Source organism: Coregonus lavaretus (assembly GCF_964263955.1).
Source record: "Coregonus lavaretus genome assembly, chromosome: 7".
Lineage (NCBI taxonomy): Eukaryota > Metazoa > Chordata > Actinopteri > Salmoniformes > Salmonidae > Coregonus > Coregonus lavaretus.
Window position 1 is genome coordinate 23,782,878 of NC_139994.1, and position 72,089 is coordinate 23,854,966.

General features: G+C 42.7%; 2 protein-coding genes across 2 annotated transcripts; both read left to right on the top strand.

Moving 5' to 3' along the window:
• Positions 1-1,680: 1,680 nt before the first annotated feature.
• Positions 1,681-30,091, top strand: LOC311132877 (uncharacterized protein). Its single transcript, XM_084166239.1, has 5 exons — positions 1,681-1,790; positions 3,804-3,935; positions 8,099-8,156; positions 20,434-20,501; positions 29,097-30,091. Exons 1-5 carry the CDS (start codon positions 1,779-1,781, stop codon positions 29,286-29,288), a joined length of 462 nt encoding a protein of 153 aa, XP_084022365.1. The 5' UTR covers positions 1,681-1,778; the 3' UTR covers positions 29,289-30,091.
• Positions 30,092-48,158: 18,067 nt separating this feature from the next.
• Positions 48,159-67,173, top strand: LOC311132878 (protein S100-A13-like). Its single transcript, XM_084166240.1, has 3 exons — positions 48,159-48,963; positions 51,166-51,297; positions 66,340-67,173. Exons 1-3 carry the CDS (start codon positions 48,952-48,954, stop codon positions 66,508-66,510), a joined length of 315 nt encoding a protein of 104 aa, XP_084022366.1. The 5' UTR covers positions 48,159-48,951; the 3' UTR covers positions 66,511-67,173.
• Positions 67,174-72,089: the final 4,916 nt, after the last annotated feature.

A 72,089-nucleotide genomic window follows, 5' to 3' on the forward strand; every position in this document is an offset into this window, starting at 1 on the left:
TAAGTAGGCCTACATGAGGGGTAAAAAATTGCAACAATAAAGAAGAAAAACTCCAGCCCACTTGCGGACTGTTCCAATTTCTGCTAAAGGTTTCCAGATGTTGAGTGATGCACTCGGGCTCTTCTTGAATAGCCTATACATTCCTTTTCACATGTAAGTTCCAAATATCTCTAACCGTCGCCCCAGCGTGAATCGTTTTATGCACGTGATGTCAGCATTCACTCACTGTTCGAAAATGTGATTGTTACGCAACAGGACAGTTAACACGTGCTGCCTGCTAATTATCTATTAGGCTATGTTTCAACTTCTAATTATTTTCTAACAAGTTTTATTTTCTAACAACAGTTTGAATTGAGGTATGTTCCGCCTCCTCATTAATTCACATAGAAGTAGCCCATTTCAGTGTTGCGGACAATTTATGTTTGAGGCTTTACTGAGTCGGACAAACTTCTCTCTTCGAGGAGAGCCCAAGCACTTCCCTAGTGTTTCCGCAGATCAAGTTTTTTGAAGGTTGTACTGATTATAATGAGCTAACGCTAAGCTATTTGCCAGCTATGTATGGCGCCATGTTTGTTGACATTATACAATGCATTCTGGGTGTCACGTAAACGTCTGTCAGACCAAAGATGTTATACTGAGGTGAAGGAATGGTTCTCTAATCTTTCGAGTACACTTCCGGAAGTGAATGATCCTAGATGACACACCCCCTTCAACATGCATACTGCAAACAGACCAAACTCAACTTGTCTCCTGTTGTTATCTTTGGTTGAAGCGAAAAAACAAGCATTGCGGCACGTACAAACTATCCATCGTCGGATTACTAGAAAGTGTTTTGCTCAATTGTTTTGATCATTGGTGAGCTCACCCGTGATGTGATAAATTATAAATAGTACTTGCTATTAGCTAATTCATATTGTGGTTTCTGTCAGCCGATAGTTCTCTAAATATGATCTATTGTGTTACTTAAATCTTTCCTCAGTTAGCGCTAGGACTAATGTAGCCTACATTTCCCGATTTGGATAATTATGTATGCTGTCGCTACTTCTGTGAATGTCTGAACATTGCATCCAAAAATAAACTGGTCACATTCAGGACATAACTTTGTAAGGACTGTGTTTGTGCGAAATGTTTCTATGAAAAAAAACTGTGGCTATCTCAAATGCTGACTGTTGGGTCAATCGAAACTGGACGTTCTATATAAGCGTTCTAATCAAACCGGTTTTATCGTACGCTGCGGGGACCAATGTAGAATGATCACACGCGTTTGTTGGTATGTGTGAAAAGGTTAAATGCACAATTGTGTAAGCTACTCTGCAGTGCTAGCTGTGCCACTAGAGATCCTGGTTCGAATCCAGGCTCTGTCATTGCCGGCCGTGACCGGGAGACCCATGGGGCGGCGCACAATTGGCCCAGCGTCGTCCAGGGTAGGGGAGGGAATGGCCGACAAGGATGAAACAATAATAATGTAAGTCGCTCTGGATATGAGCGTCTGCTAAATGACTAAAATAAAATAAAAATGTAGACTGTCTGCCTTGTGAAGTTTACAGTCCCAATGCATCGGGTTACACTGAGTGCACTTTACTTTTTCCCATAGCTTTCTCTGACTGACACTGAAGGTGGAATCCAGATGCATTTGTTCTTTTTCTTGAGTGGGAGTATTTAGGAATCTTGCCAAAATGTGACACAAGCAATTGAACGCTGAGCGAGAAAAGTAGCAATTACTGAACGTCGCAGAGAGTAAACTTTACTTTGAAAAAGGACAGCACAAAACGATCCAAATGGCAGAACAGGTAGGCCTACTATACCATTTTAATATCAGCACTTGTCAAAATGTTGCACCTGAAGAGATGGTGGCTTTACTCGTCCTAGAAGCAACGAAAGAAGTTGTTGCATTCTTTTGGGGACAACTTTCCCCCCAGTTGTACGCATCGTTCGGATTATGGTTGGAAGTTGCACAGATGTAGTTTACCGAAAATTCCATTGACATATTAAGCTATCCAATTTATATCAGGACACAGTCCAAGAGATCGTATTAAGTCCTATAGGTGTTTGCATATAGCCTACTTTCCATGCACTCTTGCCACCTTAATGCGAGTTTACCACTAATCATTTCAATGCACTGATCAGTGTGCATGCTGGACAGCAGCAAAGAATGTGGACAATGACAAATTAATCTAGGCCATATGCTGATGAGGGAGCAAGGAGCTATTCTCAATTGTGTCTATAGACAGAGACCATGTGTGGAAATGGAAAGCACGGGGAGGCAATCAGTCCCTTCTCATTCCGTCCCCATGGTCTATGCCACAGAGACCATTTTTGGAGATAGGCACTTAGTGAGGGATGACAGCTTGACGAACGGACGGACTGACACACCGGCCCAGTTTTTCCTCGAGGCCCCCATACTGGCCCATTTCCCCCCTTGATGCCCCCATTATTAGCCAGATAGTGATAATTTTGTGTGAAAAACCTATGTTAGAAAGGCCCAATTGGCAAAAAATTGCCCAAAATGCCAGATACCCACTCCGCCCCTGGCACACCCTGAAGATAAACAGTGACAGGGTGAGCTGCAGGTAGTTCAAGTCCTTCTCCGTGTAGCCAAGTGGACCCAAGTTGTCTGACTTCGCCTTCCTATACCAATAGGCCACTCAGTCTCTCGTTACTTAAGCTTACTCCTCCCCGCCCCACCCACAGATGCTCACATTTCAATAGCATATTAAAATAGCTATTTGAATAGGGGTGAGTGACATAGCAAAGTTCCTTAACAGTTAATAAATGTTGGTGATTTAGGATATAAATAAAAAAGTAGTATGAAAAACCTATCAGCTACAATAGATTGGGTGTTTGGTTATTGGTTTAAAGAGAGTATGGAATGATGTCCTTCACAATGACCAACATAACAAGTCTGTGTGACACAGTTTCATATGCCACTGCAAAACATAAGGTCTACTTTTCAAACAGGTGATTTGCAACCTAGAAGTATAACTGATCTTATTGGAGTATCTGTATTTTTCACTCAGCATATTATTTCTCACAATTTTTTCTTTAAAGCTCTGTTATCCTATGTCACCCATGAGCATACTGTTAGTTGTTTTGTGGCTTATTAGGTTTATAGCACTATACTAACTATTCAACATTGACAAAAATGACACATAGTTGGTTAACCACTAAGCTTTCAGTGACACTGATACTGTGAAAGGTGCAATACAAACACAATAATTAACTGAATGGAGCAGTGCGTGATATGTGTGGACAAAAAGCTGCAGTATTGTTCGATGTTGTTGAGATGAAGTCACTCAAGGACAGGGTTAAACATCAGTGGCATCATTGCGTAGGCTTCAAACACGTGGAGGCATGCAAGATATGCACATGAGGATGGGTGTGAGTGTCTGAAAAGTTGGGGGTATTTGGGACTGAAGTGAGTGGAGGTCGGTACACTTTGGCACCACAGGAGGTTGGTGGCACCTTAATTGGGGAGGACGGGCTCGTGGTAATGGCTTGAGCAGAATCAGTGGAATGGTATCAAATACATCAAACACATGATTTCCATGTGTTTGATGCCATTCCGTTCGCTCCGTTCCAGCCATTATTATGAGCCGTCCTCCCCTCAGCCGTCTCCACTGTTTGGCACACACCTCAGGAGTCTGTCTCAAGAATGTTAACTTTCTTTCTTTCTTTTTTAATGATCTATTATAATAATAAACTTCACATAATAAACTTCAAAGGACTGTCAGAGGACTCTTTTCCTATTGTTATATTATTTGATTCCCTCACCCTAACACGTTTTTTCTGCTCCTCTGGCGCAGCACTCAGACCTGGAAAAGGCCATCAACACTTTGGTCACAAAGTTCCATGCCGCTGCGGCCAATAAAGGTCCAACGCTCCAAACCGAAGAGTTGAAAGGCCTCCTCGCCTCCCAGCTGCCCAACTTAGTCAAGGTATGTAAGCTGCAACGGTCGGCTACATTGGCCTCGCCCTCCCCGGCCACACCTGCCATTAATTCTACCAGTAGGGCGTGAATATGACTCTTACTACCTCCCCCACTCAACCACACACATACAGTACACACCACCTCCTATAACTCCCAAACAAACACTCAGAAAAAGCCTGTAGGCGTCGGTTGCCGGGTTGGATGCAAATCCAACATTTGCTGTAATCTACTGTGCACTCAGTCACCAATTGAGTTTTAAACATGTTAGCACATATCATGAGCACCTACGCTGGATTGTAAGCTATCTGGGTGTCCATGATTTAAAGGCCCAATGCAGCCATATTTTCTCTCAATATCAAATCATTTCTGGGTAACAATTAAGCACTTTACTGTTTGTTTTTTCTTGAATTAAAATAGTCAAAAATAAACAAAAATAGCTTTTTAGCAAAGGACAATTTCTCAAGCAAGAATTTTGCTAGGACTGTCTGAGTGAGGGGCCTAATTGGACGACCCTAATGAGAGGGATATATAACCTGAAAACTAGATGTTATTGGCAGAGAGGTTTGAAATCCTTTGTTATTGGTCTATTAACTTATACCGCCCGGTCGCCAGGCAGGCCAAACTCCATCCCACCAAAACAGGCTGAAATTTCAGGAAGTCTTTTCAAACAGCTCTTACACTAAAACGGCATTATCATAATTTTTACAATTTCACAGTATTATTCCAACCTCATAATGTGGAAATGTACACTGACTGTACAGAACATGAACACCTGCTCTTTCCATGACATAGACTGACCAGGTGAGTCCAGGTGAAGCTATGATCCCTTATTGATATAACGTGTTAAATCCACTTCAATCAGTGTAGATGAAGGGGAGGTATTTTGGTATTTTATTAGGATCCCCATTAGCTGTTGCAAAAGCAGCAGCTACTCATCCTGGTGTCCAAACAAAACATGAAACATGACATAATACAGAACATTAATAGACAAGAACAGCTCAAGGACAGAACTACATACAGAGACAGGTTAAATAAGGATTTTTAAGCCTTGAGACAATTGAGACATTGATTGTGTATGTGTGCCATTCAGATTGTGAATGGGCAAGACAAAAGATTGAAGTGCCTTTGAGCGGGGTATGGTAGTACGTTCCAGGTGCACCAGTTTGTTTCAAGAACTGCAACGCTGCTGGATTTTTCACACTCAGCAGTTTCCCGTATGTATCAAGAATGGTCCACCACCCAAAGGAATCCAGCCAACTTGACACAGTTGTGGGAAGCATTGGAGCCAACATGGGCCAGCATCACTGTGGAACGCTTTCGACACCTTATAGAGTCCATGCCCCGACGAATTGTGCAACTCAATATTAGGCTAGTGTTCTTAGTGTGTAAAACACAAGAAAATCACATTTTTGACTGCACTAGCCCTTTAAAGTTAAACGTGTTGCTAGGAACTGAATCTGACACATGCTTTATTTGACATTAAAAAGGCCAAAGTATCTTCATGTTGGAACTGGCTGCTTAGTTGTCTGAGGCCTAAGGCGGTTTTCCAGGACGAGTCTGAATCTACCAGAGGGTGACAAAGATAGCTATGCTTCTGAAAAACAGGAAAAGGTCAGTTTAAATATATGAACAAGTGATGAAGGTTTAAGGTTGTTCTCTCATCTGGAGGGTGATATTACGATCTGACAGAGAAGTAAATAACAGTTTTCCTTATGAACAGAGCAGAACAACTGTAGGCCTAATCTGAATATGACTCCTTGCACCAAGTCGACTTCACCCACCACTCGACAACCAAGTAGAGTATTTCTGCTACACAATAGTTAGCCACAACAGCTAGGACATACAGTCAGGTCGAGTGGCCAAAGAGCTCTATTTTCATGTCATCGAACAAATGTAAACACCTGGAGTTTGTTAAAACGGTATTGGCACTTGGATTGGAACCGGTGCTATGGTAAGATGACATGGAAATAGAGCTCTTTGGACACGCACACCAGTGGTGTGTTTGGCGTCAAAAGGATGCATAAGCAGAAAATAACCCCATACCTACTGTAAAATATGGTAGTGGATCTTTGATGTATGGGTCAATTTTGCATCCACTGGTCCTGGGGCCCTTGTTAAGGTCAACGGCATCATCAACTTTACCCAGTACCATGACATTTTAGCCAAAAACCTGGTTGCCTCTGCCAGGAGGCTGAAACTTAGAGACAATAAACCCAAGCACACATCAAAATCCACAAAGAAATGGTTAATTGATCACATTTTATTGTTTGTTTTTTTACCACAAGATCAACATTTTGCAATGGCCATCTTAGTGTCCGGACTTGAACCCCATTGAACACCTGTGGTTTGAAATGAAGTGGGCAGTCCATAAGGGCAGACGCCAGATGTCCTGGATCTGGAAAGATTCTCCAATCTCATTAAACATTTTAGAAAAAGGCTCAGTGCCCTTATCCTCGCAAGGGAAGGTATTGAAAACAGGGGTGCCAATCATTTTGACCCCTATGTTTTTGAGAAGAAAACAATTACTTCTTAAACAAAATCTATTTCTCTGAGCAGCTGTATTAGTATAAAATAATATAATTTTCCTGTTTTTTTTTTACATATAATATAGCTCAGTATTTGTATTATTTATCTTATTTATTTTTGCTCATCTTTATCAAGGGTGCCAATAATTTTGGACCTGACTGTATTTGTTCATTTGTTGTGAAAGGTAAATTAGGTTAACGGGAGGGGGCACAATACACAACTGTTGAAGTGAATAATATGCTTAAATACCAAGTCCATATGTTTTTCATTACGTCCAGTCTTAGACATATATAAAACCAGAGTCTATTTCAAAGGAACAGGAATGATCACATCATTTAAATGGGATTCCAGCAAACAGCTCTTTATATTGTCTCAGCTGTGGACCAGCGTTCAGGACAGGAAATATTTTCCCAAATTAATTTCCTATTGTTTCCAGCAGACAGGAAGATCCACTGTGTTTGCATCTGCCTGGCTGGCAGCTTTATCAAATTTCAGAATGATCATAGATAAGACTGGCTACCCAGATACTGCTATTGGTTACATCTAGATTACCAAACAAAGAAACGGTTGCTATATGAAAATATCCATACAAATTAAAACGTTCCTAGAAAAATCTATGACCACTAGAGGGTAGCAAAGCCTGAAACATATGACACAGTTAATTGACAAAGTACACACTTGCGCTGAATACCAAATCACTCCCTTCCCCTCGCCCCTCCATTTGAGCATTCACCCACACTTCCGCCATATGCACAAGTGTCCCAAAGCTAAGGGAGTGAAAATGATGGAGGGTAGGGGCTAATTATACCCTTTGATAGCCACTTCCACTGAGCCAGCAAAGCTGCCGGAATCAGAGCAAAGTGGAATCCCATAAGGCACCGAGTTATTTTTGAGGCAAAATGTGTAGAATTTAAAACTGCAAAATTTTCTCTCAGCCTCATGGCAAAATTTGTAGAATAGCAGCAAATCTGCATTAAAACAGCTAATTGTTTTCTCTTTCCCATGGAAAATTTTGTAGAATTGCAGGAAAATTTCTTTTAAACTGCAAAATTATATTTCAGCCTCATGACAAAATGTGTAGAATAGCATTATAAAACTGCAACATTTTATCTCTGACCCATGGGGGGGTTGGTGGGCCCCCTGGAAGTAGGTACCCCAGCACCCCAAATGCGGTAGTCCAGCTCTAATTGGTAAAATACTGTAGGAATTGCAATTCGTAACATTTCATACGAATTGGATGATGGACATCCACAAATGAATACATACAGTTCCATACGAAACGTAACATATCATACTAGATGGAGGGAGAAAAATGTATGTTTACTATGTTACGTTTACCCCTGAGTCCAGGTTGATACAGCTGCATACAGTACAGTTGAAGAGTGGCCAATATTGGATTATGAAGTCAAACATAATTACTGCGCTGAGGATATCAGTAGTACTGTTATGAATATAGCCTACCGAGTAATGTAGGCAACAATGTTATACGCTCAAAAGTGTAATAGACTAATTGATAACTTCCTGCTAACACATGTCTATGCATGATTACTTTATTTCTTATAACCTGTCCATTAGTGCTTATTAAGTGTTAAATACCGTGTCCATATAGTGAAGAGTTGTTTTTGTGCTCCCTCCCTCCCCCAGACTGGAGGCTCAAAGCAGGGCCTGGGCGAGGTGATGAAACAGATGGGTGTGTCAGACGGTGAGGAAATCACCTTCAAGCACTTCTGGAGCTTGATCCAGTCGCTGGCTACCACGCAGCATGATCTTCTCAGTACTCGCAGTTGGTGTTTGTTGATGTGAGGTCCATGCCTTCTGACGGTGGTGTGAGCCAGGGGGAACCAGACAGCCTCATTGTATCCCACCCAGTGTCATTACCCCTTCTCACCGCACTGCTCTCCTCCAACCCTGGACACTCACATAGTCCTCACCCCCTCCACTACAGGCCTTTTATGTACATTCCCCATGCTTGGTAGTGCCAGCAGTGCTCATCTCCTAGCTCTATGCTACTTGGTTTACAGGATTTTTTTTTTACTCCCTCCCTTACAAAAATTTCCTGTGGTGATCCTGTGGTAATTTTACCACACCCAGTCAAGTATTCATGTGGTACTTCTCCTGTGGTAGTGTTGTCCCACTGGGCACTGACATTAGTTCAATGTCTAGTTTTGATTTACATTTGGTTTATTTGTAAACTAACCGTGAATTCAACGTGAAATCAACAACAAATGTCACCATGTCTTTGGATTTAGGTTAAACGTTGGGTGAAAAAAATACTAAATGCCCTTACGTTGATCACTTTTTGCAAATCCAATCAGTTTTCCACGTTCATTCAACGTCATCACATTTATTTTTGGCTTGACATGACGTGGAAACAATGTTGATTTAACCGGTTTTTGCCCATTGGGGTGGTACTCTGGGCTATTCCTGTGGTATCTGACCTGTGGTATCCAGACATTGTGTGGTATTTTTGATCATTTTACTGCAGGAATGTGTTATTGCTGTGGTACAAATCCTGTGGTTGTGTATGGTAATTTTGTTTTTTTATGTGGTTATTCAATTCGTTTTTTGTGTGGTTATTTGGTGTTACTATATGGTATGGTAATTTTTGTGGTAATGGTAAATGATGTGGTAGCTGTATACCACAGGAATTCAGGTTTATGTGGTAATCATGTGGTCCTAGCTGTACCATAGGTTTTTTTTACGGGGACTATATGGTCCTGTGGTACTTTTTGGTTAACAACTTGTCCTGTGGTAACTGAAACAATAAAACAATTGTAAACCAATAAAGCCTATTGACATACTGTATTTAAAAATACAATAAAAAGAAACATGAATGAAATGAATTAATTACAACAACAACAAAGGATTTAACTCATAAATCATATCATTTATTAAAAAGTGTTTTTTTCCCAGCCAAGCAGCTATTTTGGTTGAACGCTTTCTTCTGTCAGCCTCCCTCGAGGTCTTCACCTTCACCCCAGGATGCAGAAGCATTACTTTATCTGAAAAATATATGAACAGAAATCAGAATACAGAATGCAAAAACAGTAATACTGAAAGCTAAAACTTCATACAAATAGCAAACACATTCACACATTCTCAAATTTAAAATCTCAATGTCTTCATAAATCACTAAAGATGGTTGTGTGCAAATAAATATACACCCAGACGTTACACACCGCCTGTTCTCTGATGTTTTTCTCTCTGCCTTCCGGAAATACCTAGAATATTTTGTGACTGAATTGAAACATGTAAATGATCTACAAGTCAGAATCTAATATTCGTACATCTGAGCGGCACCTTCAGCATTCAAACACGAAACATAAGGACGGGAAGCATAGAAATAGCGCACATAGAACATATTTACTGCTTATTTTACTTGCTTAGGAGAGATGCACAACCCTACTATCACAAAATGTTGACTTACGTAGGCCTCTCTCTTCTTCTAAGATCCATCCCAATGTGTCTCATGAAACATTTTAGAAAAAGGCTCAGTGCCTTTATCACCACAAGGTGAGGTATTGAATGGTATTGAAAACAGTGGTGCCAATAGTTTTTTACTCCTATCTTTTTGAGAATAAAACAAATTACTTGTTAAACAAAATCGCTTTCTCTGAACAATTGTATTAATATAAATATAAATATATAAATAAAATGTAGCATACAATTTTATAGCTCAGTATTTGTATTATTTATTTTATACAGTCTTTTTTGCTCATCTTTATCAAGGGTGCCAATATTGATGGACCTGACTGTATATTATTAGAAGCTGTTCTTTTTCAATTGGATCTACTTACACTAAGGTCAGGCAATCATGGGCAGCTGAATAGCATGCCTATTCGGGAATCCAGTCTCAGTGAGACCTGATGCAGAGAAAAAAACGTGAATGATCATCAGCCTAGCTAGTACAAACCTAGCTCTTACCAAGCTGGTTAGTAGGAATCAATACACATTGAAGATCAGAGTATCAAAGAGAAAAAATATACATTTTGGACACAAATGCAATATGGAATGAATAATCAAGCTTCTCACAACTGCTGTCATGGAGTTTCATCACGTGGGCTAAATGTCATGATCAATGGTTTCAAGTTTGTATCCATCCATTTTTGACGAGCTGAACATAGCGAGAAAAAAAAATACTTATGCATTTCCCGCTGTATAAACACATTGCAAATAGGCTCAAGTTAACTCCCGATAAAGTTGGCTAGCTGATATTCAGAGCTAAAATAGCCAAATTGATTAGTCACAGGAATCAGGACTAATAAAGCCAATGCAACAGCCTGTGTTACAAACGGTGGGCCCACCACATGGATGGGCATTCAAAAAATCCATTGCAGGCCAACATGGTAGGCTACACCTCAGTAAGCACGGACCAACGCAGACTTCTTTTGGAGGTCTTTATTTGGTCCTGTCCGGACTAGCAGTCTTTTTTTGGTGCAGTCCAGACCGGCCTTGCTTTCTACGTCCACAGATGTTGGTTTTTGGTCCGGTCTGGACCATTATTGATTTGGCCCAAACATAGACGTCTATGTTTGGTTCAGATTTGGTGCGGTCCGGACCAGCCTTGATTTCAATGTCCACGGGCATAGATTTTTGGTCCGGCCCGGACCAAATCTCAACCAATCATAGACGTCTATGTTTGGGTCCGATTGTTGTCCAGTCTGGACCAGCCTTGATTAGGCCCAAACATAGACGTCTATGATTGGTTCAGATTTGGTCTGGTCTGGACTGGGCTTGATTTGGTCCAAACATAGATGTCTATGAATGACGTCTTTTCAACTTTCATTCAGAACCGGAAATGAACCTGATTTCAATGTCCGGAATACGTATTTTCACCTTTCATTTGGGAACCTAAATTTAACCTAACTTCAATGTCTGGAAAATACATATTTAAGACGTCTTTTCTATGTCATTTTGTTTACTAGGACTATTCTAGTTTTCCTAGGGGCTGCAATATTTTTGTCTCACCTAGGGCTGCAGAATGGCCATGACCAGCCGGCATACAGCAGTAGAAAAGGCCCAGTGCACTACTTATGTGAGAAAAAATGTATTTCCTGTGCTGCAGACGGCTATATCTATATCGGTCCGCTAATACATATACTGTATATATATATAGTTTTTTTTTATTCTGATTTTTCAGTGGATGCTGCAGTGGATGCTGCAGCACCCTCAGCACCCCTACTTCCTATGTGTGCTGGCAGCTGAAAATATTTTTTTTCCAGATCACATATAATTACAAAAAATTATTGTCATATTCGTATTCTGAAAATTCTCCATATCCTTTACAATACTCATTTTGTCAGAGTACTCGGCACACCCTATCTTAAACCACACAGAAGAAGCTGAAAAGCCTTCAACAGGATGTTATCTTTGTTACCATCCTCCATAGAGTTTTCAAACCTGTCTTTGATACTTGCTGATATCCAGTAGCTTTTGGAAAAGAAAATTGGAACTAAAGAACATTTTGATTGTTTGTAATTATTACTACCGAATGTTTTGAAATACCGAATAATAATACACTAGCGCAGTGGTATACAAAGTAGGGGTCAAAGGGGAACTGCAGTGGGGTCGCCGAAATCTGAAGAAAAAAATATATATATACTGTATATATACAGTCGTGGTCAAAAGTTTTGAGAATGACACAAGTATTGGTCTTCACAAAGTTTGCTGCTTCAGTGTTTTTAGATGTTTTTGTCAGATGTTACTATGGTATACTGAAGTATAAGTACAAGCATTCCATAAGTGTTAAAGGCTTTTATTGACAATTACATTAAGTTTATGCAAAGAGCAGTGGCGGCTCCAGAAAAAATTCTCAGGGGGGGCAATTTTTCTGATGATTTAGGTGACCTACACACATTTAAAAAAAGATATGTCCAGCAACAACATTAAGACAGGGGCAGCATATAAGTCAATACTGATATACACATTACTTGCTTCAAAAAGGCCTCATGGTTGAATTGGAAATATGTGCACCTGAGCATAATTCACAACAAGCAAGCAGGAGCTTTTGATAGAGGCTACTGAAAACATTGATGCAAGTTATTGGTAATAAGAAATTTTTATAGACTTCCATATTCTGCCCTCTTGTATAGATTGGTGAAAATGAACAGTGATAGACATTTTGCCTGAAAACAGAATTTGAAAATAATTTCTAGAAAAGGTAAACACAGCTATCTGTATGGCTTTGTAAAAATGAACAACCATATTCTGGCCAATTGTATAGATTTGTAAATATGAACAACCATATTCTGGCCAATTGTATAGATTTGTAAAAATGAACATGAACAGATTTTTTATTTTTTAAAACTTTTTTAAAAATGAAAAATAACTATTTTAAACAACATCAACTGTGAACTGATTTGGGCGTGTGTGTGTTAAAGAGACAGACAGGGAGGGACAAAGAGAGAGAGAGGCTACATTACTTGTACTGAAACTGTTCTCTTCTCTCTTTCAATAAAGCAAAGCGGTCAATGACTTTCTCATTGAAATCAGGCATGCTGAGGACTAGTTCCCTCTCCATGGAAAGCATGGCCAGTGCATTCAGACGTTCCTGGCCCATTGAATTTCGCAGGAATGTCTTAACTCGTGTCAAAGTTGAGAAACATCTCTCAGCTTCAGCTGTTGTCATGGGAGTAGTTATGAGGATGTTCAACAGAGTCACAGTCTCAGAGAACGTCTCCTGGAGGTTGTAGCTCATGAGAACCTGGTACAGTGCCAGTGCACCACAGCAGCCCTTGAATTCAGGATTCTCATAGATCAGAGATAGTTCTGTCTTGAGCTTTGCCTTGCTCAGCATGGGGTATGCATTCACAGTGGCATTCAGAGCCTCATCAGGAAATGAATGGCAGTACCTTTCAAACATGTCTGCTTGCAGTAAGGTAGCACTCACAAGGTGGCCAGAGAAAGAGAACCTTTCTTTGGTGTGATCCAGGATGGTGTTGCAGACCTCTTCAGACAGCCTCTGCTTCTCCTCTTCTCTCAAAGCTGTTCTGGGTCTTTTGGCTCCTGTTGCTTCTTGCAGCTGCTGTTGAGAGGAGTCCCTGAAGGCAAACAGACCAATGTGTTTGTTGGCTTTGTACAGTATTGTTGTCTATGTGATGCACAGGTATATGCAATGTATCCATGTATAGTACAAATACTTCAGTTCCACTTAAAATGGGCAGGGATGCATAAAGTCTTTAGTGTTTAAGTTAGCCTTTGTGTCTCACATAGCCTGGATGTTCAGCACAGTATACAGTGGTGCTCATAAGCTTATGAGCCCATGCTAAAGTTGACTAAAAAGAGGAATACAAAAGAAAAGAAAATTGGTGTCCTTAAAGGTTGGATTTTCCAACTTTTTTAATTAAGTCATTAAGATCAATTTCCAAAAGATGATTTTTAAATTTTTGTATTCCTCTTTTTAGTCAACTTTAGAATGTGTTCATACACTTATGAGCACCACTGTACAGTACACATAGTATATAAAATAAGCTAGATTACACCACTGTACATATAATGAGAATAATGTAATTTCAAACACAAATGCAGTCTCCTTTCATGCATACATTTTCAAATAAAGCTCTGCTTTGAGAAAGATCGAATGATATTGTTTAATCTTACCTTATGGCCTGCACACTGCTTGTGAAGCTGTCGAGGGCACGTTTGATGAAGACAGCATCGATGTCCTTCTTCTGTAGCTTCTGGTACAGAATGTCGACGTGGGGCATGATTTTGTGAAAAAGCCCCAGGAAAAAAATAAAATCTTCATCATGTAGCATCCTCACGTAGCCAGATGCCTCTCTCACGGTGGGCTGGTCAAATGAACCCAATGAACCCGTCCGGATGGCTTCAAAACATTCTATGAGGTCGTCTCGATTCTCGTAGACAGTGTTCACGACTCTGCTGTTGAAGTTCCACCGTGTGGATGAAGGTCTGGGCAGTCTTCGTGCAACAGTCTGGTCAAGAATGCTGGTGCGTTTGGGTGACCGGGAAAAAAAAGTTGCAATCCCGCTCAGATCGGAAAATAAAATGTTCACTTTTTTGATGCGAGAAGTAGCTTGCTGCATGATCAAATTCAGCTGATGCTCATAGCAATGCACGTAATGGGCATTCTTGAAATGCTCACGCACCTTTTGCTGCACACCAGCCTTCTCTCCCCTCATCACACTGGCTCCATCGTAAGCTTGCGCATGAATAAAGAATGGTACCAACACATCCTCCGAGAGCAACTTCTATGTTCCCTCATGACCGCTAGCATACACTCCAGTAGCTCGTTTTGAATGGTCTTTGATGTGCCCTTGAAAACTTTAGCATTTTTAAGATGGTCATCAAACACCTCATCTAATTGTGCCACAAAGTTGACAAGTCCAAGAAAAATACCAGGGTTGGTGGAGCCCTCAGTTTCATCTTTGCCTCGCAAAGCTAACTCAAACACTCCGCAAAACTTCACACACTGGATTAGCCGGCTGAGGATGTGGCGGTTCTTGCTAACCTCATCGTTGTGGCGGCGGACAGCTAGCCTGTATCCCTCATCCAGTTGAGTGGCAATGTTCACTCTCCCCAAAGCAGACAATCTCAAACAGCTATCCATGTGGGTCTTTGACAGCTCAAGTTTCTTAATCTTTTCTGAAAGATGGTGCATGTCCGTTACACCAGTCGCTGTCCAAGCGGTGCTGTCTGCCGTGCCGCCTTCAGGGTGAAAGAGTAAGCAGGGGAAGCAGAAGACTGCATTAGCTACATTGCAGCCTGCTAGCCAGGTTTTTCGTTCGTACCAATTTTTGGAAAATCCTCGGGTGTAGGACTTTCCCCCTTTAGTAGAAACCTGTTGAATTATTAAATTTGGTCTGGGAGGTCCTAATTGTTTCGTTGCCAATTTATCTTGATTTGTTCGCCGACAAAAAGGAACTTCTTTCAAAGAGACAATCGAGTTGCACTGAACGCTAGCCATCTTGACAGTAGTACGTGAATTGATTGACGCTGCTACCCACTCTTTTCTTAGTTACGTTCATGGTTATGTTACGTATGACGAAAGCGCGTAAGTGCAAGCCCTCCCAGAACCCATAGAGATTGTATTGAAAGCTCTGATATTTGAGAAAAAAAAATATTTTACATGAGAGTCTATGAGAGACTTCTGGGGCGATTTTCAACCTGACTGAAATCGCCCCAAAACTGGCGGGGCCATTTGAAGCACGACTTTAGCCTGATTGGACATTTAGTGGCAGATCAGACGTCTAGATTAGAACACTGATAACTACTGTTGCCGTGATATAATTGATTAGAAAAAAAATCCCTTCCTTTTCCCGTTTGGCAGTGCGTCGCCCATATCGCCCTAATGAACACACCTCCCCTGGCAAAGAGTCAATATTTGCAGTGTTGACTCTTCTTTTTCAAGACCTCTGCAATCCGCCCTGGCATGCTGTCAATTAACTTCTGGGCCACATCCTGACTGATGGCAGCCCATTCTTGCATAATCAATGTTTGTCAGAATTTGTGGGTTTTTGTTTGTCCACCTGCCTCTTGAGGATCGACCACAAGTTCTCAACGGGATTAAGGTCTGGGGAGTTTCCTGGCCATGGACCCAAAATGTCGATGTTTTGTTCCCCGAGCCACTTAGTTATCACTTTTGCCTTATGGCAACGTGCTCCATCATGCTGGAAAAGGCATTGTTCGTCACCAAACTGTTCTTGGATGGTTGGGAGAAGTTGCTCTCGGAGGATGTGTTGGTACCATTCTTTATTCATGGCTGTGTTCTTAGGCTAAATTGTGAGTGAGCCCACTCCCTTGGCTGAGAAGCAACCCCACACATGAATGGTCTCAGGATGCTTTACTGTTGGCATGACACAGGACTGATGGTAGCGCTCACCTTGTCTTCTCCGGACAAGCTTTTTTCCGGATGCCCCAAACAATCGGAAAGGGGATTCATCAGAGAAAACGACTTCACCCCAGTCCTCAGCAGTCCAATCCCTGTACCTTTTGCAGAATATCAGTCTGTCCCTGATGTTTTTCCTGGAGAGAAGTGGCTTCTTTGCTGCCCTTCTTCAGGCCATCCTCCAAAAGTCTTTGCCTCACTGTGAGTGCAGATGTACTCACACCTGCCTGCTGCCATTCCTGAGCAAGCTCTGCACTGGTGGTGCCCCGATCCTGCAGCTGAATCAACTTTAGGAGACGGTCCTGGTGCTTGCTGGACTTTCTTGGGCGCCCTGAAGCCTTCTTCACAACAATTGAACCTCTCTCCTTGAAGTTCTTGATGATCCGATAAATGGTTGATTTAGGTGCAATCTTACAAGCAGCAATATCTTGCCTGTGAAGCCCTTTTTCTGCAAAGCAATGATGAGGGCACGTGTTTCCTTGTAGGTAACCATGGTTAACAGAGGAAGAACAATGATTTCAAGCACCACCCTCCTTTTAAAGCTTCCAGTTTGTTATTCTAACTCAATCAGCATGACAGAGTGATCTCCAGCCTTGTCCTCGTCAACACTCTCACCTGTGTTAACGAGAGAATCACTGACATGATGTCAGCTGGTCCTTTTGTGGCAGGGCTGAAATGCAGTGGAAATGTTTTTTTGGGATTAAGTTCATTTTCATGGCTAAGAGGGACTTTGCAATTAATTGCAATTCATCTGATCACTCTTCATAACATTCTGGAGTATATGCAAATTGCATCATCATAAAAACAGTGGCAGCAGACTTTGGGAAAATTAATATTTGTGTCATTCTCAAAACTTTTGACCACGACTGTACACTGAGTGTACAAAAACATTAAGAACACCATCCTAATATTAAGTTGCACCCCCTCACTTTGCCCTCAGAACAGCCTCAATTCATCGGGGCATGGACTCTACAAGGTGTCAAAAGTGTTCCACTGGGATGCTTCCCATAGTTGTGTCAAGTTGACTGGATATCCTTTGGGTGGTGGACCATTCTTGATACACATGGGAAACTGTTGAGTGTGAAAAACCCAGCAGCGTTGCAGTTCTTGACACAAACCGGTGCGCCTGGCACTTACTACCATACCCCGTTCAAAGGTACTTAAATATTTTGTCTTGCCAATTCACCCTCTGAATGGAACGTCTCAATTGTCTCAAGGCTTAAAAATCCTTCCTTAATTTGTCTTCTCCCCTTAATCTACACTGATTGAAGTTGATTTAACAAGTGACATCAATAAGTGATCATAGCTTGAAAAAAATGTTGGAGTACAGATTGTTGTATTGGACAATATACAAACATTTTTGAGAAAGATCATTAGAAAAAAGAAAGGTTATTGAGTACATGTATTTATTGGTTTCTTTTCATTTTGATAAGAGATGAAAATGTAATGAATTGAAGCTTATTTGTTAATGTAAAAATCGAAATGTACAGATTTTAAGGTTGTGTCATTAGATTTGAGGTGGGGTCGTGAGAAATACTTGAGAAAAAATGGCACTGAGAAAATCTGGCGGAAAAAATTTGATCCCCGCTGAAAAAGTTTGAATACCACTGTACTAGCGGCACCCATTCAGTCAATAAACACTGCCTTCAGAAAGTATTAACACCCCTTGACTTTTTCCACATTTTGTTGTGTTACAGCCTGAATTTTAAATGAATTAATTTTAGATGTTGTATCACTGGCCTACACACAATACCCCATAACATCAAAGTGGAATTATGTTAATTATTGTAAAGCTGAAATGTATTGAGTCAATAAGTGTTCAACCCTTTTGTTATGGAAAACCTAAATAAGTTCAGGAGTAAACATTTGCTTAACAAGTCACATATTAAGATGCATGGTTTTTGAATGACTGCCTCATCTCTGTACCCCACACATACAATTATCTGTAAGCTCCCTCAGTTGAGCAGTGAATTTCAAACACAGATTCAACCACAAAGACTAGGGAAGTTTTCCAATACCTCGTAAAGAAGGGCACCTATTGGTAGATGGGTAAAAAAAAAGCAGACATTGAATATCCATTTAAGCATGGTGAAGTTATTAATTACACTTTGGATGATGTATCAATACATCCGGTCACTGCAGAGATACAGGCGTCCTTCCTAACTCAGTTGCCGGAGAGGAAGGAAACCGCTCAGGGATTTCACCATGAGGCCAATGGTGACTTTATAACGGTTACAGAGTTTAATGGCTGTGATAGAAAACTGAGGATGGATCAACAACATTGTAGTTACTCCACAATACCAACCTAAATGACAGAGTGAAAAGAATGAAGCCTGTACAGAATAAAATATTCCAAAACATGCATCCTGTTTGCAATAAGGGACTAAAGTAAAACTGCAAGAAATGTGGCAAAGAAATACACTTTATGTCCTGAATACAATGCATTATGTTTGGGGCAAATCCAACACAACACATAACTGAGTATCACTCTTCATATTTTCAAGCATGGTCGTGACTCCATCATGTTATGGGTATGCTTGTCATCGGCAAGGACTAGGGATTTTTTAGGATAAAAATAAATGGAATAGAGCTAAGCACAGGCAAAATCCTAGAGGAAAACTTTGTTCAACAGACACTGGGAGACAAATTCACCTTTCAGCAGGACAATAACCTAAAACACAAGACTAAATGTACACTGGAGTTGCTTACCAACACAACATTTAATGTTCCTGAGTGGCCTAGTTACAGTTTTGACTTAAATCGCCTTTCAAAGCACTTAATGACTACCGACGTGAGTGCTACGGGGCGGTAGTCATTTAGGCAGGTTACCTTCGCTTTCTTGGGCACAGGGACTATGGTGGTCTGCTTGAAACATGTAGGTATTAAAGACTCGGTCAGGGGGAGGTGGTGCTCTCATTCATGCTTCAGTGTTGCTTGCCTCGAAGCGAGCATAAAAGGCATTTAGCCCATCTGGTAGACTCGCGTTACTGGGCAGCTCGCGGCTGGGTTTCCCTTTGTAGTCCGTAATAGTTTTCAAGCCCTGCCACATCCGACGAGCATCAGAGCCGGTGTAGTAGGATTCAATCTTAGTCCTGTATTGACGCTTTGCCTGTTTGATGGTTCGTCTGAGGGCATAGCGGGATTTCTTATAAGCGTCCGGATTAGTGTGCTGCTCCTTGAAAGCGCCAGCTCTAGCCTTTAGCCTGGTGCGGATGTTGCCTGTAATCCATGGCTTCTGGTTGGGATATGTACGTACGGTCACTGTGGGGACGACGTCATCGATGCACTTATTGATGAAGCCGGTGACTGAGGTGGTGTACTCCTAATGCCATTGGATGAATCACGGAACATATTCCAGTCTGTGATAGCAAAAGTCCTGTAGCGTAGCATCCGCATCATCTGACCACTTCCATATTGAGCGAGTCACTGGTACTTCCTGCTTTAGTTTTTGCTTGTAAGCAGGAATCAGGAGGATAGAATTATGGTCAGAATTTCCAAATGGAGGGCGAGGGAGAGCTTTGTACGCGTCTCTGTGTGTGGAGGAAAGGTGGTCTACAGTTTTTTTCCCTCTGGTTGTACATGTGACATGCTGGTAGTTTGCCTGCATTAAAGTCCTCGGCCACTAGGAGTGCCGCTTCTGGATGAGCATTTTCTTGTTTGCTTATGGCCTTATACAGCTCGTTGAGTGCAGTCTTAGTGCCAGCGTCGGTTTGTGGTGGTAAATAGACGGCTATGAAAAATATAGATGAAAACTCTCTACAGCTTATCATGAGGTACTCTACCTCAGGCGAGCAATACCTTGAGACTACCTTAATATTAGACATCTCGCACCAGCTGTTATTGACAAATAGACACACACCCCTGCCCCTCGTCTTACCCGATGTAGCTGTTCTGTCCTGCCGATGCACGGAAAACCCAGCCAAATGTATATTATCCGTGTCGTCGTTCAGCCACCACTCAGTGAAACATAAGATATTACAGTTTTTTATGTCCCGTTGGTAGGATAGTCTCGAACGGAGCTCATCCATTTTATTCTCCAGTGATGTGCACATTTACATGAGTGTTTCATTAGCTAAGTTACTAACTGACTAAGCACCTTTTTTATGAATGTTTTTGTTGTTTTGCATTTCAGGTGGAGTGGCATTGCTGACAGGCCAGCATGCTGACAGGCCAGGGCCCATATTCACAAAGAATCTCAGAGTAAGAGTACTGATTTTACAACCTGTCTCAGAGCATTTCGTATTATTCTGCACTTAAATCCGAGACACTCCATTTAGTATGATATGTTAAGTTTCATACGGTATGTATTCAATTGTGGATGTCCATCACCCATTTGGTATGTTATGTTATGTTATACACCCACCCATCCACTCCAACCAACCACCCTACTTTCATTTTTGCCTTAGGTAACCATCTATCTTATGTAACCATACCAAACGTAACATATCATACTAATTTGAGTAGCCAGGATTGACGTTTACTATGTAACGTCTAGTCTATGTCTTTTTAACGCAAATGGCCTTATAGACATAGTAACATAGTAAACGTAAATCCGAGACACTCAAATTAGTATGCTATGTTACGTTTGGTATGGTTACATAAGATAGATGCATTTGCTATTTAACACAACAGTTCTTGTGGCAAAACTATCGGTAGAGTTGAAAATGCGATGGAAACACATTAACATTTGTATTTTTATTTCGGTACATGAAAACTTTAGCTGTTGGGAAATCCGCATGTACACCTAGCCTGATTTGCAATGTAGTCCGTTGCAAAGTGTGCTGTGCAGGAGGTTCGACTGAACTTCTCTGACAGTTGATTATGAAAAATACATCTAAGCCAAATCAGACTAAGTAATTGTTTGGATATGCGGTGCAAAGGCAGCCATATTACACAATCTCTCTTGATTTTGGGTGGGACCAGCACCAAAACTAGGAGGGAATATGTAAATAAATGATGAACATTAATTGGTCTATTATAATCAGATCGGCAGGTGACTTTATGTGGCAGGCCAAAATTACATCCCACCCGAACAGGCTCTTAAACAGGTCTTACACAAAAAGGGCATTATTATCATTTCACATTTTCAGAGTGTTGTTTCGACCTCATAGTGTGGAAATATAATTTTTTTAAACAGGAAAACATGGTTTTAACTGCACTACCCATGAAAGTGTTTTTCACAAATTTAACAACAAAAAATCCATCATGGTGGACCTTATGGGTCCTTGAGGCAAATGTGTTCCTTGTGAGGAGAAGGACCTATATACCAAATTTCAGGACTTTAGCTAAAATGGGGTAAGGGGCGTGAGCTTTCAAAGTTTGCATCTTCAGTCGCTTTTTATAGTGCGACCATGTGGCCAATTGACATGTCATTGCTTGAGAGGGTATGGCCCTTAGCCCATTACTAGGGGTGTAACGGTACACGTATTCGTACTGAACTATTTGTTATGGGGACCTCTGTTCGGTCCACACTGTAAATGCCAAATGAATACTTAAAAAATATATAAAGACACTAGGCCTATAGGCTATGCCTATGTTGCATTGTATGCCTCTTTAATGAATCTGAGCTGAAAAAAAAAAACATTTCAGGCTATTCCGTTAAACCAACTAGACCCTATGTGCTAGAGGTCAACTTTTTGGACCCGTTTCAAAATGGATCTGGGGCTTTCCCACCCGACCCGATATGCATAAATAAAAAAAAATTTAATGGAGACCCGTTCCGAATGGACCCAAGGACCTTCAGACCAGTTCCGAAAAGGAAAACAGACCCAAACAGACCCGTGCTGGTTCGGATCGAGAGACCCGCTCAGATCCGAGAGTAAAAAGAGAGAGAGAAAGAAACCTCCAACTGGGCACTGCCAGCGCCATCAATGAACAAGCGATATTGGCCAAATTATCCTTAAAAACTGCCTATGACAACTTTTAAAAAATATACTTTTAGTTGTTTCGATGTGTAGCATATTCAAAATCTTATAGTCTATTGTTTTATTGGTCTTTACTTTACTGAAACAATAATTGTTTACCTGGCGGTTCAGCTGTCGGAGATTTCAGCGCTAAATGCATCAAGGCATTGAAAGCATATAGGCCTATAAGCATCCACTGTATGATATGAATATTTTAAAAATAAATATTAAGGGAAACAAGCTTTGGCCTAGCCCTAGAGCAGGGGTCTCTAACAGGTCGATCACAAGCTACCAGTAGCTCGCAGCCCACCTATGAGTAGCTCACCAAACAATTCTGAAACTACTGCAAACTGTCATAAACAAATCTCACAAGTATCAGACACCGCAAGCTCCCAGCTACTATCTAATCAACGCAACTTAACATTATCCATTGTTCTGCCTGATAATGAATTGCACACACCTGGTGTCCCAGGTCTAAATCAGTCCCTGATTAGAGGGGAACAATGGGAAAAAAAGCAGTGGAACTGGTTTCAAGGTCCAGAGTTGAGTTTGAAGGGGGTAGAGAATCATTGTACCATCTAAACCACTGTTGAATATATTTACCATAACCCAAAATATTGTATTTTCAGCTATTTGAAGCTGGTGTACAAAACCGAACATAGAAGACGCAAATTTTTTTAACTTCTTCTTCTTCGATGAGGTTTAAAGGCAGTGGCACCCCCCCCCAAAAAATAGCCTGCCATCTAACCCTACACTGATTAAAGGAAAACTCCAACCAAAAACTATCTTTTGGTATTGTTGATATAGTCCCAAAATGTTTTCAGACCCTTTGCTATGAGACTCGAAATTGAGCTCAGGTGCATCCTGTTTCCATTCATCATCCTTGAGATGTTTCTACAACTTCATTGGAGTCCACCTGTGGTACATTCAATTGATTGGACATGATTTGGAAAGGCACACACCTGTCTATATAAGGTCCCACAGTTCACAGTGCATGTCAGGGCAAAAACCAAGCCATGAGGTCGAAGGAATTGTCTGTAGAGCTCCGAGACAGGATTGTGTCGAGGCACAGATCTGGGGAAGGGTACCAAAAAATGTCTACAGCATTGAAGGTCCCCAAGAACACAGTGGCCTCTATCATTCTTAAATAGAAGAAGTTTGGAACCACCAAGACTCTTCCTAGCGCTGGCCGCCCGGCCAACCTGAGCAATCGGGGGAGAAGGGCCTTGGTCAGGGAGTTGACCAAGAACCCGATGGTCACTCTGACAGAGCTCCAGAGGTCCTTCCAGAAATACAACCATCTCTGCAGCACTCCACCAATCAGGCCTTTATGGTAGATTGGCCAGATGGATGCCACTCCTCAGTAAAAGGCACATGACAGCCCGTTTGGAGTGTGCCAAAAGGCACCTAAAGACACTCAGACCATGAGAAACAAGATTCTCTGGTCAGATGAAACTAAGATTGAAGTCTTTGGCCTGAATGCCAAGCGTCATGTCTGGAGGAAACCTGGCACCATCCCTACGGTGAAGCATGGTGGTGGCAGCATCATGCTGTGGGGATGTTTTTCAGTGGCAGGGACTGAGAGATCCTTGATGAAAACCTGCTCCAGAGTACTCAGGACCTCAGACTGGGGTGAAGGTTCACCTTCCAACAGGACAACGATTGATGAGGGGAAAAAAACAATTTAATCCATTTTAGAATAAGGCTGTAACATGACAAAATGTGGAAAAGTCAAGGGATCTGAATACTTTCCGAATGTAACTTTCAAAATACATAAATCTGGCCCGTATGATGCATTTTGCATCATATGATGCAAAACGCAGCATCATATGATGTAAATTGCCCATAAGCTTGACACCTGTAACAATGTAATGGATTCGGCACAAAAGCTTGTATGGGATAACTGAAATATCCTAACATCACTTTGTCGGGCAAAGACTCAACATCAAAACTCAAAAGAACAGACAATGACTCTTCTGTGTCACCACTCATGCCATCCTGTCTGCGTCGCACCAAACGACGAGCATCACAAACACTGGGAACCCCCACACTCATTTTTATCCTTACCATCTGTGCAAGCCTCGGGCTCAGAGAACTTCACCACACCTGCCACCTCCGATAATTTGCCCTCATTCACTTCCATTTCGCCTCCAGACCTCGATCCGGCATACGTCTCACTCTGCTTATACTTTCCACCATTCTTCTTCGACAAACCATCTCCCTTTTTTTCTGCCATCTTCAATCGATTCAAGCTCACCCTTTACCTCCCTCAGTCTCTTTGACCTCCTCTGCCTCTCTTTTCCCCTCCTTTCCTCCTCAGTATTCAAAGTATACGTCTCCTTCTGATAATACTGCACTTCTCCTAACATACTGTACATCTCGTTCTTGCCCTCTCAAAGAACGTCATTTTCTCCTCCCCCCGGCTATTCCACTTAAAACTAAACTTAAGCATGGAAAGCATAGAAATAGTGCACATAGAACAGATCTACCACTTCTTAGATTTCCTTTCAATGAGAATGACAGATACAGTATATACCTAAAATTTCTATGTGAATTTGGTAGGGTCGCCCAAAACGTTACATATTGCAGCTTTAACTGAAAAGAAGGCTTACCTGGCAGAAGTATATCATGAGTAAGTATATCATTTGTACACTATATATACAAAAGTATGTGGACACCCCTTCAAATTAGTGGATTCGGCTATTTCAGCGACACCCGTTGCTGACAGGTGTATAAAATCGAGCACACAGCCATCCAATCTCCATAGGAAAACATTGGCAGTAGAATGGCCCGTACTGAAGAGCTCAGTGACTTTCAACGTGGCACGGTCGTAGGATGCCACCTTTCCAACAAGTCAGTTCGTCAAATTTCTGCCCTGCTAGAGCTGCCCTGGTCAACTGTAAGTGCTGTTATTGTGAAGTGGAAACGTCTAGGAGCAACAACGGCTCAGCCGCGAAGTGGTAGGCCACACAAGCTCACAGAATGGGACCGTCGAGTGCTGAAGCGCGTAGCTCATAGAAATCGTCTGTCCTCGGTTGCAACACTCACTACCGAGTTCCAAACTACCTCTGGAAGCAACGTCAGCACAAGAACTGTGCCTTCATAGGCCTGCAGTAGCTAAGCCTAATAATAGCCACACCACACCAAACCTTCACAAAAGTTGCTTAACTTTATTAGGGTAATATCAAAAGTCAGTCAAGTCATTATTTATAAGGAAAATACGAACAGGTTACTATATTGCGGCATTAAATTAAGTTTTGCATCTTGCCCTTTGATGGTTTAAGTGCGAGTAGCTTAGTGTGCATACCAATAATTATGTTATATTACAGCAAACAGAACATTACAGCTGGAACTTTGGCTAATGAAAATGGCCCAACAGAATGAAACAAAACAGGCTTATATTGCAGCTATTACCAACAAAGGTGATTGCATACCGTAGCCCTACCCAACAAATGACAGCAATAGGCTAATGCTATTTATTTTACAACAGGCCTACTGTTAACCTTAAACTAAATACGGAGCGCAACATTATAAAGACAGAACTTAATGTAGCCTATGAAAATGCCTTAACCAAATCAAACAGGCTATTTAAAGAACTGGTTTAGATTATTAAATAAGGCCTACAATAAAAAATAAAATAACAATAGTTTACAATAATAATAATGACTAAACAATTGATAATAAATACGAAAATAAATGAAAGGTAGAAAATTGCATCAAACCTGAATAACGAGTTGCACACAGTCCATTTGGCTGCGCCAACGTTCTTCTCATCTTTGTCCACTACAATATTAAAAGTTGTCCCCGAGGACATTCTCCTTGTCGGTTTCTTTTCACTATACTCTTTCTCCTCTAACTTTCATTTTACTTCAATGAAAAAGGACTCCATCTTCGCAATCAAAAGTAGCCTAGGCCAAGGCTCCTTTCTCTCTCTCTCTCTCTCTCTCTCTCTCTCTCTCTCTCTCTCTCTCTCTCCCCACCCAATTGGGTCTAGTCGGTAAATACATTTTAATTGCACATACCCGAGACCCGTGGCAATTATATCAGACCCGACCTAGATCCGAGACAAAAATTAGAATTTAGGACCCGGACCTGCTCGGGTCCTGGGTCGGATCTTGGAATTTTGGGTCTGTTGAAACCCTGAAGACCTTTACTATGCGCACGTTGTAATAAAAATTTGAATCTTAATTGGCACATTTCAAACTGTCCTTTTGTGAGGTGCTGCCGGGAACTAGTTCTGTACGATGTCGAGTGGTGGTGTTGATAAACCAGGAGGATTCTCCATAATTTAAATCTCAAGTTTGGGAACATTTTGGTTTTCCAGTAGATTACAATGGCGATGGACAGAGAGAGTATGTCGGCACTGCTCAACCAGAATAACCTATGCAGCTGGCAACACCTCAAACATGTTGACACATTTACGCCGACATCATTAAGTAAGAAAAAATGATAGGCCTATACAATGTCTGAGCCATGTTTACATATTGATTTCACACGCATATTGCACTTTATTTTAGTGTTGTTGTTGAGAAATAGTGTGTTTTCATTTAAGAAGTGTTGGTATTCCTGATAGTGCTCTCATCAGGCATTTTATGGAATCAGGAATAATAACACTTTGTATTTTCTTAAATAAACAAAAATGAACTACAGTAACTGTTGGCATTTCATTTTCCAGCTGTACCGAAACCAAACCGTGACCATATTACACCCCTACCCATTACCTTCATGCAAAGTTGCAACCTCCTAGGCCTTACTATCTCACGGGAATTTGCATTTTTTCACCAAATCGGCAGAAGAAATATAATAATCATGCCAACAAATACAATAGGGTTTCACCAGCTTCGCTGCTTGAACCCCTAACAACTGAAGAAATAATATACAGTGCATTCGGAAAGTGTTCAGACCCCTTGACTTTTCACATTTTGTTACATTACAGCCTTATTCTAAAATGGATTAAATTGGTTTTTCCCCTCATCAATCTACACACAATACCCCATAATGACAAAGCAAAACCGTATTTTTAGACAATTTTACAAATTTATACCAAAAAACCCCCGGAAATATCAAATTTACATAAGTATTCAGACCTTTTACTCAGTACTTTGTTGAAGCACCTTTGGCAGCGATTACAGCCTCGAGTCTTCTTGGCTATGACGCTACAAGCTTGGCACACCTGTATTTGAGGTGTTTCTCACATTCTTCTCTGCAGATCCTCTCAAGCTCTGTCAGGTTGGATGGGGAGCATTGCTGCACAGCTATTTTCAGGTCTCTCCAGAGATGTTCGATCGTGTTCAAGTCCGGGCTCTGGCTGGGCCACTCAAGGACATTCAGAGACTTGTCCCGAAGCCACTCCTGCGTTGTCTTGGCTGTGTGCTTAGGGTCGTTGTCCTGTTGGAAGGTGAACCTTCGCCCCAGTCTGAAGTCCTGAGCACCCTGGAGCAGGTTTTCATCAAGGATCTCTCTGTACTTTTCTCTGTTCATCTTTCCCTCGATCCTGACTAGTCTCCCAGTCCCTGCCACTGAAAAACATTCCCACAGCATGATGCTGCCACCACCATGCTTCACCGTAGGGATGGTGCCAGGTTTCCTCCAGACGTGACGCTTGGCATTCAGGCCAAAGAGTTCAATCTTGGTTTCATCAGACCCAAGAATCTTGTTTCTCATGGTCTGAGAGTCTTTAGGTGCCTTTTGGCAAACTCCAAGCAGGCTGTCATGTGCCTTTTTATTGAGGAGTGGCTTCCGTCTGGCCACGCTACCATAAAGGCCTGATTGGTGGAGTGCTGCAGAGATGGTTGTCATTCTGGAAGATTCTCCCATCTCCACAGAGGAACTCTAGAGCTCTGTCAGAGTGACCATCGGGTTATTGGTCACCTCCCTGACCAAGGCCCTTCTCCCCCGATTTCTCAGTTTGGCCGGGCGGCCAGCTCTAGGAAGAGTCTTGGTGGTTCCAAACTTCTTCCATTTAAGAATGATGGAGGCCACTGTGTTCTTGGGAACCTTCAATGCTGCAGACGTTTTTTGGTACCCTTCCCCAGATCTGTGCCTCGACACAATCCTTTCTCGGAGCTCTACAGACAATTCCTTCGACCTCATGGCTTGGTTTTTGCTCTGACATGCACTGTCAACTGTGGGACCTTACATAGACAGGTGTGTGCCTTTCCAAATCATGTCCAATCAATTGATTTTACCACAGGTGGACTCCAATCAAGTTGTAGAAACATCTCAAGGATGATAAAAGGAAACAGGATGCACCTAAGCTCAATTTCGAGTCTCATAGCAAAGGGTCTGTATACTTATGTAACTAAGGTATTTCTGTTTTTAATTTTTAATAAATTTGAAAAAATGTCTAAAAACCTGTTTTTGCTTTGTCATTATGGGGTATTGTGTGTAGATTGCTGAGGAAATTGTTTTTTAAAATCCATTTTAGAATAAGGCTGTAACGTAACAAAGTGTGGAAAAAGTCAAGGGGTCTGAATACTTTCCGAAGGCACTAAAATGTAAATGAATCAAATGAAAGAAAGTGGGATTAATTATTTAAATAATAATTTATCTATTTACAGTGCCTTCATAAGGTATTCACACCCCTTGACGTTTTCCACATTTTGTGTGTTACAAAGTTGTCCTTTTTCGTCTATGATCAACACAAAATACTCTGTAATGTCAAAGTGGAAGAAATATTCTAACATTTGTAAACAAATCAGCCTGACCTCTGGGTTTCACCCTGAATCTAATGGGCAGGTGGAACGGGTGAATCAGGATGTGGGTAGGTTCCTGCGGTCCTACTGCCAGGACCGGCCGGGGGAGTGGTCAGTGTTCTTGCCATGGGCCGAATATGCCCAGAACTCTCTCCGCCACTCCTCCACTAACCTGTCTCCATTTCAATGTGTTTTAGGGTATCAGCCGGTCCTGGTACCGTGGCATCAGAGCCAGATCGAAGCTCTTGTGGTGGACGACTGGTTTCGGCATGCGGAGGAGACGTGGAATGCTGACCGCCACCGCAGTGAGGCCCCGGTCTTTGTACTGGGTGATCGGGTCTGGCTCTCAACCCGGAACCTGCCCCTCTGGCTGCCCTGCCGGAAGCTGAGCCCGCGGTTTGCGGGGCTGTTCGAAATCCTGAGGAGAGTAAACAAGGTTACGTATAGGTTACTACTCCCTCCTGATTACCATATTAACCCCTCGTTTCATGTGTCTCTCCTCAGGCCAGTGGTGGCTGGTCCGCTCCAGGAGTCTGAGGTGCGGGCGGTCCCTCCGCACCCTTTGGACATCGAGGGGGCCCCGGCGTACTCCGTCCGTTCCATCCTGGATTCGAGGCATCGGGTGGGGGGCCTTCAGTACCTCGTGGAGGGGGAGAGGTACGGTCTGGAGGAGCGGTGCTGGGTCCCGGTGAGGGATGTCCTCGATCCCTCCCTGTTGCGGGATTTCCACCGTCGCCATCAGGCTCGCCCTGCTCTACGTCCTCCTGTCTGTCCCCGAGGCCGGTGTCGGCGCGCTGCTGGAGCTGCGTGTCAAGGGGTGGGTACTGTCACAACTTCTTCCGAAGCTGCCTCCTCTCCTTGTTCGGGCAGGCTTCGTCGTTCGTCGTCACCGGCCTTCTAGCCACTGCCGCTCCTCATCTCATCTCATCATTCCATTTGTTTTGTCTTGTTTTTACACACACCTGGTTCATATCCCCTCATTAGTACCTGTATAAGTGTTCCCTCTGCCCCCCATGTCTTTGTGTGTGATTGTTTATTGTGGAGGTGACGATAGCTCGGTGAAGCTTTATATATTTGTATTGCCGGGATATTCACCCGTGTGCTTTGTTTTCTCCAGTGCGCCGTTATACCGCACTGTAGTGTTTTACGCATTGCTGTATTTGCCAAATAAACCATTTATTCTGTGATTTACCCTCCTGCGCCTGACTCCGTCCAAATCACCTGCTACACATTCACAGACCTTTCAGGTACTCAAAATTCATAATTCATATCTCGAAATTCATAACATACCAAATGCCTCTGTACAAAAAATATATACATTTTTGAGCCTATGTCTATTTATTTCTGCTGCAACATACTCACTCATCATCACAAATTGTAAGCAAGCTAGTTACAGTGCCTCCTAAAGACATGATTGGCATTGGGAAAAGAGGGTGGGCAATCAGCTGAACATTGATGTGTGATGTAAATCTGCTAGTTAGCGAGCTCGATTTCTTTTACTGATTGTGATTTACCTCTATGTCGTTCTGCCTCTATGTCGTATCAGCCAACCAGACCGAATATTGATGATGATGTTGGCTAAATCAAGTGTTATCAAGTGTTAATCAAATGTTATGCTGCTGTGGCAGTAGGCTACTGTTGATATTTAAACTAGGTAGCTAGCTACACACACTGGACCGGTGACTGCATCTCTCAAGCCATGCATGTTTGGATACCAGGTGCGCACAATTTCTGTACAGGGTAGACTGGGAGAAAGGCAGCAGATCAACTGGCGAACTTGACGACGACTTGCGGCCAGTGGGTTCCGAACAACAATGACAAGAAATCTATACAAAACAAGACCCATGGGGCGGCGCACAATTGGCCCAGCGTCGTCCAGGGTAGGGGAGGGAATGGCCGGCAGGGATGTAGCTCAGTTGGTAGAGCATGGCGTTTGCAACGCCAGGGTTGTGGGTTCGATTCCCACAGGGGGCCAGTATGAAAAAAAATATATATAATTAAAAAAATGTAAGTCGCTCTGGATAAGAGCGTCTGCTAAATGACTAAAATGTAAATGTAAATGTAATTATTTCGGGGGAAATTATACCACCACCCAAAAGGGCACTTTGGAGACTGGAAGGGCAAAGGAAGACCCCTATCTGTGCACGTGCCTGGACACCCAATACAATTGAAAGCAATGCTAGTGTATGTAAATACACCCACATTGCTAAAAGCACCTACGCCCAGATGAGACTTTGCTTATCTGTTCCTTCTTGCACAGTATTTACTTATTTTCAATGTAACGTTATTGTTTCAAACAGCGCCAGGAGTGAGAAACTACAACGGGCCAACTGTGCCAAGTTTGGGCCGCAAACATGAAGGTAAGAACAAAACTCTTACCAACTTAAATGTAAATACTTATTGGAAATATCTGCCATCTGTCTTTACAGACTGTCCCAATAAATGTATATAAAATAAAGGGGGTGGGGAGGTAAATATGTTAACATAGTGTGTCACTTCTAATACTTCTTGCATTTTGTAGCTTAGGTTTCTGTCTGCAATGGGTGCCAAGGACCTGAAGTTGACAGTGTGGCGGATGCTACATTGCATTCTGTCAAACCATCTTGCCATCTTCACAACCTAGACTGGTACAGGGGATAAGGCCTGTTTCGGGGACTTGTTTCTGAAGTCAATTCTTCACAGTAAGTTTCGATATTATTAAATGTGTTGTTTGTTCTCTCTACTTTTAATTACATTCTTAAACTCATGTGTAAGACCATGTGTGATTCAAATGTAACTCAATGTTCTTTCTTTGTGTATAGGAGCCATTTGGAAAAACCCTGCAACCCGGGATGCCAGGGATGAGGGGGTCCAGATTCAGGTCACCCATTACCTGAAAGGGGCCTCTGATTGTGAAGTCGGGAGGCAGTGGCACACAGGGGAGAGGGATCCGCTGCAGTGAGGGTCAACATCAAGTCTCGGACCACCTGTCTCAAAGCCAGCCTCTACCCCAAAGCCATAAGACTGTTTCAACAGCTGAACTCTGGGCTGACTACTGCACCCTTCCACACACTTTCATATTTTGTACACACTGAAATAATAATAATAATAATAATATGCCATTTAGCAGACGCTTTTATCCAAAGCGACTTACAGTCATGTGTGCATACATTTTTGTGTATGGGTGGTCCCGGGGATCGAACCCACTACCCTGGCGTTACAAGCGCCGCGCTCTACCAGCTGAGCTACAGAAATCACTTTTGTCTACCGGACCAATACAACAGTTATGTCACCTTACTGCACTACTAATGTATATACTTTTATATAATTCGATGCTGCTGCCTCCCGAGTGGCGCAGCGGTCTAAGGCACTGCATCGCAGTGCTTGAGGCATCACTACAGACCCGTGTTCAAGCCCAGGCTGTGTCACAACCGGCCGTGACCGAGAGACCCATAGGGCGGCGCACAATTGGCCCAGCGTCATCCGGGTTAGGGGAGGGTTTGGCCAGGGGGGCTTTATTTGGCTCATCGCACTGTAGCGACTCCTTGTGGCGGGCCGGGCGCCTGCAGGCGGACTTCGGTTGTGAGTTGAACTGTGTTTCCTCTGACACATTGGTGCAGCTGGCTTCCGGGTTAAGCGGGCGGGTGTTAAGAAGCGCGGTTTGGCGGGTCATGTTTCGGAGGACGCATGACTCGACCTTCGCCTGTCCCAAGCCTGTTGGGGAGTTGTAGCGATGAGACAAGATCAAAATTGGGGAGAAAAAGGGGGTAAAATACCAAAAAATAAATAATAATAATTATACGCTGCTATTTATATCTTATTTTATTTTATCTGCATGCCTCTTGTATTTGATTTAGTTTATTTCGTATTTTTATTAGTATGTTATACACTGTGTACAAAACATTAGGAACACCTGCTCTTTCCATGTCACCTGTTAAATCCACTTCAATCAGTGTAGATCAAGGGGAGGAGACAGGTTAAAGAAGGATTTTTAGGCCTTGAGACAATTGAGACATGGATTGTGTATGTGTGCCATTCAGAGGGTGAATGGGCAAGACAAAATATTTAAGTGCCTTTGAATGGGTTATGGTACTAGGTGCCAGGCGCACCGGTTTGAGTGTGTCAAGAACTGCAACGCTGCTGCGTTTTTTACGCTCAACAGTTTCCCGTGTGTATCAAGACATCCAGCCAACTTGACACAACTGTGGGAAGCATTGGAGTCAACATGGGCCAGCATCCCTGTGAAACGCTTTCGACAGCTTGTAGAGTCCATGCCTGACGGATTTAGGCTGTTCTGAGGGCAAAAGGGGGTGCAACTCAATATTAGGAAGGCGTTCGTAATGTTTTGTGCACTTATTTGATTGCTTTCCTATGTTACTTACAGTATTTGATTACAATGTCACTTTTGTCACCATTGCACTGTCAGAAGCCTGCAAGTACATGACAATTTGATTTGACTGGATTTGATTTCTCATCCCCAGTGTATCCAGGTGACCAGGACCGGCCCTCGTTATCTGATATATTTAGAACACACAATAATTTACAGTACATTTCCACAAACCTTTTTCAAATGGACATGGCATGCAATGTATCTTAAATAATAGAAAATCAATATACAGTGCCACCCAGACAGCTGATTAAACTGTGGGTTTGCACAACAGAAGAATTTCAGCACAAACGGTCAAAAACCATCTCAGGGAAGCTCATCTGAATGGTCGTTGTCCTCACCAGGGTTTTGACCTGACTGCAGTTCGGCGTTGTAACTTCCTTCAGTGGAAAAATGGCCACTGGCACGCTGGAGAAGTGTGCTCTTCACAGATGAATCCCAATTTCAACTGATGGCAGACAGGGTGTATGGCGTCATGTGGGCGAGCAGGTTGTTGATGTCAACGTTGTGAACAGCGTACCTCATGGTGGGGTTATGGTACTGGCAAGCATAAGCTACGGACAACGAACACAATTGCGTTTTATCTATGGAAATTTGAATACACAGAGATACCGTGACGAGATCCTGAGGCCCATTGATGTGCCATTCATGTTTCAGCATGATAATGCACGGCCCCATGTCGCAAAGATCTGTACACAATTCCTGGAAGCTGAAAATGTCCCAGTTCTTTAATGGTCTGCATACTCACCAGACATGTCACCCATTGAGCATGTTTGGGATGCTCTGGATCGACGTGTACGACAGCATGTTCCAGTTCCTGCCAATGTCCAGCAACATCGCACAGCCAATTCCACAATCAACAGCCTGATCAACTCTATACGAAGGAGATGTGTTGCGCTGCATGAGGCAAATGGTGGTCACACCAGATACTGACTGGTTTTCTGATCCACGGCCCTACCTTTTTTTTTTTGGTATCTGTGACCAACAGATGCATATCTGTATTACCAGTCATGTGGAATCCATAGATTAGGGCCTAATGAATTTATTTAAATTGACTGATTTCCTTATATGAACTGTAACTGAGTAAAATCTTTGAAATTGTTGCATGTTGTGTTTATATTTTTGTTCAGTGTACATTATTTTCCTTAGGAATGTTGTGAAATAAAAGTTGTCAAAAATATAAATAGTAAAGTAGTTTTACTTAAGTACTTTACACCACTGGTTCTGTGTAGCCTAGTTATGCATATATATTTGAGACCAGTGTATTGCAGTTAATTTAGTCTTTGACTTAATAAGTTCAAATCTATTAGTAAACAGGGAAACAACGAGTCCCAGACAGTGCGCAATAGAACATACCAGACGGGGGCATCATTTACTATCTCAATTATTGGGATCATCTGATTACCACCAGTGTTTGGAATACATTGAGCTTCTTGATAAAACAGACCATGGTCAAAATTAGTGCACTATGTATAGGGAATAGGGTGCCCTCTGAAATCAATGGCTGCATACCAATTGTCCATCCCTCTCCTCATGGATATCCAAGTACTGGATATGTGTAAGCATTGGCTTGAGCTACTTTACCCCATTGTTAAATCCCTGAGATGAGAATAGATGTGCAAGTCCACACTTCAGAAGAAGAACAATGGATATGCAGCCATTGTTAATGGTCTATTCTATAAAAGGACATATCATTGACACAAGTTGTTGCGGTAGAAGGTAAGACAATGGATCCAGAGCTGTATAGGTTAATTATGGACTTTTCCAGAAAATTGTGGTAAACAGCCCACACTCAGGCAGAAAATCTTGTGTTCTATTCTCAGCCAGGTCCATCTTTTCAAAGAAAATACCATTTAATCTCTATTTTTATTTCTAATTTATTCCAAACACTGGTGGTAACCAGATGATCCCAATAATTTAGGCAGTAGGCTAAACAATGCCCCCCTCTGATATGTTCTATTGTGAACTGGGTATTTTCTATTGTGAACTGTCTGACTTGTTGTTGTTTCCCTGTTTAGGACTCAAAGATATTCTACTCAAAGATATTCTACTCAAAGATATTTTACTTATTAAGTCAAAGATGAAATTAACTGCAATACACTGTTCTCAAATATATTAGTATAACTCGGCTAGGCAGAACCATGGCGGACCCATTGTGAAATAAGAGGCTTTTCTCCATATTAACCAGTGCAACATGCCTAGCTTTGCCCACTAGGACGTGGTTTATGGAGCACTATTTGAAATCACCACAACGGGACAACAACAATGTGAGTTACGTTCACGATAGGGTTCACTCAACAGCACAATGCTGTTCCAAACATTTGCAATATCAAATATAATCGGTTGTCCAGGTGCTGGTGTTGCAATCTGTGTTCTTTTCTGGGCGGGATGTAGCTATGTCAATCTCAGAATACACCCATGTGTCCCTTCTTCTTCTTCTTTAAGGTTTTATTGGCAAACTACATCCAAAAAGGTGTATTGCCCCCACCTACTGGGTGGGGTGAAAACTGAGATACTTTAACAACAAAAAAATAAAATAATAATAATAATAATAGAACACTCATATTATTCTCAAAAACCTAAAGTCAATGTAATCAGCTGCGTACACAGGCTCAGGGGCCTGAGAGGGGGGGAGCATCTTCAGACAATATTCCCTGCAATGTTTCAGCCGTGAAGTCCTGGAGATCCAAGAACCTTTTAGCCGCTTTCACAATTATTTCGATTTTTTGTTTAGTTAGTTTGTCCTGTACAATTAATCACCTGCGCAATAAACACAACAAAATCAACCTTCTTCACAATTAGTGTTTCAGGACCACTCAAGTGACTGACATCCACAGACTGCTGGGCATCCACTGCCATAGCTTCATGATCTCTACTCACTCCTTCAACAATTTTCACTGCCTCTGCATAGGAGACCTCAACAGTACTGATCCTTTCTACTTTTACCTCCTTTACCCTAACAGGGCACTCAGGGAACTCTGGAACATGATTCCCATCACAATTGCAACACTGTGCATCCTCAGACTCTTCAACAATGATATTCCGTTTGCAAACACTTGACACGTGGCCAAACTTCTTACATTTTTTACATTGAAGCGGCTTTTGTACATAAGCTCACACTGCTTATCTCATATAGCCCAGCTTTACATGGGTCGGGAGAAATTCTTCATCAAACATCAATAAAACAGAGACTTTCCTCTTTCTTTCCATTCACGGTGTAGGTTAAGTGACGTAAATCAACTATTCCTGGCATGTTCATCTTAAACCATGAAGCCTCAATATCCATCGAGACACCTGATTTGACACCTTTTATCGGTGCCTTACTCCGATAACCATAACTTTCCACTTCATGTGTCGATAATTTGCAGAGCCACAGTGTATTCTGATTTTGTTCTTTTAACACATGAAATCAACATCATACCACTCCTGGCCACTCTGACTGACTCCACTTCTCCCAATGCATCCTTCAAATCAAATCAAATCAAATTAAATTTTATTGGTCACATGCGCCGAATACAACAGGTGCAGACATTACAGTGAAATGCTTACTTACAGCCCTTAACCAACAGTGCATTTATTTTTAACACAATTTTTTCACCATCTTTGTGACCGCAAACAGGTTTCCTAAAAAACGTCCTTGCTCATGAATAGCACTCCAACAAGGAATGAGGCGTTATCATACAGATGCTTATCTTGATTTCCAACTTTAGCCCTTTTAACTCCATTCTTAGATGTTACAGCATTCCACTAATTTCCTCTATCTTCACTCGCGCCAACAGAATCAAATAGCACTTCTGCTTCCGCCATGTCTCCTATCTGAGTAGAATCTCCTTCCATTAGATAAAACCATAGTAAAGTGCTCACTGTGAATTTGTGATTAACTAACAACAAAACTGATCCTTCAATACTGGGGGAGTGAGTCAATTCCCCATGCATCCCTACCTGTTTGCCTGTGATCTTGTACAGCTGACCCACCACCTGACCCATAACCCATGTGAGACTGCTCTCTAGTGGTGAGAAGTGACAGCCCAAACAGACACAACTAGACAACATACACCAGGGATCATCAACTAGATTCAAGCACGGGACGATTTATTTCCTTTAGTGGATGGTCGGGGGGCCGGAACATAATTACAAATCATTTGTAGACTGCAAATTGACTGCAAGGAGCCCAAACAGATATAATATTTGACTAAAACATAATAATTTCAAACCTTGCTTACATTTGTATATGATCACGTGTCTCTCTATTATGCGTGGAAATACAGTACCAGTAAAAAGTTTGGAAACACCTATTCATTCAAGGGTTTTTCTTTATTTGTACTATTTTCTACATTGTAGAATAATAGTGAAGACATCAAAACTATGAAATAACACATATGGAATCATGTAGTAACCAAAGAATTGTTAAACAAATCAAAACATATTTTATATTTGAGATTATTCAAAGTAGCCACCCTTTGCCTTGATGACAGCTTTGCACACTCTTGGCATTATCTCAACCAGCTTCGTGAGGAATGTTTTTCCAACAGTCTTGAAGGAGTTCCCACATTTGCTGAGCACTTGTTGGCTGCTTTTCCTTCACTCTGCGTTCCAACTCATCCCAAACCATCTTAATTGGGTTGAGGTCGGGTGATTGTGGAGGCCAGGTCATCTGATGCAGCACTCCATCACTCTCCTTGGTCAAATAGCCCTTACACAGCCTGGAGGTGTGTTTTGGGTCATTGTCCTGTTGAAAAACAAATGATAGTCCCACTAAGCGCAAACCAGATGGGATGGCGTATCGCTGCAGAATTCTGTGTGCCTTGAATTCTAAATAAAGTACTGACAGTGTCACCAGCAAAGCACTCCCACACCATCACACCTCCTCCTCCATGTTTCACGGTGGGAACTGTGAACATTCGTTTACCTACTCTGCGTCTCACAAAGGCACAGCGGTTGGAGCCAGAAATCTCAAATTTGGACTCATCAGACCAAAGGATAGATTTCCACCGGTCTAATGTCCATTGCTCGTGTTTCTTGGCCCAAGCAAGTCTCTTCTTCTTATTAGTGTCCTTTAGTAGTGGTTTCTTTTTTGCAGCAATTCGACCATGAAGGCCTGATTCACACAGTCCCCTCTGAACAGTTGATGTTGAGATGTGTCTGTTACTTGAACTCTGTGAAGCATTTATTTGGGCTGCAATCTGAGGTGCAGTTAACTCTAATGAACTTATCCTCTGCAGCAGAGGTAACTCTGGGTCTTCCTTTCCTGTGGCGGTCCTCATGAGAACCAGTTTCATCATAGCGCTTGATGGTTTTTGCAACTGCACTTGAAGAAACTTTCAAAGTTCTTGACATTTTCTGAATTAACTGACCTTCATGTCTTAAAGTAATGATGGACTGTCGTTTCTCGTTGCTTATTTGAACTGTTCTTGCCATAATATGGACTTGGTCTTTTACCAAATAGGGCTATATTCTGAATTCTACCTTGTCACAACACAACTGATTGGCTCAAACGCATTAAGAAGGAAAGAAATTCCACAAATTAACTTTTAACAAGGCACACCTGTTAATTGAAATGCATTCCAGGTGACTACCTCATGAAGCTGGTTGAGAGAATGCCAATAGTGTGCAAAGCTGTCATCAAGGCAAGGAGTGGCTACTTTGAATAATCTCAAATATAAAATATATTTTGATTTGTTTAACACTTTTTTGGTTACTACATGATTCCATATGTATTATTTCATAGTTTTGATGTCTTCACTATTATTCTACAATGTAGAAAATAGTAAAAATAAAGAAAAACCCTGGACTGAGTAGGTGTGTCCAAACGTTTGACTGGTACTGTACTTGGGAACAGATTTCCCTCATTAAAATCACCTGGACAATTAAACTGAAAAAATAAAGAAATATTTTCAATTATTATTTTTTTGCTCAGAAAACATGGGAGCCAAATAAAACACCCGTGGGCCAAATTCGCCCCACGGGCCGCCAGTTGGGGAACCCTGACATACACCCTATGAAAATGGCTCTTGGGGCGTTTTCACACATAGTTTGAGCTATAGAATCAGAGTTAGACTATTTGTTACATTGTATTTTATTAATTAAGTTCGGTTGGTTTCACATTGTCAAATGTCAAACAAACAAAAATTCCTGTGTCCATGCAAGTCATTTGTTTATTGGACAGAAATTCTCACATTCAATCCATCTATGATTATTATGAAGCATCACTTGTGTGTCCCAATCTTCATCTTACTTTCGCTTTGGTCTTCCAACAACAAGCGGGAGGAAACAGTGCAATAGCCACTCTAACTTTGACGTGAATAGGCTATACTCAATAGCCTATATTCCCGGTATAGCCCATCTCCCCTAAGCTATAAACTGCTGCTACTCACAGAAGGTTATGATGCTGCATCCATTTCATCAAATGCTCACAGTCAAACAACCAATAATTTACGCTGCTGCTACTCTGTTAATTATTTATGCATAGTCACTTTAACTCTACCCACATGTACATATTACTTCAACTACCTCAACTAGCCGGTGCCCCCGCACATTGACTCTGCACCGGTACCCCCCTGTATATATAGCCTCCCTGCTGTTATTTTATTTTACTTCTGCTCTTTTTTTCTCAACACTTTTTTGTTGTTGTTTTATTTTACTTCTTTATTAAAAATAATTGCACTGTTGGTTAAGGGCTGTAAGTAAGCATTTCACTGTAATGTCTGCACCTGTTGTATTCGGCGCATGTGGCCAATAAAATTTGATTTGATTTGATTTGATTTTTTAATAATGCACGACTCTGGTTCTTTTCCTGTGTTTGGTCCGGAGTGCGTTCTCACCGGCAGCGAACCGCACCATGAAATGAATTGAATCGGACCAAGACCCACCTTTTTGAGCAAAAATGTTGCATTGTTTAGTGTGCTCCCGAGTGCTGATAGAATGTTCACGCCAGTCCAAACAAACCGAACTAAGGGGGTAAAGGCACCAGTGTTCGGAAAAACCGCACCAAACCTTTTTTTTTTCTCCCCAATTTCGATCTTGTCTCATCGCTGCAACTCCCCAAATAGCTCGGGAGGCAAAGGTCAAGTCATGCGTCCTCCGAAACATGACCTGCCAAACTGCGCTTCTGTGTGTCTAAGGAAACACCGTTCAACTGATGCCCCCCCCGGCCAAATACTAACCTAACCCGGACGATGCTCGGACAATTGTGCACCGCCTTATGGGACTTCCGATCACGGCCGGTTGTGATACAGCCTGGGATCGAACCCAGGTCTGTAGTGATGCCTCTAGCACTGCGATGCAGTACCTTAGACCACTGCGCCACTCGGGAGGCCCGAAACAGCATTTGTTTATATAAAGATTAATATAGACATTAAACATGAATTATAAACTGGGTAGTTTGGGTCCTGGATGGTGATTGGCTGAAACAGCATTTAAACTGTGTGTATATCAGACAATATTCCACGGGTATGATATACTGTAATACTTGATTACTGTTCTATTTAACTGTAAGTCGCTCTGGATAAGAGCGTCTGCTAAATGACTAAAATGTCAAATGTAAATGTATTTATGTTGGTAACCAATTTGTAATAATATCCTATGTTTCACTGAGTCTTGGCTGAACAAGGACATGGAAAATATAAATCTAGCTGGTTTTTCTATACATCGGCAGGACAGAACAGCATCCGCCACGCTTACCCTCAACACGGGGGCCCCTCAGGGGTGCGTGCTTAGCCCCCTCCTGTACTCCCTGTTCACCCACAACTGTGTGGCCGCACCCACGACTTCGTGGCCGCACACAACTCCAACAGCATCATTAAGTTTGCCGATGACACGTCGGTGGTAGGCCTGGCAGTGTGGTGCCAGGACAACAACCTCTTCCTCAATGTCAGCAAGACAAAGGAGCTGATTGTGGACTACAGGAAATTGACAGCCGAGCACGCCCCCATTCACATCGATGGGGCTGTAGTGGAGATGGTTGAGAGCTTCAAGTTCCTCGGTGTCCACATCATTAAGGACCTATCATGGTCCAAACACACCACCACAGTCGTGAAGAGGGCACGACAATGCCTCTTCCCCCTCCGGAGGCTTAAAAGATCCTCAAAAAGTTATACAGCTGCACCATTGAGAGCATCTTGACTGGCTGCATCACCACTTGGTTTGGCAACTGCTTGGCATCTGACCGCAAGGCGCTACAGAGGGTAGTGCGTACGGCCCATAACATCACTGGGGCTGAGCTTCCTGCAATCCAGGACCTCTATACCAGGCGGTGTCAGAGGAAGGCCCTAAAAATGGTCAAAGACTCCAGCCACCCAAGTCACAATCTGTTCTCTTTGCTACCGCACGGCAAGCGGTACCGGAGCGCCAAGTCAGGGACCAAAAGTCTCCTGAACAGCTTCTACCCCAAAGCCATAAGACTACTGAACATTTAATCAAATGGCTATGCCGACTTTCTGCTTTTCACCCCTAACTACATGTACAAAGTACTTCAATCAATCACCTAACCAAACCTACATTTACATTTTAGTCATTTAGCAGACGCTCTTATCCAGAGCGACTTACAGTTAGTGAATACATATTTTTATTTTTATACTGGCCCCCCGTGGGAATCGAACCCACAACCCTGGCGTTGCAAACGCCATGCTCTATCAACTGAGCTACATCCCTGCCGGCCATTCCCTCCCCTACCCTGGACGACGCTGGGCCAATTGTGCGCCGCCCATGAGTCTCCCGGTCACGGCCGGCTGCGACAGAGCCTGGATTCGAACCAGGATCTCTAGTGGCACAAACCTACATGTACATATTACCTCAATCAATCACCCCAACTACCTCGTATCCTAGTACACTGACTCAGTACCGGAACTCCTTCTATATAGCCTGTATATAGCCTTGTTATTGTTATTTTATTGTGTTACTATTTTCTTTTGATTTATTTGCTAATTTTCTTACTTTTTAACTGCTTTGTTGGGAAAGGGCTCGTAAGTAAGCATTTCACGGTAAAGTCTACACTTGTTGTATTCGGTGCATGTGACAAATAAAATGTTATTTGATTTGATTTATAATAGCAATAAGGCACCTCAGGGGTTTGTTGTATATGGCCAATATACCACGGCTAAGGGATGTATCCAGGCAATCCGCTTTACGTTGCGCCTAAAAACCGTGGTATATTGGCCAATTTACCACACCCCCTCGGGACAGTTATTGCTTAATCAATCAAGTGCAGGGGGAAATGAAAATCAGACGGAATGCAGCACCTGAGGATTGGAGTTGGGCACATTTAGATTACAGTGATAATGCTGCTGGTTCTGTATTTAAATTGTACTACCTACTATGCCCTGTAGGGTGCCTGATGTTTCCTCAAGGGTAGAGGATGAGGGTAGCAGGAAATCTATGAGTGCATCTCAATAATCTAAAACGCCTTCCTCTCCACGTCTTCTTTCCTTTATTTGCACTGATGTGAAAAAACTGGACAGGTGAAAGTATACTCCAGTCGGAGAGGAAGCCACTTCAGACTATTGAGACGCACCCTACACTATACTCGATTTGACTGCCTGCGAAACGTGATCCTGCCAGGTTCTCATCAGCTATATTAGCACCTCACCTCATGACAGGGTGTTGAGCCACACATACGTTGCAGCAATGTCTATGGCCAAGTATGTAAACAAGACCGGAACATAGTCAATTCACTGTGCTGCAAGTTTTAACAGGTTCTGGCATTCCGTAATAATGAGGTGACTGAAGGGAGAGGAAAAGCTGTTTGGCTGGCTGTTTTTTGGTTTCACTTGAAAAATCAAACAGTATCTCTCTATCTCTCTCATAGTGAAACATAATTCTGATTTAAAATATAAGTGATGTCATTGTGGAAGCACATAATAAGCACTACCAAAAAAGTTAAAAATACTGGGACTGTGGTCAGCCTGTTCGCCTTGAACATGAGACCAGGAGTTTGATACAACTCCCCCAAATCGCTGCACCATATCTCAACTATGAGACTTTGTCATTTAAGGACTCAAGACTATACAAGCACAGACAGATTTTGTCAAAGAATTGAAAGGTAGTTCTGAGACTTAAAGTCAAAACAGTTCAAGTCGCTCTGTTCAGACTTGTCAAGTAAACTAATTTACATAAGGTGTCACAGACATTGACAAGAATTCTGTGATGTGACACACACAGACAGACAGACAGACAGACAGACAGACAGACAGACAGACACACACACACACACACACACACATACACACACACACACATACACACACAACACACACACAGGCTGACACACCAATGCAGATACAGTGGAATGAGACCACACATATTGACACTATTGCAACACAAAGGGCATGACTGTCTGAAAGTTAATTATGTGGAAGACTGTAAGAATGCACTGAATTGCCTGTGCCAAAATCATATCCGTATTTGAGTAATTGTGTGTGTGTGTGTGTGTGTGTGTGTGTGTGTGTGTGTGTGTGTGTGTGTGTGTGTGTGTGTGTGTGTGTGTGTGTGTGTGTCTTTTATGAAGTAGCTTGTATAAGGTATTTACTCATACTGTACTTTCCTTCATTCTTAGGGAGTTTTAATCTTAAGGTCATTAAATATAATTGTATCATTAATGCCTAATTTGACTATTGTTTAAAATAGTAGGTATACTGTAGGGTGTAGGCCAGGGCTATTCAACTGACGGCCCGTGGTCCAGCTCCATCCCGTTTGTTAATTTAGACTGGCCATTTGATCAATTCTGAACATTAATAAAATATCTGCAAAAAAATCCCTAAAATGACAAGCACAGTGTGGTTTCTAGCGGTTTCTAGCACCTAAATTTATGTAGCATGTTTTTTCTTCATATTAATTTATTTATTTATTTTATTTATTTTTATTTCACCTTTAATTAACCAGGTAAGCCAGTTGAGAACAAGTTCTCATTTACAACTGCGACCTGGCCAAGGTAAAGCAAAGCAGTGCGATAAAAACAACAACAACACAGAGTTACATATGGATAAACAAAAACGTACAGTCAATAAAAAACATTTGAACGGTTTTTATCTACAAAATATTATGACCCCATTCCTGAATAATATGACTCTCAGGAACACACCTATGTGCCTTCTGTTTGCCTCTCTGAAGTACTCTAAAGGACTCTTTAGAAGGAAGTGTGACAAAAAAACGCACATAATGACTGAAGGAAATTAATTCAAAGCATACTTCCTTCTGACTGGATTTTAGCATTACCTGATTTGACATATATTTCCATTATTTATTGAGATGCTTCGTTTTCAGATTATTTTAAAATGACCTAATTAGTTTTAATAAACTTTTAATTGTTGTTTAAATTATATATAAAAATGGTGAGCGAGCATTGTGACTTTTCCTTTTCAATGATTATCAAATGTTTTGGTTGCAGCTCGAGTCACGTTGGTTGAGAGGCCTCCACTTCTTCCCTTATTAATTTTAGCAACATTTAATTTTAAGAAAAGTGCTTTATTGGTGTGTGTGCGTTGCTTTTTTAAACAGTTCTTCCGAAGAACAATCACATGTGGAAAATGTCCGGCCCCCCTGCAATTAAGCTTTTTTTTACATCTGGCCCCTGTAAGAATATAGTTGAATAGCCCTGGTGTAGACCATCCCTTAGTCTCCTGAACAGTGTCATTTCAACATAGGCCTAAACGTCGATGCAATGAGACATCGTGCCAGAGACATTGACAGATCCCTGAGTTAGGGCTAGCCAGGCTCTTAAATCCACTTGATCCTGTGGCTTCGCAAATTTGGGCGTGGTGTCTGTTTTTCTGGAAGACAGCGAGGAGTGGCGAGAGAGCAGGACATCGAAAGCTCTGAGGTAAGGACACACCCTTCTCCCAAGGGATACCAGTCGCTACTTAGCCCGCATGTGAAACCAAACAGCTGCGCATTCTAGAGACACATTAAGCGTTTTACTGTGGTCTTCGATTATGACATGAATTCGTTTTTACAAGCATATGTTTAACAGAGGTGGGTGGTAGTGCGAAGCAACGGGTTTGACCAATGATGTATATAAACCCTGGATTGCTGATGCTATGTATTGGCCATTGAGAGGCTTTGAAGCCACCGGTCAGCCATATTGACACTCCCGGGCATTCTTCAGTATTTCAATTAAATGTTTTGAGGAGTTTAAATCATTGGCTTGGACACGACTGTGCGGATCCAGTATTTAGTCTAGATTTAGGCCTATCCATTCTAGTGCCAAAACAGCCCACGACTTTGTGGTAGCATAATGAAGATCCTGGTTGACTGGTTTTCATGTAAACACCTCAGTAGGCCTAAGACAATTTATGCACAGATCCATAACTGCTGGAAGTATACAGAACAAAAATATAAACGCAACATGCAACAATTTACTGAGTTACAGTTCATATAAGGAAATCAGTAAATTGAAATAATTTCATTAGGCCCTAATCTATAGATGTCACATGACTTGGAATAAAGATATGCATCTGTTGGTCACAGATACCTTAAAAAAAGGTAGGGGCGTGGATCAGAAAACCAGTCAGTATCTGGTGTGACCACCATTTGCCTCATGAAGCGCGACACATCTCCTTCGCATAGATTGAATCAGGCTGTTGATTGTGTCCTGTGGAATGTTGTCCCACTCCTCTTCAATGACTGTGTGAAGTTGCTGGATATTGGAGGGAACTGGAACACGCTGTCGTACACGTTGATCAAGAGCATCCCAAACATGCTCAATGAGTGACATGTCTGGTGAGTATGCAGGCCAGTGGCGGACTGTGCCGTTTAAGATGAGGGAGGACGATTGTTTTTTCATGAGCATGGCCTTATTTCTATTACAGCATATTGGATGACTCTTATTCATATTCCATTCACCCAGTTCAATGTAACAGCGATAGGTTTAGGCTACTACATTATACTAGAACTTTCCCTATACCCATCATGTTGCTACAACCTAGCCTGAATGAAGGTTTACAACGTAGGTGCACACAGGTTGAGAGACAAATTTGAGGTGACAGACAGTGACATTCAATAACGCCACTCTTGCCTGCATCTTGCTGATATAGGGTGTAATCATTAGTCCAACAGTTGCAAACAAGTTTCTATTGGACAAACATAAAAATAACACTGTAGTAGGCTTAGGCCTACCACAAGATTGTTATGGCAGCCTAGGCCTAGTGAGTCAGGCTTTTTATCACCGTTTTGTTCCATTTGATTCCGTTTAAGAAACATTTTTCAACAGAATCTGCGGAATGAATGCACCCCTGATCACACGTAAACAGAGTTCACTCTAGTAACAGCCACGTTGTATTCCTTCTCTTCCCTTCACTTCTGGACTTCAATGCACAACCCATCAGCTGTATGTGACCAGGCGAAAAAACCTTTCCAAGCCAAACCGCTACACACAGCTTACATTGTTGTCACCATATTAGCTTAATGTCATAGTCAGCATAGCTAATAGAACTAACACGTTAGTAAATCCGCTACAATCATGCAGTAGCATTATTGTACAGTAAGTAAGCAGTTACATCAGCGGGCCCCGGTGGCAATAAATTAGTAAAACCAAAAGCTTACCTTGAATTGGAAGAGTTCCAGTGTTGTGTTGGAAAGTCATAGCCAGCTAGCTAAAATAGCATCCCTCTGTTTGAGCAGGGTGTTTCAGTAGGCTAAACTAGATAGCTGCATTTGCTCCATCATTTTGGAAGAAATTAATTTGTTAAAAACTGTTCAAATATTGTCTTTCTCTCTCTTTGAGTCAACTACTCACTACATTTTATACACTGCAGTGCTAGCTAGTCGTAGCTTACGCTTTCAGTACTAGATTAATTATCTGATCCTTTGATTGGGTGGACAACATGTCAGTTCATGCTGCAAGAGCTCTGATAGGCTGGAGGGCGTTCTCTGGAAGTTGTCATAATTACTGTGTAAGTCTATGGAAGGGGGTGAGAACCATGAGCCTCCTAGGTTTTCTATTGAAGTCAATGTACCCAGAGGAGGACGGAAGCTAGCTGTCCTGCTACACCATGGTGTACCCTACAGAGTGTTGTTGAGGCTACTGTAGACCTTCTTTGCAAAATAGTGTGTTATAATCAGTTATTTGGTGACGTGATTATATTTTGTATAGTTTTATCTAAAAAGTATAACTTTGTTAATGTTTTACAATTGTTATTTTTATTAAATTCACTGAGGAGGATGGTCCTCCCCTTCCTCCTCCGAGGAGCCTCCACTGATGAAGAACTGGGACATTTTCAGCTTCCAGGAATTGTGTACAGATCCTTGCGACATGGGGCAATGCATTATCATAATGAAATGGCGGCGGATGAATGGCACGACAATGGGCCTCGGGATCTCGTCACGGTATCTCTGCATTCAAATTGCCATCGATAAAATGCAATTGTGTTCGTTGTCCGTAGCTTATGCCTGCCCATAACATAACCCCACCGCCACCATGGGGCACTCTGTTCACAACCTTGACATCAGCAAACTGCTCGCCCACACAACGCCATACACGTGGTCTGAGGTTGTGAGGCTGGTGGACGTACTGCCAAATTCTCTAAAACAACATTGGAGGTGGCTTATGGTAGATAAATTAACATTCAATTATCTGGCAACAGTTCTGGTGGACATTCCTGCAGTCAGTATGCCAATTGCACGCTGCCTCAAAACTTGAGACATCTGTGGCATTGTGCTGTGTAACAAAACTGCGCATTTTAGAGTGGCCTTTTCTTGTCCCCAGCACAAGGTGCACCTGTGTAATGATCATGCTGTTTAATCAGCTTCTTGATATGTCATACCTGTCAGGTAGGTGGATGGATTAACTTGGTAAAGGAGAAATGCTCACTAACAGGGATGTAAACAAAGGCTATGGACAGATCCAGTTTTATCGAGTCCGATGTCTGCCCACCCCTCTGTCAATAGTCATAAAACCGGCTTTCACGAATGTGGTCGTGCCTGTTCATTGTGCGCGCATCGATTTTTGGTTCGCCAGCATTTCCTTCTCAACCTCTGATGACTTGTCAAAGTGAATGTAGTCCTAATGGAAATTGGAAAGGACAATGACAAACGACTTTTATTATAAATGACCTCGAGAAAAAGAAATGCTCATTGGGATCGTCCATGCACGGTTCATAAAAGTTTCTTACAATATTGAGAAATGTATTATTTGGGTGGCTATTCAAAGCTTTACAGAAACGGCAGAAAATAGGTAGGCCTATATGAAGGGTTAAAAAGTCCAACAATAAAAAAGAAAAACTCCAGCCTAAACTTGCAGACTGTTGCAATTTTTGCTAAAAGTTTCCAGATGTTGAGTGACGCACTCGCAGGCTCTATTCTTGAATAGCCTACATTTTAATTGAACAACTCTGTTGGCTACTCTCTGCAAAACGTGGAATACTTCCAAACAATAGAGAACTTTGCAATAATAGTTAAAAGAAGGGTGGTAGGCCTATATGACTGCATGTAGACTGTCTGCCTCATGAAGTTTACAGTTCCAATGCATCGGGTTACACTGAGCGCAATGTAATTTTTCCCATAGCTTTCTCTGACTGACACGGAAGCTGGAATCCAGTTTTTTTTTTTTGGGGGGGGGGGGGAGTGGGAGGATTTAGGAATCTTGCCAATATGTTACAGAAGCAATGGAACGCTGAGCGAGAAAAGTAACAATTAGCATACCGAACGTCGCAGAGAGAAAACTTTACTTTGAAAAAGGACAGCACAAAACGATCCAAATGGCAGAACAGGTAGGCCTACTATACAATTTTATTATCAGCACTTGTCAAAATGTTACATTTGAAGAGATGGTGGCTTTACTCGTCCTAGAAGCAACGAATGGAGTTCTTGCATTCTTTTGGCGATAACTTCCCCCCCACACTTGTACGCATCGTTCTGATTACCGTTGAAAGTGGCACAGATGTAGTTTAACCAAAATTCCATTGACATATTGAGCTAACCAATTTATATCATGACACAGTCCATGAGATCGTATTAAGTCATATAGGCGCGTTGGCATATAGCCTACTTTCCATGCACTCTTGCCAGCTTAACGCGAGTTTACAACTAATCATTTCAATGCACTGATCAGTGTGCATGCTGGAACAGCATCAAAGAATATGGACAATAACAAATTAATCTAGGCCATATGTTGACGAGCTAGCAAGGACAATTCTCAATTGTGTCTATAGACAGACCGTCTATGGAAATGGAAAGCACGGGGAGGCAATCAGTGCATTCAGATTCTGTCCCCATGGCCTATGACACAGAAACTTTCTTTGGATATAGGCTATTGTGTGAGGGATGACAGCTAGACGAACAGAAAGACAGACAGACATTCATACAATGAGATACTTACTTTCGGCGAGCAAGCGCCGTACCATTGTTGCGTACTGTATCAATGTTATGACATTTGTTGGCTGCGGTGAGCTATCTGTGGACACATAAAATGAACACTGTAGTAGGTTTAGGCCTACCACGAGATTGTTATGGTAGCCTAGGTCTAGTGAGTCAGGCTTTTTATTCTATATTATTTCCTACCCTGACAACTGAAACAACACGTTTGTTTCTGGAAGTCTCAATGAATTTGGTTTAGTGTTTAGGAGAATACCGGTTGAAGTCACCACTGATTTCTCTCCCTGTTGCCCAAGCCTTCCATGCACGCCCCAGGCACAGACTGGGACCATAAATCGGCCCTGGCATTTCTAAGACACCGGCCCAGTTTTTCCTCGAGGCCCCCACACTGGCTAATTTTTCCCCTTTAGGCCCCCATTATTAGCCAGTTCATTTTGCATGAAAAATCTAAGTTAGACAGGCCCAATGGGCTAAACATTTACCAGCCCATCTGGCATTTGCCTGATATGCCAGATGGCCAGTCTTCCCCTGGCACACCCTGAAGATAAACAGTGAGGGGGTGAGCTGTCATAGCTACCCCAACCTGCAGGTATTTCAAGCACCTTCTCCATGTAGACAAGTTGTCTGAATTTGCCTTCCAATAGTCTCACGTTACTTAAGCTTACTCCTCCCTGCCCCATCCACAGATGCTCACATTTCAATAGCATATTAAAATATCAATTTTAATAGGGGTGAGTGACATAGCAAAGTTCCTTAACTGTTAATAAATGTTGGTGATTTAGGATATAAATAAAAAAGTAGTATGAAAAACCTATCATCTACAATAGATTGGGTGTTTGGTTATTGGTTTAAAGAGAGTATGGAATGGTGTCCTTCACAATGACCAACATAACCAGTCTGTGTGACACAGTTTCATATGCCACTGCAAAACATAAGGTCTACTTTTCAAACAGGTGATTTGTAACCTAGAAGTATAACTGATCTTGTTGGAGTATAACTTTTCACGCAGCATATTGTTTCTCATAATTTTTGGGTAACCACTAAGCTTCAGTGACACTGATACTGTGAAAGGTACAATACAAACAGAAGTTAATTAACTGAATGGAGCAGTGCGTGATATGTGCGGAGAAGAATGCTGCAGTGTTGTTAGAACAGTCACTCAAGGACAGGGTTAAACATCGGAGTGCCATCTTTGCGTAGACTTCCAACGCACGGAGGCATGCAAGATATGCACTTGAGGACGGATGTGAGTGTGTCTGATTGTTTTGGTATTTGGGACTAAATTGAGTGGAGGTCAGTACACTTTGGCACACACCTGGGGAGTCTGTCTCATGAATATGTTAACTTTATTTTTCTTTCTTTCTTTCTTTCTTTCTTTCTTTCTTTCTTTCTTTCTTTCTTTCTTTCTTTCTTTCTTTCTTTCTTTCTTTCTTTCTTTCTTTCTTTCTTTCTTTCTTTCTTTCTTTCTTTCTTTATGATCTATTATAATAATACACTTCACATAATAAACTTCAAAGGACTGTCAGAGGACTCTTTTCTTATTGTTATATTATTTGATTCCCCCACCCTAACACGTTTTTTCTGCTCCTCTGGCACAGCACTCAGACCTGGAAAAGGCCATCAACACTTTGGTCACAAAGTTCCATGCTGCTGCGGCCAATAAAGGTCCAACGCTCCAAACCGAAGAGTTGAAAGGCCTCCTCACCTCCCAGCTGCCCAACTTAGTCAAGGTATGTAAGCTGCAACGGTCGGCTACATTGCCACCGCCCTCCCCGGCCACACCTGCCATTGATTCTACCAGTAGGGCGTGGCTCTGACTCTTACTACCTCCCCCACTCAACCACACACATACAGTACACACCACCTCCTATAACTCCGAAACAAACACTCAGAAAAAGCCTGTAGGTGTCGGTTGCCAGGTTCAAACAAATCCAAGATTTCTGTAATCTAATGTGCTCAATCACCAATTGAGTTTTAAACATGCTTTATTTGAATCTGACACATGCTTTATTTGAATTACTGAAAAGGCCGATGTATCTTGCCTTGTCTTCATGTTGGAACTGGCTGCTTAGTTGTCTAAGGCCCAAGGCATTTTTCCAGGACGAGTCTGAATCTACCAGAGGGTGACAAAGATAGCTATGCTTTTGAAAAACAGGAAAGGCCGGTTGAAATACATGAGCAAGTGAGGAAGGCTCAAGGTTGTTTTCTCATCTAGAGGGGGTGAAACAAACTGACAGATAAATAAATAACTGTTTTCCTTATGAACAGAGCAGCAAAAATTGTTTTATTGTATTATGACTCCTTGCACCAAGTCGACTTCATCCACCATAAATTCGACAACCAAGTAGAGTATTTTTGCTACACAATAGTTAGCCACAACAGCTAGGACATATTTGTTGTGAAAGGCAATTGAGGTTAAGGGGAGGGGGCAGAATACACAACTGTTAAAGTGAATATTATGCATAGTTACCAAGTCCATATGTTTTTCATTACGTCCAGTCTTAGACGTATATAAAACCAGAGTCTATTTCAAAGGAACAGGAATGATCACATCATTTAAATGGGATTCCAGCAAACAGCTCTTTATATTGTCTCAGCTGTGGACCAGCGTTCAGGACAGGAAATATTTTCCCAAATTAATTTCCTATTGTTTTCAGCAGACAGAAATATCCACTGTGTTTGCATCTGCCTGGCTGGCAGCTTTATCACATTTCAGAATTAAAATATATCCCACAGTTTGTTGTGTTACAGCCTGAATTCAAAATTGATTAATTCATTTTTGATTGTTGATTGTTGATCATTGTTAGACAACCATTTTCAAGTCTTGCCATAGATGTTTAAGCCGATTTAAGTCAAAACTTTAACTAGGCCACTCAGGAACATTCAATGTTATCTTTTGAAGTATTACTTAAGTGCCTAGTTGCAAACAGGATGCATGTTTTGGAATATTTTTAATCTGTACAGGCTTCCTTCTTTTCCCTCTATCATTTAGGTTAGTATTGTGGAGTAACTACAAAGTTTTGGGTCATATGTTTTATTAAGGGGGGGGGGGGGGGGGGGGGGGGGGGGGGGCTAGATCAGCTTAAATATTGCAGATAGATTGTAGCTTCCATCAATGTAATTGTCTGCATCATTTCCAATCCCCCAGGGTTTTTCTTTATTTTTACTATTTTCTACATTGTAGAATAATAGTGAAGACATCAAAACTATGAAATAATACATATGGAATCATGTAGTAACCAAGAAAGTGTTAAACAAATCAAAATATATTTTATATTTGAGATTCTTCAAAGTAGCCACCCTTTGCCTTGATGACAGCTTTGCACAATTTTGGCATTCTCTCAACCAGCTTCATGAGGTAGTCACCTGAAATGCATTTAAATTAACAGGTGTGCCTTGTTAAAAGTTAATTTGTGGAATTTCTTTCCTTCTTAATGTGTTTGAGCCAATCAGTTGTCTTGTGACAAGGTAGAATTCAGAATATAGCCCTATTTGGTAAAAGACCAAGTCCATATTATGGCAAGAACAGTTCAAATAAGCAACGAGAAACGACAGTCCATCATTACTTTAAGACATGAAGGTCAGTTAATTCCGAAAATGTCAAGAACTTTGAAAGTTTCTTCAAGTGCAGTTGCAAAAACCATCAAGAGCTATGATGAAACTGGTTCTCATGAGGACCGCCACAGGAAAGGAAGACCCAGAGTTACCTCTGCTGCAGAGGATAAGTTCATTAGAGTTAACTGCACCTCAGATTGCAGCCTAAATAAATGCTTCACAGAGTTCAAGTAACAGACACATCTCAACATCAACTGTTCAGAAGGGACTGTGTGAATCAGGCCTTCATGGTCGAATTGCTGCAAAAAAGAAGAGACCTGCTTGGGCCAAGAAACACGAGCAATGGACATTAGACCGTTGGAAATGTGTCCTTTGGTCTGGAGTCCAAATTGTCGATTTTTGGTTCCAACCGCCGTGTCTTTGTGAAACGCGTGTGGGTGAACGGATGATCTCCGCATGTGTATTTCCCACCGTAAAGCATGGAGGAGGAGGTGTGATGGTGTGGGGGTGCTTTGCTGGTGACACTGTCTGTGATTTATTTAGAATTCAAGGTACACTTAACCAGCATGGCTACCACAGCATTCTGCAGAGATACGCCATCCCATCTGGTTTGGGCTTAGTGGGACTATCATTTGTTTTTCAACAGGACAATGACCCAACACACCTCCAGGCTGTGTAAGGGCTATTTTACCAAGAAGGAGAGTGATGGAGTGCTGCATCAGATTACCTGGCCTCCACAATCCCCCGACCTCAACCCAATGGTTTGGGTTGAGTTGGACGGCAGAGTGAAGGAAAAGCAGCCGACAAGTGCTAAGCATATGTGGGAACTCCTTCAACTGTAGGAAAGCATTCCAGGTGAAGCTGGTGAGAGAATGCCAAGAGTGTGCAAAGCTGTCATCAAGGCAAAGGGTGGCTATTGAAGAATCTCAAATATAAAATGTATTTTGATTTGTTTAACACTTTTTTGGTTACTACATGATTCCATATGTGTTATTTCATAGTTTTGATGTCTTCACTATTATTCTACAATGTAAAAATAAAGAAAAACCCTTGAATGAGTAGGTGTGTCCAAACTTTTGACTGGTAGTGTACATACATACATATACATACACATCTTTTAAAAATATATTTTCCTTTATTATTTTCCACTAACCCTACCACCCCTCCCCTAATTGGAGTAAACTAATGAACAACAACACTTAGGCTTGTACTTCCACCTTATACATACAATATACATTTTATGGACAAAGTCTATTTTACAGTAGTTATCTTTTGTTTCTTTTTACTCCTATCCTTCCGCTACCGTCAACCCCTCCCATCTATTTCTGAAAACCATCCAGTTTGATTTCTATTTGCCATATATTTTTAACTGTGCTGTTTCACAAAAGTTCTGAACCTACAGTGGGGAGAACAAGTATTTGATACACTGCCGATTTTGCAGGTTTTCCTACTTACTGTTAAGGCTATGGTTCAACCCAGCACTCAGAGAAACCAACACGACAAAGGGAGTGGAAGAAACAAAAATATTTTAATAAAAGTTCAAATTGTCTTAGTCCAAAAACAACTGAAGTAAAGGAACAGAGTGGGCTAGTCGGCTCCGGAGGAAGGAGAGGCTGAGGCAGGCAGGCAGGCAGGCAGGCAGGCAGGCAGGCAGACCGACCGGCAGGAAGGCAGGCAGGTTGGGAGGTATGTCCGAATTGAAGACAAAACAAACGACAGTTTAAGGAGAGTGGAGAGCCAGGCTGAAGACAAAGACAAAATAACTATACTGGTGAGCCAAGTTACCGCTCTGGTAAGAACAACGATCTGGCGCCGGTGGAGAGCCATGCCCAGGAATAAGTAGTGCAGGTTGATGAGAGAATAGGATGCAGCTGCGTAGGCAGGAATCACTGGAAACAACCCGCAGCTGCACAGGAGAGGACGATCCTGAGCACGCCCCCTGCTCCACTCCAGACACACCCACATAAAGGGGACAAACACACATACAACAGAAAAAGAGGGGACAAAACAAGGAGGAAGGGAAACAGAAAAGGGAGAGACAAGCTGCCCACATAACAGTACCCCCCCCTCAATGGTCGCCACCTGGCGACCCACCAGGCCTGTCAGGGTTGTCGTGATGGAAGTCCGTGATCAGCTGAGGATCCAACACAAAACGCTTAGGGACCCAAGACCTCTCCTCTGGTCCATAACCTTCCCAATCGACTAGGTATTGGAGACCCCTACCCCGCCTCCGAGAGTCCAGGAGCCTACTGACGGTGTAGGCCGGATGGTCGTCAATGAGGCGAACAGGTGGAGGTGGATCAGCCGGCGGACACAAAAGGCTGGAGGACACAGGTTTCAGTTGGGAGACGTGGAAGGTAGGGTGTATCTTCATGGCTGAAGGCAACTTCAAACGAACCGCAGCGGGGTTAATGATGGATTCCACCACAAACGGACCCAGGTACCGAGGAGACAGCTTGCGTGATTTGGTACGAAGAGGTACGTTCTTAGATGACAGCCAAACCTCTTGACCAGGATGAAACACAGGTGCGGGAGTCCTGCTCCTATCCGCTGTTGTCTTGTTCCTGTCGGTGGTCCGAAGCAATGCTTCCCGAGCGTCGCTCCACACTCTCTGGCAGCGGCGGAGGTTCTCCTGAACCGAAGGAACAGCCAATTCCTTCTCCTGAGCAGGAAACAGAGGGGGTTGATAACCCATGGTAACCTCGAAGGGTGAAAGACCGGTGGCAGAGGCGGTGAGGGAGTTGTGGGCGTACTCTATCCAGGGCAGATGTTTAGCCCAGGATGATGGATGTTGAGCAGCCACACAACGAAGGGTTGCTTCGAGGTTTTGATTGGCTCTTTCTGTTTGACCGTTGGTCTGGGGATGAAACCCTGAGGACAGACTAACGGAAGCACCCAAAGCAGAACAGAAACCCTTCCAAACACGGGAAGTAAACTGTGGGCCTCTATCAGATACGATGTCCACAGGTATTCCATGGGGACGGAATACATGTTGGACTAAGAGGTCCGCTGTCTCACTGGCAGACGGTAATTTTGGTAATGCTATATAGTGGACAGATTTAGAGAATCTGTCCACAATGGTAAGTATAGTATCATTACCTTCAGACTTGGGTAGGCCGGTGACAAAATCCATGGCAATGTGGGACCAGGGACGGCTGGGAACTGGGAGGGGTAGCAGCAGCCCCGAAGGGGACTGATGGGAGGCTTTGCCCCGAGCACAGGTTGAACAGGCTGCCACAAAAGCCCGAACGTCAGTTTCCATTGAAGGCCACCAAAAATGTCTCCTAAGCAGCGTCAACGTGCGTCTCATCCCAGGGTGACCAGCAAAACGGGAGGTGTGAATCCACTGCAACACCTGAGACCGGACCGTCTCGGGAACAAAGAGTAGGTTGGGAGGTCCATCACCCGGTCCCGGGTCCGTGGCAAGTGCAGTCTTCACAAGAGACTCGATCTCCCACTGAACAGCCGCCACGACGCATGAGGAAGGCAGGACTGCCTCAGGCTCGCTGGTCTCCGAAGGGTCAGCAAACTGGCGGGACAAAGCATCTGGTTTAACATTTCTTGACCCCGGTCTGTATGTAAGAATAAAGTTAAACCTACTAAAAAACAGGGCCCATCTGGCTTGGCGTGAGTTGAGTCTCTTAGTGGCTTGGATGTAAGCCAAGTTTTTGTGGTCAGTCCAGACCACAAACGGCAATTCAGCTCCATCCAGCCAGTGCCGCCATTCTTCCAGTGCAAGCTTGACCGCCAGCAGTTCCCGGTTTCCAACGTCGTAATTCCGTTCTGTGGGTGACAATTTCTTGGAGAAGAAAGCACAGGGGTGAAGCCTTTGGTCAGTGGGGGAGCGCTGGGAGAGGACTGCTCCCACACCTGAGTCCGACGCGTCCACCTCCACAACAAACTGCAGAGAGGTATTGGGGTGTATCAACACGGGGGAGGTGGAAAACAGTTCCTTCAAAACCCCTACCGCCTGCTCCGCCTCAGGGGACCACCGAAAAGGGACTTTAGGAGATGTGAGTCTTGTAAGGGGTGCCACCACTCTACTAAAACCCTTAATGAATCTACGGTAGAAGTTAGCAAAGCCCAAAAATCGTTGAAGTTGCTTACGGGTGGTGGGTGTGGGCCATTCCGTCACTGCCCGGATCTTCTCGGGGTCCGCCTTCACCTGCCCGCTCTCAATTATGAATCCAAGGAACGATGTAGACTGTTTGTGGAACTCACACTTCTCTGCTTTGACGTACAGCTTGTTCTCCAAGAGCCGTTGAAGGACTTGACGGACGTGTGACTCATGCTCCTCGGGTGACTTGGAAAAAACAAGAATATCATCCAGGTATACAAAGACAAAACGGTTCAAAAAATCCCTAAGAACATCGTTCACCATGGCTTGGAAAACCGCAGGGGCATTTGAAAGCCCAAAGGGCATGACCAAATACTCAAAATGTCCCAGTGGAGTGTTGAAAGCGGTTTTCCACTCATCTCCCTTTCGGATTCGGACAAGGTGATAAGCATTCCTGAGGTCGAGCTTGGAAAACACTGTGGCGCCATGCAGAGGTTCAAAAGCTGAGTTGATGAGTGGAAGGGGATACTTGTTTTTAACAGTTATGTTGTTTAAACCCCTGAAATCGATACAGGGGCGTAACGACTTGTCCTTCTTTTCCACGAAAAAGAAACCTGCACCCAAAGGAGACGACGAGGGACGGATTATGCCCGAGACCAGAGAATCACCAATGTACTGCTCCATTGCCTCTCTTTCCGGTCGGGACAGATTGTATAACCGACTAGAGGGCAAGGGAGCACCAGGAAGCAGTTCAATAGGGCAATCATAAGGCCTATGTGGTGGTAGAGACAGAGCCTTGTCCTTACTGAAAACCTCCGCTAAGTCATGGTATTCTTTGGGGACAGATGACAGATCAAGAGGAGCTGAGGGAGGAGTTGGGTTACACTTAGTGGGGGGAACCGCTGACCTCAGGCACTCGGAATGGCAGTTAGTGCTCCAACTGGAAATGGTGTGACGTGTCCAATCAATTTGTGGGTTGTGAAGAGCCAACCAGGGGAAGCCAAGGATTAGGGAGGTAGCTGAGCCAGACATAACTCTTAGCTGAATGCTTTCACAATGATTGCCAGAAATCACTAGGGAAACGGGGGTGGTTTGATGAGTTATCTCCGCGAGGAGGCGCCCATCAAGGGCTGTGACCCGGATGGGGGTAGGTAGTGGCTCCATGGGGATACGAGCTTGTGTAACGAACTGGTGGCTAATAAAGTTATCTTCTGCACCTGAGTCTATGAGAGCTGAGAGTGGCAGGGAATGACTCTGGAAACGTAAGGTTACAGGTACTTGTAATCGGGGAATGATGGGTTCAGGATCTAACTCTGGGCTCGCAAGTAGACCCACCGTTACGAGCGAGCCTTGTCTTTTGGCCGCTTAGGGCATGTAGCCAGAATGTGTGTGGCGTCTCCACAGTACAGGCACTCACCCGCCTGGAGGCGCCGTTGCCGCTCAGCTGGAGGTAGTCGAGCTCGACCCACTTGCATAGGTTCCTCCTCTGTGCTCGGGATGGAATCAGGAACAAGAAGTTGCCGACTCCGGAGAGGCGAGACTCGAGTGGTAGGAGGCTGGGGAACTCGTCCTCCTAGATGTGGCCGATCGCCTCTCTCCCGCAACCGATTGTCTAGCTTGATGGACAGGGAAACGAGAGAATGTAAATCATGTGGCTCATCACGAGCAGCCAGTTCATCCTTAATGGCTTCATTCAAACCGTTTAGAAATGCTCCTTGAAGTGCCACATTGTTCCACTTGGAGTCCGCTGCCAACGTCCAGAACTCAATAGAGTACTCTGCCACACTGTTAGAACCCTGCCTCAAATTAAAAAGTATCTTGGAGGAATTACCCACATGGTCAGGATGGTCAAAAACAGTCTTCAATTTAGCAGAGAAATCAGCAAAAGTCAATCCAGTCAAAGTTTGATCTGAACACACAGCCTCAGCCCAAACCAGAGCTTTCCCTCTTAACAGCCCCAGAACATAATGTACCTTAGATGAATCAGTAGAAAACGACAGTGGTCTCTGCCGAAAAATCAAGTCACACTGAAGCAAAAATCCCCGGCACTTGTCCAATTCTCCATTGAACGGTTCAGGCGACGTGACAGGGGGTTCCCGACGGAACGAAGCCTGCCTAGTGTCCGAGGAAACAACTTGGGGTGCATCAAACTGGGGGTCAGAGAGAGATGGAGAACTGATAACAGACAATTTAGAGACGTGTGTAGTTAACTGAGTCACCTGGTTCAGCAGTTGATGATTATCTTCCACAAGAGTCCGAATCAACTGGTCATGCTGTCCTAGCAACGTTCCTTGAGCCTGGATAGCTTGTTGGAAGCTGTCTTTGTTTGCCCCGTGCTGTTTCTCTGTTGGGTCCATGGCCAGATCGTTCTGTTAAGGCTATGGTTCAACCCAGCACTCAGAGAAACCAACACGACAAAGGGAGTGGAAGAAACAAAAATATTTTAATAAAAGTTCAAATTGTCTTAGTCCAAAAACAACTGAAGTAAAGGAACAGAGTGGGCTAGTCGGCTCCGGAGGAAGGAGAGGCTGAGGCAGGCAGGCAGGCAGGCAGGCAGGCAGGCAGGCAGGCAGGCAGACCGACCGGCAGGAAGGCAGGCAGGTTGGGAGGTATGTCCGAACTGAAGACAAAACAAACGACAGTTTAAGGAGAGTGGAGAGCCAGGCTGAAGACAAAGACAAAATAACTATACTGGTGAGCCAAGTTACCGCTCTGGTAAGAACAACGATCTGGCGCCGGTGGAGAGCCATGCCCAGGAATAAGTAGTGCAGGTTGATGAGAGAATAGGATGCAGCTGCGTAGGCAGGAATCACTGGAAACAACCCGCAGCTGCACAGGAGAGGACGATCCTGAGCACGCCCCCTGCTCCACTCCAGACACACCCACATAAAGGGGACAAACACACATACAACAGAAAAAGAGGGGACAAAACAAGGAGGAAGGGAAACAGAAAAGGGAGAGACAAGCTGCCCACATAACACTTACAAAGCATGTAGAGGTCTGTAATTTTTATCATAGGTACACTTCAACTGTGAGAGACGGAATCTAAAACAAAAATCCAGAAAATCACATTGTATGATTTTTAAGTAATTAATTTGCATTTTATTGCATGACATAAGTATTTGATACATCAGAAAAGCAGAACTTAATATTTGGTACAGAAACCTTTGTTTACAATTACAGAGATCATACGTTTCCTGTAGGTCTTGACCAGGTTTGCACACACTGCAGCAGGGATTTTGGCCCACTCCTCCATACAGACCTTCTCCAGATCCTTCAGGTTTCGGGGCTGTCGCTGGGCAATTCGGACTTTCAGCTCCCTCCAAAGATGTTCTATTGGGTTCAGGTCTGGAGACTGGCTAGGCCACTCCAGGACCTTGAGATGCTTCTTACGGAGCCACTCCTTAGTTGCCCTGGCTGTGTGTTTCGGGTCGTTGTCATACTGGAAGACCCAGCCACGACCCATCTTCAATGCTCTTACTGAGGGAAGAAGGTTGTTGGCCAAGATCTCGCGATACATAGCCCCATCCATCCTCCCCTCAATACGGTACAGTCGTCCTGTCCCCATTGCAGAAAAGCATCCCCAAAGAATGATGTTTCCCCCTCCATGCTTCACGGTTGTGATGGTGTTCTTGGGGTTGTACTCATCCTTCTTCTTCCTCCAAACACGGCGAGTGGAGTTTAGACCAAAAAGCTATATTTTTGTCTCATCAGACCACATGACCTTCTCCCATTCCTCCTCTGGATCATCCAGATGGTCATTGGCAAACTTCAGACAGGCCTGGACATGCGCTGGATTGAGCAGGGGGACCTTGCATGCGCTGCAGGATTTTAATCCATGACGGCGTAGTGTGTTACTAATGGTTTTCTTTGAGACTGTGGTCCCAGCTCTCTTCAGGTCATTGACCAGGTCCTGCCGTGTAGTTCTGGGCTGATCCCTCACCTTCCTCATGATCATTGATGCCCCACGAGGTGAGATATTGCATGGAGCCCCAGACCGAGGGTGATTGACCGTCATCTTGAACTTCTTCCATTTTCTAATAATTGCGCCAACAGTTGTTGCCTTCTCACCAAGCTGCTTGCCTATTGTCCTGTAGCCCATCCCAGCCTTGTACAGGTCTACAATTTTATCCCTGATGTCCTTACACTGCTCTCTGGTCTTGGCCATTGTGGAGAGGTTGGAGTCTGTTTGGTTGAGTGTGTGGACAGGTGTCTTTTATACAGGTAACGAGTTCAAACAGGTGCAGTTAATACAGGTAATGAGTGGAGAACAGGAGGGCTTCTTAAAGATAAACTAACAGGTCTGTGAGAGCTGGAATTCTTACTGGTTGGTAGGTGATCAAATACTTATGTCATGCAATAAAATGCAAATTAATTACTTAAAAATCATACAATGTGATTTTCTGGATTTTTGTTGTAGATTCTGTCTCTCACAGTTGAAGTGTACCTATGATAAAAATTACAGACCTCTACATGCTTTGTAAGTAGGAAAACCTGCAATATCGGCAGTGTATCAAATACTTGTTCTCCCCACTGTATATACAGTTGAAGTCGGAAGTTTACATACACCTAGGTTGGAGTCATTAAAACTTGTTTTTCAACCACTCCACACATTTCTTGTTAACAAACTATAGTTTTGGCAAGTCGGTTAGGACATCTACTTTGTGCATGACACAAGTCATTTTTCCAACAATTGTTTACAGACAGATTATTTCACTTATAATTCACTGTATCACAATTCCAGTGGGTCAGAAGTTTACATACACTAAGTTGACTGTGCCTTTAAACAGCTTGGAAAATTCCAGAAAATGATGTCATGGCTTTAGAAGCTTCTGATAGGCTAATTGACATAATTTGAGTCAATTGGAGGTGTACCTGTGGATGTATTTCAATGCCTACCTTCAAACTCAGTGCCTCTTTGCTTGACATCATGGGAAAATCAAACCTCAACAAGTCTGGTTCATCCTTGGGAGCAATTTCCAAACACCTGAAGGTACCACGTTCATCTGTACAAACAATAGTACGCAAGTACAAACACCATGGGACCACACAGCCGTCATACCGCTCAGGAAGGAGACGCGTTCTGTCTCCTAGAGATGAACGTACTTTGGTGCGAAAAGTGCAAATCAATCCCAGAACAACAGCAAAGGACCTTGTGAAGATGCTGGAGGAAACAGGTACAAATGTATCTATATCCACAGTAAAACAAGTCCTATATCGACATAACCTGAAAGGCCGCTCAGCAAGGAAGAAGCCACTGCTCCAAAACTGCCATAAAAAAGCCAGACTACGGTTTGCAACTGCACAAGGGGACAAAGATCGTACTTTTTGGAGAAATGTGCTCTGGTCTGATGAAACAAAAATAAAACTGTTTGGCCATAATGACCATTGTTATGTTTGGAGGAAAAAGGGAGACCTTGCTAGCCGAAGAACACCATCCCAACCGTGAAGCACAGGGGTGGCAGCATCATGATGTGGGGGTGCTTTGCTGCAGGAAGGACTGGTGCACTTCACAAAATAGATGGCATCATGAGGAAGGAAACTTATGTGGACATATTGAAGCAACATCTCAAGACATCAGTCAGGAAGTTAAAGCTTGGTCGCAAATGGGTCTTCCAAATGGACATTGACCCCAAGCATACTTCCAAAGTTGTGGCAAAATGGCTTAAGGACAACAAAATCAAGGTATTGGAGTGGCCATCACAAATCCCTGACCTCAATCCTATAGAACATTTGTGGGCAGAACTGAAAAAGTGTGTGCGAGCAAGGAGGCCTACAAACCTGACTCAGTTACACCAGCTCTGTCAGGAGGAATGGGCCAAAATTCACCCAACTTATTATGGAAAGCTTGTGGAAGGCTACCCAAAACGTTTGACCCAGGTTAAACAATTTTAAAGGCAATGCTACCAAATACTAATTGAGTGTATGTAAACTTCTGACCCACTGGGAATGTGATGAAATAAATAAAAGCTGAAATAAATCATTCTCTCTACTATTATTCTGACATTTCACATTCTTAAAATAAAGTGGTGATCCTAACTGACCTAAGACAGGGAATTTTTACTAGGATTAAATGTCAGGAATTGTGAAAAACTGAGTTTAAATGTATTTGGCTAAGGTGTATGTAAACTTCCGACTTCAACTGTACATTTTACGGACACAGTATATTTTACATTAGTTATCTTGTTGTTATTAGTCCCACCCTTCAGCTTTACCTAACCCCTCCCATCTATCTCTTAACACCATCCGTATTGGATTTCTATTTGCCATATATTTTTCAACTGTGCTGTGATGTTTCACAAAAGTTCTGAACCTTTCTATTCTCATAGTTTCTACAGATTGTATAATAAAGATAAACATTTAGCTAAAAGTATTATAATATTATTGATCGATTTAACTATGACTTTTCAAATCACCCAGTAATGCTATCTGCAGAGTTAGCTCCAGGTAAATGTTGCAATTCTTCAGCAATTCCTGGACCTGCCACCAAAAACAAGCTAAATATGGACAGTACCAAAACAAATTATCTAATGATTCTGTCTCTTCGCAGCAAAATCTGCAGAGCTGGGAATGTTTTACCCCCCGTATATATAATATTCTATTGGTTGCACGAATTTTGTATAATAATGTAAATAGAACCATTATACGTTTTTAATCCTCTGTAGCTCAGCTGGTAGAGCACGGCGCTTGTAACGCCAAGGTAGTAGGTTCGATCCCCGGGACCACCCATACACAAACATGTATGCACGCATGACTGTAAGTCGCTTTGGATAAAAGCGTCTGCTAAATGGCATATTATTTATTATTATAATCCGGCGTCATTTTGCGTTATCAGTTCATAAACCATGTGCCATGGAATCAGTACATCGAAAATCTTTTCCCAACTATTTTACAATCTAAATTACAGTGGGGGAAATAAGTATTTAGTCAGCCACCAATTGTGCAAGTTCTCCAACTTAAAAAGATGAGAGAGGCCTGTAATTTCCATCATAGGTACACGTCAACTATGACAGACAAATTGAGGATTTTTTTTTTTAATGAATTTATTTGCAAATTATGGTGGAAAATAAGTATTTGGTCACCTACAAACAAGCAAGATTTCTGGCTCTCACAGACCTGTAACTTCTTCTTTATGAGGCTCCTCTGTCCTCCACTCGTTACCTGTATTAATGGAACCTGTTTGAACTTGTTATCAGTATAAAAGACACCTGTCCACAACCTCAAACAGTCACACTCCAAACTCCACTATGGCCAAGACCAAAGAGCTGTCAAAGGACACCAGTAAAAAAATTGTAGACCTGCACCAGGCTGGGAAGACTGAATCTGCAATAGGTAAGCAGCTTGGTTTGAAGAAATCAACTGTGGGAGCAATTATTAGGAAATGGAAGACATACAAGACCACTGATAATCTCCCTCGATCTGGGGCTCCACGCAAGATCTCACCCCGTGGGGTCAAAATGATCACAAGAACGGTGAGCAAAAATCCCAGAACCACACGGGGGGACCTAGTGAATGATCTGCAGAGAGCTGGGACCAAAGTAACAAAGCCTACCATCAGTAACACACTACGCTGCCAGGGACTCAAATCCTGCAGTGCAAGACGTGTCCCCCTTCTTAAGCCAGTACATGTCCAGGCCCATCTGAAGTTTGCTAGAGTGCATTTGGATGATCCAGAAGAGGATTGGGAGAATGTCATATGGTCAGATGAAACTAAAATATAACTTTTTGGTAAAAACTCAACTCGTCGTGTTTGGAGGACAAAGAATGCTGAGTTGCATCCAAAGAACACCATACCTACTGTGAAGCATGGGGGTGGAAACATCATGCTTTGGGGCTGTTTTTTCGGCAAAGGGACCAGGACGACTGATCCGTGTAAAGGAAAGAATGAATGGGGCCATGTATCGTGAGATTTTGAGTGAAAACCTCCTTCCATCAGCATGGGCATTGAAGATGAAACGTGGCTGGGTCTTTCAGCATGACAATGATCCCAAACACACCACCCGGGCAACGAAGGAGTGGCTTCGTAAGAAGCATTTCAAGGTCCTAGAGTGGCCTAGCCAGTCTCCAGATCTCAACCCCATAGAAAATCTTTGGAGGGAGTTGAAAGTCCGTGTTGCCCAGCGACAGCCCCAAAACATCACTGCTCTAGAGGAGATCTGCATGGAGGAATGGGCCAAAATACCAGCAACAGTGTGTGAAAACCTTGTGAAGACTTACAGAAAACGTTTGACCTGTGTCATTGCCAACAAAGGGTATATAACAAAGTATTGAGAAACTTTTGTTATTGACCAAATACTTATTTTCCACCATAATTAGCAAATAAATTCATTAAAAATCCTACAAATTCTGACAAACTCCAAGCATTGTTTATGCAAGAATGGGCTGCCATCAGTCAGGATGTCGCCCAGAAGTTAATTGACAGCATGCCAGGGCGGACTGCAGAGGTCTTGGAAAAAGAAGGGTCAACACTGCAAATATTGACTTTTTGCATAAACTTAATGTAATTGTCAATAAAAGCCTTTGACACTTATGGAATGCTTGTAATTATACTTCAGTATACCATAGTAACATCTGACAAAAATATCTAAAAACACTAAAGCAGCAAACTTTGTGAACACCAATACTTGTGTCATTCTCAAAACCTTTGACCCCGACTGTACAATTTTTAATTCAGGCTGTGATTCTGAAGGCACTGTAGATAAGATTGGCTACCCAGATACCGTTATTACCTCTAAAATACCAAACAAAGAAAGGTTGCATTCTGAAAAGATCCATACAAATGAAAATGTTCCTAGAAAAAGAGCCATGGATCTATAACCACTAGTGGGTAGCAAAGCCTGAAACATGACACAGTTAGTTGACAAAGTACTCACATGCTGTATTTATAGAGCTGCATACAGTTGAAGAGAGGCCAATAGTAGTTAGTCAGTTTAATTATTGATATAATATTTACTGCAGTGAATATCAGTACTGTTATGAATATAGCCTACTGAGTAATTTAGGCAACAATGTTATACGCTCAAAAGTGTAATAGACTAATTGCTAACTTGCTTCTAATACATGTCTATGCATGATTACTTAATTGCTTATTACCTGTCAGTAAATTAAATACCGTGTCCATATAGTGAAGAGTTGTTTTTGTGCTCCCTCCCTCCCCCAGACTGGAGGCTCAGAGCAGGGCCTGGGCGAGGTGATGAGACAGATGGGTGTGTCAGACGGCGAGGGAATCACCTTCAAGCACTTCTGGGGCTTGATCCAGTCACTGGCCACCACGCAGCATGGTCTTCTCAGCAGCGAGAAGGTGTCCAAGTGCGCCTGTGTGCTCCTGTGAGGTCCATGCCTTCTGACGGTGGTGTGAGCCAGGGGGAACCAGACAGCCTCACCCAGTGTCAGTACCCCTTCTCACCGCACTGCTCCCATCCAGACCTGGACACTCACATAGTCATCACCCCCTCCACTACAGGCCTTTTATGTACATCTCCCATGCTTGGTAGTGCCAGCAGTGCTCATCTCCTAGCTCTATGCTACTTGGTTTACAGGATTTTTTTTATCAGTGTTGGTCTTTCCATCCAAATATCCCCTCTATTCAAATATCCCCATTCTCAAAACCTAAATGTCTTTCCTATAGGCCTACTACCAGTGTAACCACTACAAATAATCCTTAGATGACATGTGACCCAAAGTGAAATCAGAAAGCCATGAGTGAGCTTTAGGTGCTTTGCAAAAAATAAAATAAATAAATATGAATTTACACATGGCAGTACACATTAGTGGAAAGCACCTTTGAGCCACCAGTAGTCCATATACATACAGTACTGGTGATGCAGAGTCCCATTAGCATGTTTCCTTAAACAATGTTTTCCCCACTGTGGTATTGCAGTTTTGTATTTATACTTTGTAATTCTGTTTATTCTGGCCATTGTAATAACATCTTAAAACATGACCAAAAGTTTTCTAATAAAGATCAGAAGAAATTGCAACAATGGTGATCTCCATTATTATGATTTATTTTGGTTGAATTATCACTTTAATCATTAATCAACATACAGTGCTATGAAAAGGTATTTGCCCCCTTTCTAATTTTCTCTACTTTTGCATATTTGTGATACTGAATGTTATCAGATCTTCAACCAAAACCTAATATTAGATAAAGGGAACAAAAGTGAACAAATAACACAACAATTACATATTTATTTCATTTACTTCATAAACAAAGTTATGTAACACCCAATTCCCCTGTGTGAAAAAGTAATTGCCCCCTTACACTCAATAACTGGTTGTGCCACCTTTAGCTGCAATGACTCTAACCAAATGCTTCCTGTAGTTGTTGATCAGTCTCTCACGTCGCTGTGGAGGAATTTTGGCCCACTCTTCCATGCAGAACTGCTTTAACTCAGTGACGTGTGGGTTTTCAAGCATGAACTGCTCGTTTCAAGTCCTGCTACAACATCTCAAATGGGATTAGGTCTGGACTTTGACTAGGCCATTCCAAAACTTCCAATTTGTTGCTTTTTAGCAATTTTCATGTAGACTTGATAGTGTGTTTTGGCATTACTGGAACCATGTCGTCCAAAAAGTCATCTGTCCATAGAACGTTCTTCCAAGAGTCTTGATGATCAGCCAGGTGCTTGGCAAACTTGAGTCAACTTTTTGGACAAGATGGGTCCCATTATGCCTGGCGAAAACCAAACACTGCATTCCACAGTAAGAACATCATACCAAAGGTCAAGCATGGTGGTGGTGGTGTGATGGTTTGGGGATGGTTTGCTGCCTCGGGACCTGGACGACTTGCCTTAATAGAAGGAACCATGAATGCTGCTCTGTATCAGAGAATTCTACAGGAGAATGTCAGACCATCCGTCTGTGAGCTGAAGCTGAAGCGCAGCTGGGTCATGCAGCAAGACAATGATCCAAAACACACAATCAAGTCTACATGAAAATTGCTAAAAAGCAACAAATTGGAAGTTTTGGAATGGCCTAGTCAAAGTCCAGACCTAATCCCAATTGAAAGGATGTGGCAGGACTTGAAACGAGCAGTTCATGCTTGAAAACCCACACGTCACTGAGTTGAAGCAGTTCTGCATGGAAGAGTGGGCCAAAATTCCTCCACAGCGACGTGAGAGACTGATCAACAACTACAGGAAGCATTTGGTTGGAGTCATTGCAGCTAAAGGTGGCACAACCAGTTATTGAGTGTAAGGGGGCAATTACTTTTTCACACAGGGGAATTGGGTGTTGCATAACTTTGTTTATGAAGTAAATGAAATAAATATGTAATTGTTGTGTTATTTGTTCACTTATGTTCCCGTTATACATTTTGTGATCAAACAAAAAAAAGATAATATACATATTTCAGTGTATCAACTATAAGGTCAATAGTTGTCACAACTATACAGCACACATATATTATTCAGTGTGTAATTGTTACACTCTTACTACAGTATTATAATTTAGGCAAATTAAGTATATTGGGCAAATGGCATCTATTACACATTTTCATACAACCTCTGAACACACTAATTAATCAGTTTATTTTAAATTGTTCAATGGGAATGTCTTATCTAAACGTTCACAGTTTGTAGATTTGCATTTATCACGATCGTCGGATACAGAGGACCAAGGCGCAGCGTGGAAGGTGAACATATTTATTAAATAATGATTACACTAACAAAAACAACAAATCGATACGTGACGTCCAAAGGTGCAAAAACACAAACCTACACAGGAACAAGATCCCACAAACACTGTGGGAAAACTGGCTGCTTAAGTATGGTTCCCAATCAGAGACAACAAGCAACAGCTGATACACGTTGCCTCTGATTGAGAACCACACTGGCCAACATAGAACGAAAAACAAATGAAAACTCACACCCTGGCTCAACATACTAGAGTCCCCAGAGCCAGGGCGTGACAGCATTCTTCCATGACAGCTATTAGAAGCATTATTTTTGCATGAGCACTAGTAGGTCCAGTGAATCCCTGTATGGAGAATGCCATTCTAAAATTCTGAACTACAATCCCCAATGCTAAAAGCAATGGTATCTTCCTAAGTCAGCAATACAGTTTTTTACAGTCACATTATGCTTCGCAATTATTCAAATAACCAAACCAACCCAGCTACTTACTTACTTAATTAAGCCTTTGTATTCCTTACGGAACATAGCCAACACACCAACCCAGAACTGTACTCAAAGGATGACTCCCCGGATGGATGAATATTTAATCGATAGTACAGAAATTACCCTCAGAAATGATTGTACATTTTTGTGTCAATTAGCTTGTACCAATACTAGCTAGAACCATATTCTGACGTATATATTTTAGTGCTAAATGATAGCAAATGGTGCTAAATCTAGCAATATTCCTTACAGGTTTGGAAACATGATGGCCTAAACTTTAATGAATGTTTCATTGTTTGGATAATTGCCCATAACTGATACCCACACACCACACTAACCACAATTAGGCCTACTTCGTGAAAGAAGTGGAGATGGATTTAAATGCCACACACAAATGTTTCTTGATCAGCATTTTGCCCATAGAGATTAACCTAAACATGAGACATTCATTATAAACCAGGTAGTTTGGGTCCTGGATGCTGATTGGCTGAAACAGCATTTTAGCCGTGTGTGTGTGTATATCAGACAATATACCACGGCTATGACGCAAAAATACTTGTTTACAATTTATGTTGGTAACAAGTTTATAATAGCAATAAGGCACCTCAAGGGTTTGTGGTGTATATAGCCAATATACTGTACCACAGCCAAGAGCTGTATCCAGGCACTCTGCTTCACGTTGTGCCTAAGAACAACCCTTAGCAGTGAAATATTGGTCAATATACCACACCCCCTCGGCCCTTATTGTTTAATTAGACATTAATTAAACTATAATTTTGCCTCCCATATTTAACGGATATTAGCCAGTAACAATGATTACAATTTTGCGATCTCATTGAATAGGGTTTAGGTCATCTAGCAGCAATGTACCATCCTCATGCTCTGCATCCTCTTGCCAGCTTCTTCCCCTCTGGCGTTCCTCGAAAGAATTCAAGGTAAGATGAAAACACATATTTATTCATGACCTTGACCCTCCCGAAGATATCGAGCTCTGTCTCTTGGTCGTGGTCGACGCCACTCATCATCTGCTTGGACTTGGCAAAGAGGGCATTCTCCTTGGAAACAACCTGATCCAGCCAGTCGAGTCTGTCTCGTTTGGCCATTATCTCCTCAGCTTTTCCCACCGTGCAGCCATAGAACCCGCGTCTACTGCTTTCGAGCCAAAGGTCGTCCCCTACCATAGGGTGGTCATCCCCAACAAAGGCTGTGCAGAGCGGGCTGTCAGAACCTTGGGATCGGCCCACCTCGCAAGCGATAACACTCATGAGGAAGAGCGAGAAGGTGCGGAAGTTTCGGATGGATGCGGAGAACACAGCAGCCATGAAGTAGTGGCCCCAGCGTTCGCAGTCCTGGACACATCGTTGCAGCTGGAACGTCTGGCGGCAGAAGTTGTTGAATTCGGACGCCTTGAGGCCCAATCTAAGCTCTCGGAGGGAATAGTGCTCCTTCTGGTGCCGGAAAGCTTCAGTGAATTTCTCAATTTCTTCCAGATGGTTAGAATGAATGTACTTCCCCACCAGGGAGGCGTGGAAGGTTCTCCTCTGCACCTTAAAGATGCAGTCGTTCAGAACGTAATACAAGTCAAAGTCTGAGTCTTCCCTGGCGTTGTACCTGATCTCCACCAGCAGATCGAGAATGGTGGTGAGGTGCTTGATGGGAATGTCTCCCATGGGTTTGTGGTCAGTCAGCCACACGGACATGAGGTTCCCCTGGTTGTGCTCTGAGACGTAATCTAGAGCGCGCCTTCTTTCATTTTCCTCAAAAAACAGGCTCCATGTAAGCCCCTCTAAACAGTCAATGGAGGTGTACTTCTTGCGCAAATTTTCTGAGACAAACATTTGAGGCTGGGTCGGCCATTCTAAAGTCTGTATGTATAGGGCGTGCCCCTGGTAGTTGGGAATGATCTGTCCTCTGTCGTCCCCCTCCACTCTGGTCAGCAGGTTACCGTTCTGGTCCAGCTGGGCGATGACTTTCTTACTGCCATCTTTGTGACTCCAGACTCCCTCTTCCATGGTTAACTTCTCTCCGTTGGGGCTGACGGATAGTGCTGAGCTCCTCAGGTGCAGTTTGGTCTCCACGTTGAGTGATATGAGCGCTCGTAGCAGCCGCTCTACAAACTGGAGGTCCTTTCCTAGCGCACAGCCCACCAGACTGAGAGTGTGCAGATGCCCATCTTTTATCTTCATGGCCACCACGATATTGGCAAGCTCCTCTGGTCCATAACCTCCTAGTCTGGCCACCCCATCACTGCCCTTGCTGCCATGACCCACCAGTACCACACGACTGTCTCTTGTCAAACGGGTCTGAGAGCCCCTGAGGACTTGCAGCGCCCCCTTGTGGTAACTCAGTACAGTCGACACAGAGGGGTGCTTCTCAAAGAGGAAGGAGGCTGACTCCATCACTACAGGGTCATCCTCCAGGATCACTATGTTCTGGTGGTCAGAATAAATCAAAATGTCCCTCACATTTACATTATGAACATAGGACACATTAACCTCAGATACAGTATCGTGTTGATCAATTCTATCAGAGTCAATCTGGACTAATGATTTTGGTGTGACTGTCTTAAAAAGACTAGAGAACAAGTGTATAGACATTGCGACAACCTCTAATAACCCTGTTATTAATTTCACCACCAAATTAGTAGCTTCTGATAGAACGACGGACCAAATAATTTTCAAACCACTTTCACAATACCTCCTTACTATAATATGGCTACCACTGACATTTCCAAACAGCCTACAATGTGACACAGATGTGATAAGGGCTTTCATAGGCCACAACTTGACAC

Excerpts from the sequence above, each read along its gene's own strand:
- LOC311132877 (XM_084166239.1), top strand. Across the intron at positions 3,936-8,098 it reads AGCTGCCCAACTTAGTCAAG|ACTGGAGGCTCAAAGCAGGG; the intron begins GTATGTAAGCTG and ends TCCCTCCCCCAG. Across the intron at positions 8,157-20,433 it reads ACAGATGGGTGTGTCAGACG|GTGGAGTGGCATTGCTGACA; the intron begins GTGAGGAAATCA and ends TTTGCATTTCAG.
- LOC311132878 (XM_084166240.1), top strand. Across the intron at positions 51,298-66,339 it reads AGCTGCCCAACTTAGTCAAG|ACTGGAGGCTCAGAGCAGGG; the intron begins GTATGTAAGCTG and ends TCCCTCCCCCAG.